Genomic DNA, 72,089 nt, shown 5'->3' on the forward strand with positions numbered 1-72,089 from the left:
GCATGTGCCCCAAGCTCTTTTGTATATGGAATGTTTACAAGAGTTGGTAGCCTTTATCTTGTCGTCAAAATCCTTGAACATTCTATCTAGTTGATCACGTGTTTTGATTAAGCAACCTCTGTGTTCACCCACATTCACCCCAGCTGCCTCTGTCTCTGTGTTGTCAGGAACTTGGAGCTGAGCCCACAGCAGGGATCGGGGATGACCTGGGCTGAACACATGACAGTGAACGGGAATGCTGAAGATACCGGGAGTGAATGGCAAAGGGAAGGAACACCAGGACTAGCTGCAGATAAACATGGTGTTTTTAATAAACCCCGACCCTTTGAAGACTGTCTTCATCTACTTTTCTGTTAGAGGATTCTCTGCATAGACACATTCCAGCACATTCCTGGTTGTCTGTGAAGGGGGCTTGGCTGAACTCGACGTGCAATTTAGGAAATAGTTTATGTTCCTCTAATTGTTATCCTCAAACCCTTATTATTACTTGCTTGGCTTGTTTGTTTTCGCATTCCAGAACAGGGCAGTTTTGTTGGACTTTTTTGGTCATGTTTAAACGTTAGGAAAAACCCATTTCCAGTTATTGAGAATTCGACTCTGGTATGAACTAGCCGCTTTATCTCACATCTACAATGACATTATCACTGACTGCAGTTCATGTCTGACTCGGTGCTTGGGTGTAAGGCTGGGTGGGCAACCTTCATTCTTCCTCTCAAGCTATGTCTAGGTATTAGCTAAATTCCTCCCCAGGAGGAAGGCAAGGATGTGCTCTGAACGAATCAGAGGCTCCTGTGTCCGGATCCCAAATGTGGCCCAGGCCATTCTGAGGCAAATAGGAGGTAAATGTGCAGGTCCTCTGGGTCCATCTCCTTCCCTCCAGGCGATGTCCTGAGAGACTTCTCTTTCCATTGCTTCTTTCTGCTCCAAAGTATAGAAGACATATGAGAGGAAACCCATCCCCCCAGAGGGAAACAGCCATCTCTGAGGGATGTGAGTTAAGGTATTGTGTGGGTCCTTCCAGTGTTGGGTAGTCACCACCAGTGGAATGGTCATGAGGAGAGTGTCTCTCCAGGGACATCGCACCACCTCCTGAGGGCTCTCCACACTCTATGTCGGGAAGAAGCTGGTGCCCTGGCGTCTTTGGTGCCCACTCAATGTTTCCACAAAGTCAAGTGGTTGTGAGCTGGGTTCTTAGTGACTGGGAGGCACTGGTCTGAAAACATTCTGATTTTCTTTGGAATGCAAACATACAATTACGGGTGTGCGCTATGCACAACTGGATAATTTCATTAGTCAAAGAGCTCGTTCTGTGAGTTTAGTGCTCGATGCTGCTTAGTGTTGTTATAAATGGCGTTCTCTCTTGAAAAGGATAGCAAGAGTGAGAGTCTTAGCTTTCTCTTAATAATAAAACAAAGCAAACACAAAGCAGCAGTATTGTCTTCTTAAAGTGCTTGACCAAGCAAGGACTGTGGCTTCAGAAGGTGACTTTGGTGAACGGCCAGTTCTTTGGCCAAAGATAACTATGGCTCTAGAAAGAGAAAGGACCAAGTTGAGGCCCACAGGGTTCACATGTCTGTCAGCATCCGAAGGTAGCAATGCTATTTATACAACTACAAGCTAATGGGTTGCAAAGTATCTCAGGGAGATGCTTGAGGGTTGACCTAACACATCATAGAGGAAATGCCCTCTGGCGCAGAGCCATCTAGTTTTAAACCTGTGAAAATGTTGTTTGTTCTTCATTAAAATCAGATTCACACGTCCATAAGCCCATAATTTATAAGATACACAACTCTTAGGTTTTGACACACAGAAACTGGGATGAGTCTTATCTTCCCACATTGTGTGTTTTTGCCAAACAGGTGAAACCTTTCTTCAAAGGCAAGCCATGCAGCCATGGTTTTTGTCTCCAACTCTGACTGATGAACACAATCCCTTTGCAGAGCTCACATGTCCGAGAGTACTGTCTAGGGCAATTACCGTCACCTGGCTAGGGCCTCCGCTCTTGCAGGGAGGCCCTGTCAATAAGCCAAGTCATTCAAGACTTCATGTGGCTGCAATTAGGCTCTTTCCCCGCAGGCGTGCAGAATCTGGGCACATTGTGGATAAATCCGCCCTATCGGGAAGGTGGGTAAGCAGAGAGAGAGAAAGAGGAAAGAGCTTGCTGGCATCCGAGGGACATGCGGCTGAGCTCAGTCTTCCTCACTTCAGCCATGACTTTTATCATGTCCTATCGATTTTCATGTTATTTCCCGTATTTGAGCAGAATAGCTGGAAGCAATAGCAGTAATAAAGCAGTCCTTCTGCCACTCACTGTGGTCTTTCTCACCCACCCACACGGTCTTCCCTTTGCATACGCACCACAAAAAACACACAGAGGAATTCTGCAGAGGAAAGAGGGGTGACTGATGTGCTGACCCGCACCTCCCCCCAGGGGGCTTCCAATTCCTAGGGCTTGTGCCTAACCGTGCTTTTACGGCAGTCTTAACCTTTCTGTTCTGTGCTGGGGGCATGACAGCACCAAGAACATCCGAGGTCAGGCCCCATGGTGCGCACCTACACACCCAGGATGTGGGAGACTGGGACACGAGGGTTGAGAGTTCAAAGCCAGCTTAGGCTACACATCAAGACTCAGTCTAAATCAGAGCACAACAACCCCACAACTGCAGAGCAAACAAAAAGAGGGAATGTATGGAGCATAGCAGCCAGTCTAGGAAACTGAAAGCAAGAAGGCTGTGAAGAAGGTCAAAGATAAGATGGGCGGAATATTCTGCAGCGTATACAGGAGACATTCACAGGACTGTGACCAGGGTGCGGAATCACTGCCACGGTGGGTATGGGTTGCCCAGCTCATCCACCCGCTTTATGAAAGGAAGATTGAACCAGGTTGGCAGGAGAAGGTAAATGCTGCCAGGAGATGAAAGTTATCCTGAATACAAACCTCCAACAAACGCTAGGCTTTACCCAAAGACTCCCCACGAGATTACTCAGAGATGGCTGAGCCAAAAGGTAAGGATGATGGGAACCTCCTAGGATCCAGAGGGGTCCCAGGTGACAGTGGGAAAATAAGAGGGACCACAGTCCTACTCTGTAGGAAACCTCATTACTGAAAAGACAAGAGTGAGCCGATCAGAGGCCTCCAAGTGCCAGCAAGATCACTAGGACCTCTATTTTGGTCTTAGGAGACTCCGAGTGGAGAACAGAGCCATATCCTAGCTGGACTAACAGAGGGTAAGCTAGTAAGTGTTAGCAATGAATTCTTTTAAAAGTAAATAGTAATTTACATTGATATAAAAAATTCCCTATTTTAAGCTGTAAAATGGAGTGTTTTTAAAAAATCACATTCACTGAGGTGTCCATACCTACAATTAGAACATTCTTATCATTCCCGAGGAAACCTGAACCATGGCACCTGCTGTCCATCCCTCACAAAGCATCGGAGTGTTCCCTTGCGAGCATCGACTTGTCCATGGCAACTCATACAAAGGGGATTATACAGTCTATAACTATTCTTTAAACTTTATCCACTTAAAAAGTTCATTTTTCTAGAGTGTGCTTGTGTGTGTAGGGGCATGTGCATGTGTATGTATGTGTGTGTATGCATGGGTGTGTGCATCTGTGAGCATGTGTATCTGTTTATACATGGGTGCTTGTGTATATGTATGTGTGTGTGCGTGTGTGCCTCTGCATGTACGTGTGTGTGCATCTGTGTGTATGTCTATATGCATGTGTGTATATGCATGTGTGCATATATGTATGCATATGCATCTGTGTGTGTGTGTGTATGCGTGTGTGCATGTATGAAGAGTCCATTATTCTTCAAATCTTTTCTAGAAATCATCCAGAGAACATCTAGGTCTAGATTTTCCTTTGTGGGAAGTTTTCGTTTAAAAAAATAAATCTGATGATTCATTCTCTTTACTTTGATGAAACCCACAGTCCCTTCCCACTGGCTGCCTGGATCGGTTGGTCAGTTGACCCTCTCATGCTCTCAGTTTGTCTTGCTGGCTTGCCTGTGCTCTGTTCTTTGTTTGCTTATCTTTTTGTTCTGGCTTCTTTTCTATTTATTATTATTTTTATTTATTTTATATACCAACCACAGTTTCCTCTCCCCACCTCTCCTCCTATTCCCTCTCCCACCTCCTTTCTACACCCCCCATCCACTCCTCAGAAAGGGCAAGGCCTCCCATGGGAGTCAATAAAGCCTGGCACATCAAACTGAGGCAGGACCAAGCTTCTCCCCCTGCATAGAGGCTGATCAAGGCAGCCAGTCATAGGAAATAGGTTCCAAAAGGCCAGCTCATGCATCAGGGACAGGTCCTGGGTCCTACTGTCAGGGGTCCCACAAACAGACCAAACTACACAACTGTCACCCACGTGCAGAGGACCTAGGTTGGTACCATTCAGCCTCCCTAGCTGTTGGTCTAGAGTCCATGAGCTCCCAGGAGCTCAGGTCAGCTGTCTCTGTGGATTTCCCCATCATGATCTTGACCCCATTGCTTATATAATCCCTCCTCTCTTCAGCTGGACTCTTGGAGCTCAGTCCAGTGCTTGGCTGTGGATCTCTGCATCTGCTTCTATCAGTTACTAGATGAAGGTTCTATGATGACAGTTAGGTTATGCACCAGTCTGATTACAGAAGGCCAGTTCAGGCACCCTCTCCACTATTGCTAGGACTCTTAGCTGGGGTCATCCTTGTGGGTTCCTGGGAGTTTCCCCGGCACCAGGTCTGTTCTGGCTTCTTAAGGGAAGAGTTTAGCTGCTACTGGCTGTCATCAGTTTTATAGAATGTGGGCTAATTTGATTTGTGATTTTTTTTTGCCCTGTGAACCATTTTCTTGTGAAACAGGTTATCGAAGACTGTTCTGTTTTTCTCTATTTGTAGATTTTACCATCTCATTACTGATTTCATTACATTTCATTTCAATGTAATCCGCATATAATTCTTTGTGTGTTTTCATCCTTTCACCCTTAATGGTGCTTCTTTTATGAAACCACTGGCAATGTCATGGAGGACAGAGTGTCTCTGCTTTCTAGTGCCTCAGCTCCCCATGGATACTGGCCAGGTCTGACTGGTTTATGGCATTGTTCAGTGATGACTTCCCTCTCTATCACCTGTTTAGTTCTCCCCATTATTGAAGAGGGTGTTGATTTTGCAGGTTTTTTTTTTTTTTTTTTTTTTTGGATGTGTATTTATTCTTTCAATCAAGCCTACTTGCCCCTGGTATTTTAGGGCATTGTGTGAAAAAAGTCCACATCTGTCATAGCATGCTCTCCAAGGATGGCTGTTCCACTAGAAAGCACAGTCACTTGACTTGCCTCAAAATCTCTGCTTTGAAGTCATGGAAAGTGGCATAACCTTTCCATCCCCCTAAAGTTGGTGTATACTGGCTATATTTGTCACCATTTGACTTCCAGCTTCCTCAAGTCCTTGGATATGAGACAGTTCCCAGACACTCATCATAGGCTGTGTGCACAACAGACCTCCCTAACACACAAAAAACACACCCGAACACCCTACTACACATCTAACATAAAACTATGGTTTTCCCCACATAGGCAAGTAAGGTAAAGTTTACCATATCCATCAGGCACAGGAAGAGACTAATGAAAACACATGAACAATGATAAGAATACATCATGATGAGTTGTGTGGATGTGGTCTCCCTTAACTCATCTGGTTGTACTGCACTCACCCATCTCATGGTGTGGGGCAGCATAGTGTTACATGGTGACGTGAACTGACTTGAATAACTGGGCGGTTGTCACTCACTGTGGCTGCAACCTTTATAGTCTGAGGTATAACAGCAAACATGGTGTGGTTTTATTTTTCTTCTCTCTTCACAATTTCACAAATAGATTTATTCCTGACCAAGGTATCATCAAGATCAATTCACAATTTGTTCCTTTCCTTATTAAGTAAAGAAGGTCCATGTAAAACAAGCCCTTTATGGCTTCTCTTTGGAAAACCTAAAATTCAGCATTGCAACTCCTGTGCTTTGGGTGGATGGTTATCAGGCTAACAATTTACTAAACACAAACACAGGGACTACTGATTTTACTAAGTCACCAATGAGCGGGTAGCACATACGGCATGGATACACTGCATGAACTAGTGATTTGGGTCCTGGGGAAGACATATTTGGCAACAGCACTGTGGTTTAAAATTTAGGAACTTACAGTTTATGCATTGTTTCTTTCTGTAAATTTTTATTTAATATGTTTGGATTCTGTTTTAACCTGGGAGGCTGAAACAAAGAAATGGAAACTGAAGATAAATGGGCACAAAAATTGCTTGGTCATTCATCTCTAAAACTGATCCATGTGCCATTCTCTGTCTTTGCCTGGAATGTGTAAACCATTTATATTAAATGTAATTACTGACAAGGTGGGATTTATGTCTGCATTTTGACATTTTATTCTTATACGTCTCCTTTACTCTTTCGTGATAAACATATATTATTCATGGAATGTTCTAATTCCCATATCAGTTCCTTTATAATTTTGAATCATCTTGGTGATGTTGCTGGGACTTAACCGTCAACATTGTGATTTATAGTATTCAATCCACAACAGTATTAACTCAATTTCTGTTATATGCTAAGTTTCTCTCTAAAGCTCCACTTCTGCCCCTTCCTAGGAACTGTTATCACCCTACAGATGATGTTTGTAAACTGAAATCCGATTTTATAGTTTTCTACATTATGGCTTTAGGCAGTTACTTTGGAATCCTCAGAAAGGAGTTTTGAAAAGATTTGTCCTTATTTCTGAGGCAGAGTCGCACATAGCCTAGGTTGGCCTCTAACTTGTTCTTTAGCTGGAGCTGGCTTTGAATTCCTAATCTTCCTGCCTCCACACTTGAGTACTACCAGGCCTGGCTTCTGTCTTTTTTTTATGGAGATTCCTGTGTGTAAACTTGCGTTTGTCCACATGCAATGGTTTTTCCTCAAGCACCATCCCCTACAGCTTTTCCCCACACAATAGCCAGAGTGATTCTGTAGAGGTCACATTTCTATCATATTAATCTACCTTCCCTGTTGCTCTACTGTGTGATAACTAACAAAGCCAGGCATCTTTCCTGGTGTGTAAGGAACTTGGTTCTTCACACTGCTTCCCCGGTTACACTCTTCCTTCTTTGCACAGTGGAATCTTCACTCTGTCCTTTTAATATCAAGGCTCAAATCTGAGCTCAGCTGTGTGCTATCAATGCTGTAGATTAGAGGGTTCTTCAGACTGACAGCCACGTGATGAACTTTTTTTTTTTTCCTTTTATGAATTTGGAAGTCTTTGTGAAAACTTAGGAGCGAGGTCTCTCCATCTTGGACTCTTGAGTCTGATTCTCTTATCTTATTTCATATTTTTCTGTCATCAACATGTGAATGTATCCCAGTGACTAGCCTCTTTTTAAAATGTGGTTAATGATGGTGGGAGGTTTTGTCTGCTTCCTTGCTGGTATTTTCAACAGCCTTAATAGACCTTGCTCACCACACAGGGGAAAGGCAGTACATTCATCTCTCAGTGATTTCTCAACAGCATCACTGGCTCTCATTTAGCACCTGATATGTAGCTGATGTTGAAGCAGAACTGAAGGCCAAGGATGAAGAAGGATGGAAGCTCCAGGCCACACCCAGACAAAAGACAGAGATACCCGGATCCAATGTCCATGTTGCAGGTCTTTCCTGAATAGTGATTCAAGGTCAAGGTGCAAATGATAGTATTTGATGCAGCTACAGATGCTGTGAATCATATTAAGGCTCAGAAGTCCATTTTCCCTCTGGCTTGTCTCCAGGTTACATCTTTATGGGGCTCTAGTGTTTTTCACACATTCAGAAAGCTTGTTCCTCCATGTTCTTCTTTTTTTCCCTATTGTCTTCATTCTTCCAGCATATCCATGGACCCACTGCCTTGGATTTGACCACTGCCAACTTAACATCCAAGTTGGAAAGCTGTCTTCATCTCCGTGCTACTCTGTAGTAGTAACACAAGATGACAGAGCCTCAGTGGAAGAGCAGATGCCAATCCACTGCATGGTCAAGGGCTTTGTGCAATGAGTCCCCTCATCAGCGAACACTGTATGTACCATCTGACTGACCTCACAGTCTTGTGGCTACTAAGTGAGTTAATATATATGGTGCACATAAAAATATCTGCCATAGAGTATATGCCCAATACATGTTGATTATTTTGTTCATTATAAAGTTTAGATGAACAGTTACCCTGTCTTCTTCCCGTAGGAACTCACATTGTGTCAGCTGAGAGTGATATAAGTATCAATGCTGATTAGTTGTCTGTAAGTGAAATTACGTTTTAACATGAGGTAAGGACTTGGGTTTGTCACAGTCTGGGATGAGTCTCAGAACCAAACAGAATAACCATAGTCAAAAAGAGGAGGCTCCCTCAGTCATTGGATGGGGTTTCTAGCACGACAATTAGGGTGTTTGGCCATCCTATCACCAGAGTAGGTTAGTTCGGGCTTTCTCTCAACCATTGCCAATAGTCTATTGTGGGGGTATCTTTGTGGATTTCTATGGGCCTCTCTAGCACTTTGCTTCTTCCTATCCTCATGTGGTCTTCATTTATCATGGACTTTTATTCCTTGTTCTCCTTCTCTGTTCTTGATCCAGCTGGGATTTTTTTTTTTTTTTTTTTTTTTTTTACCCTAATTGTCGTGCTAGAAACCCCATCCAATGACTGAGGAAACCAGATGCAGAGATTCATGGCCAGGCTCCAAGTGGAGCTCTAGGAGTCCAATTGGTGAGAAAAAGGAGGGTTTGTATGAGCAAGAATTGTTGAGACCAAGTTGGATAAAGCACAGGGACATTATAGCCTAAGGGATGGAAACATATGAACTATGAACCAATAGCTGAGGAGCCCCCAACTGAATCAGGCCCTCTGGATAAGTGAGACAGTTGATTAGCTTGATCTGTTTGGGAGGCACCCAGGCAGTGGGACCAGGTCCTATACTCAGTGCATGAGTTGGCTGTTTGAAACCTGGGACTTATACAGGGACACTTGGCTCAGCCTGGGAGGAGGGGACTGGACCTGCCTGGACTGAATCTACCAGGTTGAACTCAATCCTCAGGGGAGTCTTTGCTCTGGAGGAGATGGGAATGCAGGGTGGGCTGGGGGGAAGGCAGGGGGAAGAGGGGGGCGGGAGGGGGAGAACAAGAGAACCCATGGCTGATATGTAAAATTAAATTAAATTATAAAATAAAATAAAAAGAGGAGGCATATGCCAAGGCAAGGGCTCTCTCTCTCTCTTGGCTCTTCTCTTTGTGCTGACTCTGCTGCTGGTAGAATACAGCACATTTATCCATCCACTAGACACACTCTTTCATGGGTCAGAAGTCTTTTCTTCGGCTCCAGCCTTTGTGTTTTGTGTGACTCTTGCTCCTCCTTTGGGTCTAGAGCTGCTAATCATGCTCGGTGGCAAGACTGGAGATGGAGAGAAAGGGAGCCTTGCAGTAGCCATGCCTGTCTAGATTTGCTGGATGTCCAGAGGACACAGGTAGAGAAGGACACTCACTACTGAAAGGCACACACTAATGCTGGTACCTTTTAGTACAGTCTAAATTCCTATTTATAAACAAGTCAAAGTGGTGACTTTGTGTGAAATCCTCCATCTAGCCCTACCTCTTGGAATGAGTGGGAAATCCTTATTAGGGCTCAGGACAAAGGACCTACCTCACAAGATTTCCCTCTGACATTGTATATTAGGATCCTTCCCAATACTGAGTGGCAGGGGTTCTATTTGTCTCCCGGTTTTCATGTATCTCCTCTCATTTCTTCTTAGATGCCACCTGATTTATGATCTTATTTGGGATTGTTACCAGTTTTCCCCCGGAGCTTCTCACTTTATCTCATTTCTCCTCTAAAATGTATGAATACCAGTTATTGAACAAAACATTTTATTTTGCACAATATATAGATATTAAAACAAAATTTCTTTTAAACCTCTGACAGTTGTAGTAGGCCCTAACCTTGAAACAAACATGGATATTAAGCAATGAGCATTTGTCAAGGAAGGCTGTGTAGATGTAGCAGAAACAGAGAGAAAAAGCTAGCAGTGCGGTGATTACAGCTTGGTCCAGATTCCCTGTGGACATTGTAGCACATCCATGAAGAATTTGGTTTTGGGGACTAGCCAATGAGAGCTCTTATCTCAGTCCTGCCCCTTACCAACTGTAATGTAATGTATTTAATGTAATGTACTCACCTTTCTATATTGTTATATATGACATGAGAGTAAGACCATCCCCTTCTCCATAGCAATGCTTGGAAGATGAAAATTAATGCATAAAATATTTAGTGCAATGTCTGACCAAGAGTATCTTCATAATTGTCATCTATATTCAAATATCATGTATTTTTACATTAAGTAAGTCTAGGAAGATGGCAGTGTCAGGCTTAGTTAATGTCTTAGTTTCCTTTCCCGGTGCTATAATAAAATACCCTGAAGGAAGCAACTGAAGGAGGGAGGGTTTATTTGTCTTACTGTTCTAGATTACAGCCCATCATCGTGGGGAAGTCAAGGCATCAGAATTGGAAACAGGAGGTCATGTTCACAGTCAAGAGTGGAAGGCAATGAATGAATGCACGCATTCCTGTGCTTAGCTTGCCTTCTCCACCCAGTACAGAACCCCCATCCAGGGAATGGTGCCACCCACGGTGGGCGGGTCTTCTGATATCAATGGATATAATCAAATGATGTCCCACAGATATGCCAATAGGCCAACCTAATCCAGATGGTCCTCTAGACTCCCTAAGTGATTCTAGATTGTTAAAACCAGCCATCACAAGGAATATAATAATTATATCACCATCTGGCTCCTCCATTCTCTCTAACTCTAATATGCTTTCTGATTTTACTTCCTCTGTAACTCAGGCCACAGACATGACTTCACCTTCACACTAAAAGGAGCACTTTCCTTTGTCTGACACTGATTTCTTATACATTAGCATACTGCCATTGTGTTTCAGTCATTAAGAATTGAGTCAGTGTCATTTAATCCCTTTGGAACACATCAATTCTGAGTGTAGAAACAAAATTAGGCCTTTGGACCCAGAAGCCTGGAACATGATGAATTCATCAGGGTGATCTCACTGAGAACATCTCTTGCAGGTAGCCAGAAGTATCAGTTCCCATGTTGACCATAAAGCCTCCAGGGGAGTGATGTGGCACGATGGGCTGAATGGGGAAGATGCAGTAAGATGCTTGGGTCTTTGTGACTTGTAGAACTGACTTGCTGAGACATCTTTGCTCACTGTTCAAAGATACCATCTGACAATTACTGTGTCCCCAGAGGTGAGGTGGGACCATATCTGGTTCCTGGGAGAGATCATACCTACTATGGATTGAATTATGCCCCCCTCAAACGTGTGGAAGTCCTGAATCTCATAGCTCAGAGGGTGACTTTATATGGAAATCAAGGGCCTTGAAGATATAGTTAAGACAAGCTTATAATGGAGTAGAGATGCCTGTATGCCAACACAGCAGGGCATCCTCATCAAAAGAGAAGAAAAATACAGAGAAGAGAATGTTATGGGGACAGACGTAGAGCCAATGAGGTGGGAGAGGCAGTGCTGCATTTCCTGAGTCAGTTTCAAAAGTCCAGTTCTGCTGACACCCGGACCTTGTCCCTTTTAGGCTTTAAAGATGAGATTAAAGATGAGAAACATCTTGTTTCAAGTCACCCAGAGCGTAGCCCTTTGTTATGACATCCTAGTGAGCCATCATGCAGCCGTCCATGCACCATCACCATCCTTGGCATCTTCTGATCCGTACTGAGTCTGTGCTTTCCTCCATGACTATGCTATACTAAGCATAGGTTAAGAATGTGGGGGTGGGGGGAGGGGGAGGGGGGCGAGAGTGGGAGAACAGGGGAATCTGTGGCTATTATGTTGAACTAAATGATGTTGTAAAATAAATTTACTAAAAAAAAAAAAAAAGAATGTGGACTAGGCAATGCCTCCCCCACACATTAAACACAAACAGATAAGAAGACATTGTGGGACCCCAGGGGCATTCTTTGGAAAACTGCCTACATCTAGCATTGGTATATGAGTTCAGATTACCTAACCACACATTCCTGATGAACAAGGGCTTCTGGTGTGATTTCATTAGTCAGTCCCATGCAAATGGTTGGTTTGGAAAAGAATGGCCATAGCAAGACACCCTGGTTGAGCTTTATCCCACTGTTGTTGACTCTGCTCAGGGAAGCACATGCCACTCAATGTAGGAAAAGAATATGCTGCTTTAGTTTAGGGAAATCTGACTTAGAGAGAGGGCAGCAGACATGAAGTTCCAGCCCATTCTAACAGTGTTGATATTCTCTAGGTTATCCATTATTCTGGCCATGCCATGCAACAGCAGTGTAAGACTGATGTTGACCTGATATTGATAAAGTGAGAAATGTTGATTATGGCCCGATTGAATAGTACATCCTGTGAAACAGTATCCAGACATCCTTGTTTCAACACATGGGTTATTTAGCCAAACATTAAAGAAGTTGATCCCAGGAAAGCAATAGTCACAGAGCTCTACACAGAGGAGGTTGTGGCAAATTTTGGGCCCAGGTAGCTCTTCAAACCTGGCTTCCTGGTCTGTTCAGTCAGTTTCCGTTGCATCAGCAGCCACTGTCTTCACCCCTCCCTGCGTAGCCCAAGGCTATTGGCAGAGCTGGTAATTTCTTTAAACATGATTACCGCTGCTTTGGGATTAGGTAACCGCAAGGAACAGAAGCAGCTCTTTCCAGCTCGAGAGCTTGTGCATTTGCCAAATGAGTGGTTTTGAAAATTGGCCTCCTTTGCTGAAACACGTTTTTCTACAATCTAAGAAACCAATGGCATAAAAGAGAACTGTGTCGGGATCCAGGCGGCAAATTGGACAGGGTGCATCCTATTGTTTTTCTTTTCTTTCTTTCTTTTTTTTTTTTTTTTTAAATTTCTGTTGAGGAATGAAGAGGATCCAAATATAGGCTTCTGGGATTTCCATTCCGTTGCAGACTGCACAGGCTAGAACATTTGGACAGAGCTCTGCTCCTGGCATAACTCACTCAAGCTCTGAGAACCCTGAGAGCAAGATTGGGTAGAATGTCGCATAACCAGGTCCATCTCTAAGACAGACATATGCAGGTACCTTTCATAGGTACAGTGTAGATCCATGGTGAGACATAATTAGCAAAAATATTCGCAATGTACCCCCAGTGCCCTCCTAAACTTGAGTGACTTGGCAGAGGATAATACAGAGATATATGGGACACCAACTAATTAACTAACCAAGTTAAAACTGGAGTTTTCTCCCTCCCAGAGAGAGGCAGGAATCCATGGCAACTGCAGATCAGTATTGGCATGTACAGGAAGGATGCTGTGGAACTGGCAAGCACCAACGAAAGCATACACCTGGCAGGTCAGAAAGGAACACACTCAAAGGACTGGGCAGGTTTTCAGTACTCTTCCCACCAGGACCAGCTCTCCAGTCAGTGCTGGGATGTAAGTCCTGAGTTTTACTCATTAATATCACCCATCCTCCAAACACTGAGAGCATAGGCCTAAATCTCAGGCAGTTATTAAGTTGTAAGCTTCCTTTTGGCCCAATAGAGAGAAGAATAATATACCACATTTTCTTGTCTTTACAGCCAAGTCAATTAAAAAAATTAAGTGAGTTACAGGGATTAATTTGAGAGCCTAGAGATGGCATGTGGTTGTCTGTTCCTCGAACTTCATGTTCATCAGTGTTCTCAGCCTTGAGAAGAAAAGGGAAGATGCCATTCTAGATGCAGACACAGTAGCCCCTGGAGGACAAGTCTGGTGAACACCCCTCAAGAAGGATGACCAAGACCTGTCCAAGACCTGAGGACACTTTGGCTGTTGCAAGTGTCCACTCTACCATTGTGTTGTGTCTCCAGCCTTCTTAAGACATGGGAGTTAAAAGTGTCTTTAATTCAGTGGTTCTCAATCTGTGTGTCACGATGCCTTTTGGGGGTTACATGATCCTTTCACAAGGCTTGCCTAAGACTATCTGCATATTTATATTATGATTCATAACATTAGCAAAATTACAGTTATGAAGTAGCTACAAAAATAATTTTATGGGTGGGAATCACCACAACATGAGGAGCTGTGTTGAAGGGTTGCAGCGTTCGGAAGGTTGAGAACCACTGTGAGTTGGAAGTTTGGCTTTGCAACATTTTGACAGAGGAAAATGAAAAGTTCAGGCAACTGAAATAGTACTGAAACTTGAAGAACAAGCAGTCAGCGACTCACATACCTAGTAGGCATGTGCTGATGGATCTGACCATCTCTATCTTATGGTCCAAAGCACTGCACATATGTGTGGCCTTAGTGCTGTGTGCTGAATATAAATGCGTTTCTTCCCTCCCTCTGTGTGTTTTCCAGCTGGGGCTAGCTATACTAACATTCCTCTAGCTGTCTTCCTAGCATCCTGTTCACCTTCTTCACACATGCAGGTACACAGTCCAGCTCATCCAATGGCGTGGTGTACAACCATATCCATACATTTCGATACTTTCTTTCCTTTTTGATAGGTGAAGATTAACCCTGTTCCCTCTGTAGAATGGGACAAACTTCACACAGAAAGAGAAGGAAGAGCTGGTGTCTGACCTAGATGCAATCATGAAAAGCTCAGCTGTTTTATGTTGTTTCTCCCTGTCTCATCTCTCTGGTCAGCTCTCTTTCTGTCTTGCATAAGATTTGCTTTTCTGTAAGAGAGTGGTATGCACAAGCATGCTCCCGCAGATGGAAGCTGGCTGTTGTGTAAGAGTGTTGGGTACACAAGTGTGCTTCTGCAGGTGGGAGCCAGAGACCAGCATCACTGATCTTCCAAACTCTTCTCCTCATCAATTTTTGAGACAGGTTCTCTCCCTGAACCTGGAACTTGTTGACTTGGCTAGATTGGCTCCAGAAATCCACCTGCACTGCCTCTCTGGGGCTGGGGTTGAAGGAAAATGCCATTGCACCTGACTTTTTATGTGGGAGCTGGAGATCCAGACTTCTTGATCCTGGTGCTTAAACTTTACTGTGGTGATATTGTGTTCCCCAATATTGTGCACCCTAATAAACTTTTCTGGGTGTCAGAGAACAGAATAGCCACAATATTAAACATAGAGGTTAGGCAATGGTAGCACACACACCTTTAATCCTACCATTTGGAAGGCAGAGATCCATCCATCCATTCCAAAGCCACACTGGAAACAGCCAGGCATGGTGACTCACACCTTTAATGCCAGGAAGTGAAGGCAGGAAGCCAAAAGGTATATAAGGCGTGAGAACCAGGAACTAGCGGGTTAAGCTTGTAAGCTTTTAGCAACAGTTCAGCTGAGACCCATTTTGGATGAGGACACAGAAGCTTCCAGTCGGAGGAAACAGGATCAGCTGAGGAATTGGCGAGGTGAGGAAGCTGTGGCTTGTTCTGCTTCTCTGATCTTCCAGCATTCACCCCAATACCTGGCTCTAGGTTTGTTTTTATTAATAAGACCCTTTAGAGATTTGTGCTATACTTAACTAACTAAACCTTCTCATCTCTTGGTTTATAGGAAGCTTGCTGCCCTATGTAGAGGTTCACATTTCCATCCATGAAGCCTTCTAGCCTCCAGCCATGTATATTTGCCTCTTAGAAACTCAAATCCAGATTTCCAGGATTGTAACAACTAACTACTTGAGTAAACTTCAGGGAAGACTTACAGCCTCAGTACCATGTCAAGCTCCCACTGTATCCCCGAAACTTAGCCACTGTGTGCAGTTTAAGCTGTTGAGTTTGGATGACTGGCTATGCACCCATTCATAATTCATTGCAGCCTTGCCCATTCACACAGACCCTCCACCCTTTGTCAGGACAGCTTTTGCTTGGTTGCCAGTGACCCAAGCCTAGACTTCACTTTCTGCCATCATAGATTTGAATTTAAATTTGAATGAGAAGCCAATATTTTAAATTACAATGAAAACTTACTTTGGACTAAATGTTTGATTCTCCCCCAAATGCTATTAGGAGACATTTTTGATTGTCAGGATATGGTGACTGTCATAGCCATTTAGTGGATAGAGACAAGATGCTGAGAGACATCTCACAGAGTATGTGCAACCCCACATGATGGAGGGTCACCTCATTCACCATGTCAGTGGTACCCAGGTTGTAGAGTACCTTTTCTCTCTTACACATTATTGCTTGTTGGAGCTTAGTTACTTTCATTTTTTCTGTGAGAGTGAAGGTTTGCCATTGGCTTTAACAGAGCACTAATTGGCAAGGGAGGGTGACAGCCTTGTTTTTTTCCATCCCAACCGTTACTGCTTGTCATTCATTGATTGCTCCTTTCCCATCCTGATGACAAATGTGTCCCTCCTGTATTACTCAAAACCAAATTAAGCAACAAATATTGAACAAGTCCATACATGAGCCCCTGGGTTGTAACTGTGAGTAAAACGCAACACTCTAGTTTCATAAGGAAAATAGGCATCCCAATCCCCGGGTAAGCAGACTAAGCACTATTGCAGAGGCATGAGGCACCGAAGATGCTTTGTAGAGAAGATCTTGCAGGGAGGTGAGGATATTTGGTAGAAGGAGGAGAAATGGAGCATGAGTAGGATTCTAGCAGTAGAGGGTGGAAGGTGATAACATGGATGAACGAAGTGCCTTTATCCAAGGCATGCGGGCAGCAGAGAAGTGATCAGACCCGGTATGTAGGCTGTCGTTTAGGAAGCATACAGAAGGTCCAAGGCGGCATGGCAGGATAGACAGAACAGCCCACAGATGTCTGAACTTTAGAATTCATCCCAGTCAGATATCAAAAGACCCTGCTAGAGCCTCTATTGTAGCTCTCTGTGGTGCCACATGCTCTTTGCAGCTGGCACATTCTTTGTTTTGCATTAGCTTGTTGCCCCTCTCCACTATTGAGTCAGATCTATTGGTCACCATCTCTTCCCACAGAAACAGGTGATAAGTTATGGTGTCAGACATGCAGTGGGCTCCACAAAGTGGATTATCAATACACCTTGGCAACAAAGCTTGTCATGCCAAGGGGAACTCACAGAGGCGCCGCACACAGCTACTACACAGCATTTACTATTTCATTCATGTGGCATGTGATCCTTATACATCACCCAACAGCCAGTATAACAGGAAGTCCATTGCACACATCTCCTCTGCAACCCCCAAATCTGAATCAAATAGATCTATCAAAAAGAAAGAAAGAAAGGTGGGTGGGAGGGAGGGAGGGAGGGAAGGAAGGAAAGAAGAACAACTGTAGCACATTCAGAAACAAGACCCAAGATTCACACAGAAATATTCAAGAACTGTTTTGTCTATTCCTAACCTGAGTAATATTCGTATTCTCCCTACCCCCTCTTCCTTGTTAGAGCTCTATCTTTTATTTTGAGACAGGGTCTCTCAATGGCCTGTGACTCAGCAGCAGGCTAGCCTGGCTGGCTAGAGAGCCTCAGGGATCTATCTCCACTTACCCCAGCGCGCAAGATTATAGAGAGAAAGAGCCCAAGAGACACCATTCCACATAAGAATTGACCAGCAGGGCAGAAGGTCTATTGCCTTCTAATCCAATCTCTCATTAAATACTATTTGCAGCTTTAAACATTTTCCAAAAGGTACAGAATTTTAAAAGATCCACCATGACCTTTATTTTGTCATTCATTTGAAACCTGATGATAAGATTTATTTTTCTGGGGAAAAGTGTTTGTCATATCATTGAAGATATCTTGATTAAATCTTTTTCATACAGTATATTCTTCCCCTTCCCTAACTCCTTCCAGATCCTCCCCATTTCTCTACCCACCCAACTTCATGCTCTTTCTCTCTCAAAAACAAAAATAAAACAAAATGATAAGGCAAAAATACCAAAACAGAGCCGGGCATTGGTGGCGCACGCCTTTAATCCCAGCACTCGGGAAGCAGAGCCAGGCGGATCTCTGTGAGTTCGAGCCAGCCTGGCTACCAAGTGAGCTCCAGAAAGGCGCAAAGCTACACAGAGAAACCCTGTCTCGAAAAACAAAAAAAAAAACAAAAACAAAAAAAAAAAATACCAAAACAGCAATTCTGTGTCCACCCCTAACCAAGAAGTTATTTTCAACTGTTGTCTGTTAGCTTGCACCCGTGCAGGCCTTCTCAGTGCTGTCACAGTCTCTGTGAGTTCGTGTGTGCATCAACCCTGTTGTATCTGGATGACACTGTTTCTTTGGAGTCATCCATCCCCCCTGGCTCCTACAATATTTCTGCCCCCTCTTCTGTAGAGATCCCTGAGCCTTGAGGGGAGTTTGATAAAACATCTTATTTAGGACTAAGTACTCCAAAGTTGCTCACTCTCTGCACATTGTCCAGTTGTGAGTCTCTGTGTTAATTACTGTGCGTTGCAAGAAGAATCTTCTCTGATGAGAACTGAGTGATGCTCTGGTCTATGTGTGTAATAGTATATAACTAGGAGTCATTTTATTGCTATGTTCCTTTGGAAGAATAATAGTAGTAGGTTTTCCCATAGGCTCATGAGCTATCTAGTCTCATGCTCTTGGCCACTTTAGCAATGTCAGGTATGGGTATCTCATGGAGTGATCCTTAAATCCAATTAAAAAGCAGTTAGTTACTTCCATAATGTTTGTGCCCCTATTGCACCAGGAAGGTCTTGTAGGAAGGTCTCTGTTGAAGATCTCAGGATTTTTTGTTGGTCAATATTGACCATTACTTTCCCCTTTCAGTAGCATGCAGAGTACCTGTCAGTGTTATGAAGCTTCTAGTTGGTTACTACCAAATTTCTCTGAGTTTGATGATGTAAATAGTGCTTCAACAATCATGCCATCAGAGGGTAATCACTAGAATTCACACTAGTCTGTGATGTTTGAGGGTTTAATTTAGAATTTTTACAGTTAATTTCTTTTTAGAATTTTGCACATGCATATGATGTATTTTGATCATATCCACCCTCCACTCCTCCTTCTAACTCCTCTAAGATCAACCCCCCACATCCTTAAATACAATTTTTGATTGGATGACATTTCAACCTCTCTGGAATAAGAATGCATTTTGCAATTGATGCCCTAGTGACTGTGCCTGGGAGTGTTGGTAGCTTTGCCTCCCATATCAGTTGTTCATATGCCTCTTAGGAATCACAGCATCATCTGTTCATGAAATACTGAAAATTTAAATTCAATTCTGACTTCAAATTACATTCTATTTCCAGGACACTCTTTGGCCTCACTTATGGTAGAAAAAAAAGGCAATGATAAAGAAATTGAGCTCTGTGAACTCTGGGATATAATAGCTAATGCATACAGTAGAGATACATATACTCTGGGCACTGAACTTGTGTATAAGAAATGTAAGTATTAAACATTATTATTAAATATTTTATTCTAAATTGTTTTCATCACCTGCATCTTCTAAATTCAGTTGAATTCCATGGACATTAGACAAGAGCACACTTGGTTAATGGCACATCGCTCGTCACATGGGTCAGGTAGAGTGATGACGTACCATTCAGATTGTGTCCTTTTTGGGGAAGATGATGGAGATAGAATTTTATGAACATCCTGCTGGTAAGCAGTACTACCTGATATCATGTATGCCTCGCATGCTGTGGATGATTAGGCAGAGACTCATTAAAGTGTAAACACTTTCCTGGGTGTCATAACTAAGAGTGGTTAAACAAGAATGAAGCCAGTGATCTCAGCTCCGCAAAACAACCCCAGTCCCGTTACGTCTTGCTCATCGTATCCCATTGATCTAAAAAGGGATAGGCTGTCTTGTCTGCCACCCGCAGGAAAGGGGAGAAAACCTGAGTCCTCTCAAGAAGCAAGTGCAAACGCTTCTGTGATCAGACTCAGCGTTCTCCCAGAGCAGATATTTCCCAGGGGGCTTTCCTGGCTTGGCTCATAAATGGAGTCTGAAATCAATAAGATGCCCGAAGTGTTGGCAAAGCACGGAAGGAAAGGTCTCACAGTTTTGTTTAATAACATTAAATCAAACTTGAAACTTTAAAATTTGCTTGCAGGCCTTCATCTCATCAAAGCACTTCCGTCAAAAGGCTGGAATAAAACTCCCTTCTCAGAGCTAGTCTGCGCTACACACCTTGGTGCGACCTTTTGTTCTGCGGAAACCCAGAGAGCTGCTATAACCTGATCTTGTCCACGGATATTTTACAACATTAAAGAGCTTTCCTCCAAGTCCCACAACCATGCTTTCCTCCTGAGAATGCGAACTTTCTCTTGTAGGCTGCTGACTCATCATCTAGAGGCCCAGGTTGCCTTCTGCAACATGGGCGACTATTCCAGCTAAAGCACTGTTTTTCGTTTCTGTTCTTATGAGACATTTGACATCCTAACCACTGTGAGTTAGCAGCCACCATGAATGGCATTTAATTGCTCTTTCCAAAATGGGTTCTCTGTGTCCTCCACTCAGGATGGCTGTTGTCCTTGTCACCGTGACATTTATGTAATGGTGGAGAACTGGTGTGGTTCACTCAAGGTCATGTAAACAGTAAGGGTTTATAAAGGAAACTTTAGGTGGGGGCTGGAAGAGATGGTTCAACAGTTAAGAACACTGGTCGCACTTGTATAGGACCCATGTTGAGCTCCCAGAACACATAAATGCCCATAACTCCAGCTCAGAGGATGCAATACTGTCTTCTGGCCTCCAGGGGCACCTGCCACCATTAAGTGCACACTCACACACATGCACAGACACAAGCCTGTTCACAAGTATATATAAATTGAATATTTTTTTAAAAAATAATTTGAGATGATATTTTCCCCAACATAGTTCTGACTTTCGAACTTTCAGAAGTTTCCTCCTACCCTCTTGGGACCACGACTAGACAACAGTTACTTTTATGACATATTCTAAAAGGCTCAGATCTGGTTGGTCATTATCTAAGCTTGTCTGAGACTCTAAGCTTGTTCCACCCCCAGCAATGCCCCCCCCCACACACACACAAGGTGAGAGATATAAAGACACTGTAACTAAATCAGAGATGTTGGTAACTGGAGAGCCAAGGGGGCGATGTACACATTGACATTTTCTATACAGAACTTTCACAGAAAGCCCTTGAGAGGAGCCATGCATGTGCTATTATAGAGTAGCAAAATGCCCAGGAGATGGAGAACTCCTCTTTGTCAATAACCCTGCTATTGGCAAGAGGAATGATGTGCACAGTGGGCTGTTTGTGTTTTGGGTGGGTCATCCAAGAAGGAGGGGTAAGGAAGTAATGTGTGTCTACATAACACTGTCTTCTGATCCCATACTCTATTCAATAACTCTGTGACATTCTCCGTCTGCTTCACATCTCTGAATTTCCGTTTTATATCCGAAACAATAGGATTTACTGAACCTAACTGGTCGGGTTTTCACAAAACTTCAGTGGGGAGATATATACACCGTGCTTCAGACAGCCCCTAAAGAGTGCCACTCAGGGAGACTGGCTCTCTATTCCATCTCCACAGCCTGTATTTCCTTGCCTGTAAAAATGGAAGTTGGTAAATGTACTATTTTATCAATTTCTTGTGGGGGAATAGCCTGAGACTGAAAGAGGCACTGATGGAGGGGCCCTTGGCTCAATGCAGATTCAGGAAGAAGGGGAGAGTCATATGCTGCTTATAATGAACACGGCATCTGCTGTACTTTCCCACGGTGGAGAAGGCAAGAGATGAGACTTGATTCTGGCCATCAGCACTTGGGATACGGTATGAAAAACAGACATGCTAAGAAATGCTTCTCATAGTCAAGAGTTCAAGGGGGAGAGAGGGTATCGTGCTGGAATCTTCCTGGCATCCATTTTCATTATGAACTTGTTGCAACTTAATGAAGAGGAAGATTAGCTTGACTCTCTCTCGCTTCATCTTATCCAGTATACAGCCTTTGGTGTGATGAGTGTGAGAGGCTGGGTAGCCTCCTAAGCCTTGGTTCTGTGTCTTGCAGGAAGTCACTCTGCATGTGCACAGTGCAGACTCAACAACCCAGTCTGGTAGCCACAGGTGGGTGGGTCCTGTGCTTGTAGCCCCATGCAGGAAGCAGGGCTAAGAAATATTTGAATATTTCGCCTGAGACTTCAAACTTCTACACACACTCAACTCCATGGACCCTGCTAGTCAGCACAGCATCTGGTGGAGGCAGTGCTGATCCAGGAGCAGGTTCTGGGTTTTCAGAGGAACCAGGCCAAGCCCCAGGATTCTGGAAAGGTGATTCTAGACAATTTCCACCAGACAGGAGTGTGGATCAAGAGCTTCTAATTCAAAGATTTAAAGCAACACTCTTTATATCACCACTTAGAACATTTTGCACATGTCACTCTGTGGGTTCTGTCACTTTCTAAAGTGAATTAGAATTATTTACGTGATTGGATCATTTTCTATAGCATGTCTAACCATACTTAAGACAGAATGTGTATCCATTATCTTTGTGAATAACGAAAATCAATACAGGCAGCTGGAGAGATGGTACATTGGTTAAGAACGCTTTCTGCACTTCCAGGGGACCTGAGTTCAGTTCCCAGCACCCACATCAAGTGGCTCACAACCACTTGAGTTAATATATGCTTATGGCAAGAGTTTAATGGGTAACTTCTGAGCAGAAAAATAAGTAAATTAAGGTAAATACGGATACAAAATGAGTGAGTGTGGGTCTGTTTAGGACAAATCTGTCAATTGGAATTTAATTATAGGACGATGTAGGAATTTTTGAGGTTCTAGAACAAGGGTAAAATAGAGGTCAAGACTTAATCAAGTGTTCAACCTAAGCCAGGTGGGATATGATGACCTTAAACACCTCTAGCCAGGTCACACCCATCTGCCTGCTTCGACAGGCTCCATCCAGACTAAACTCCACTGGGCCTGCACCGAATGCCTGGAAAACAGAGGTCTCTTTTCCTCTTCCCGAGTTACTCACCCGGCCTCAAATAAGTCCAAAGGGGAGAGAGAGAGAGAGAGAGAGAGAGAGAGAGAGAGAGAGAGAGAGAGAGGTGTGGTGTGGAGCAGGACCCAAAGAGCAGAAGACATCAACCCAGAGTGGCTGGAACTCACCTGGTAATTTCAAGGCAAGATATAAGAATAGAGGCAGGCTCTGCTCTGGCTTCTGCCTAACCTCTGCCCATCCAGGAGACTGGTATGTGATTGTATCATCCTGAGATGCACAGCGGTCCCAGTTCTTGATAAAGTAGGGCCTGTGATTGGGCAGGGAGAGGTCGATAATGACCCTGTTTTGCAGGTCTTTTAGCTGACTGTTTGGGGCAGAGAAATTCATCCATCCTCCTAAAACCTCCTGTTCTCCATAACACAGGGGCCTTGGCAGGCTCATGTAGTTCGTCCCAGTGAAGGTTCTCTCCTTTCAACTTTCCCCCACCAAGCTCAATTCTGGTAGGAGAGCAACTGTTATTATTCCCAGTTCCCTCGACCCACCTAGAAGTCCACAATCCTCCCTGAATTCTCTTGCTGGGCATGACTCCCCCAGGGGTCCTAATGTCAATCAGCACATCCATCAGAAGTTCTAGGGTACAGAATTGCTTTATTTGAGTTAAGATCCTCTTCTCTTCCTCTTCTCCAAAGTTCTCAGACCTCTGCCTGCCTCACTTGGTGTATAGAAACATCTCTTAATTTCCTCAGCCCTAAAGTGGGAGTCATAACAGGCATTAAAGCAGATGGTACCTCTGTAGAATCCTGCATAGAGAACAAAGTAAGGTCTGGTCACCAGACAAACTTCACCTTGAAAATATGATTCCTGAAATGCTTCAACGTCTGATCTTGAGTTAGTAAAGACTGCTATTTTCTGGCCTGAATTTGACTTTACGAGAAGCAGTATAAGGTGGAGATGAATCTTTTGTCTGCTCCAGTATTGAAAGAATTTCAGAACTGCTCCATTTGTGTTTGAGGAGCTTGGACCTGACGCACCCCACCTCCCCACTACACACACTGATGCGACCGGGAGAAGCCCTGTTCAAAGGTTTCCTGAACCCCTCCATCCTCCCCAGTTTATGAGAAGTCATACAGCTGGGCAGAGGACTTGATCAAGCATGACAGCAGACTGCTGATAACATTGTTGTCAGTTTACTCAATTGTGTTATCTGAGAGATACGGCATTTAATTAGAGTCTACTCAGTTACTGAGCAGGGAGTTCGTCCTGACAGCCAGCCCAGAACAAAGGGTTTGAGGCTTCAGTCATTTCTCCACAGGGCTTGGTAATCAGAGACTGCTGAGACAGGGTTCATCTGGGCAGGGAAAGAAGACAGGGACTCCTCAAAAAATGCTAAGTATTGATTTGCCTTACAGAAATTGCTCATATGTTTTTTTGAGGGGCAAGGCTATATTCTAAGATTATGCCAAATCACACAAACAAAAGCAAAGACAATTGTGGTTTTGTGAACACAAGGTCTGATGAGCAAGTGTCTTTGGGAACAGTGGTTTCCAAAGAAAATTGTAGCACTAATCTTAACAGGTCTTATTAATAAAAACAAACCTGGTGCCAGGTATGGGTGAATGCTGGAAGATCAGAGAAGCAGAACAGGCCACAGCTTCCTCACCTTGACAGTTCCTTAGCTGATCCTGTTTCCTCAGACTGGAAGCCTCATAGATCTCAGCTGAACTGCTGCTCAAAAGCCTAAAAGCTTAACCAGATTAGTTCCTGTTTTTCACACCTTATATACCTTTCTGCTTCCTGCCATCACTTTCTGGGATTAAAGGCTCTTATTACCACACCTGGCTGTTTTCAGTGTGGCCTTGAACTCACAGAGATCCAGGCAGAGCTCTGCCTCTGGAATGCTAGGATTAAAGGCGTGTGTGCTGCCATTTTCTGGCCTCTCTATATAGTGGCTATTCTGTTCTCTGACCCCAGATAAGTTTATTGGGGTGCACAATATATCAACCACAGAAAATCAATTTGGAAAGGAAGTTAATTAGGGCAAAGAGAATTTTCAGTTTCTCATTTTTTTTTTGTCCTTGCTTTTCTCTTGGAGTGAATTAGAGGAAGATAGCAGATTTGCCTGTCCATGTCTCCTGTACTCAGCACAGAGCAAATAGCAAGAGAGAAATTCAACAGATTTTAATGAAAAAGGAATGAAAACCCTTTCTTTTCTAAATGGGATGCTTCTCACAAACTATACTAATTTTGCAGATAATTCATTCATAATTTATAATCATAATATAATATGTAGACATGTAATTTATATATCATGTAATTAATGATATATTGAAGGATATATAATTTATACCTATCCATATTTTATATATATATTGTAAACAGTTTACTGCTAGTGTAAGTCCATGGGTCTGATCTGGTGAGTATTTTCTTGTAACTGAAATTTGGCCACCTTATGAGATAATGACATGAAAGCAAGAACTAGACCACCCCACCCCTTTAGATCTTTGTTATTGCTGAGAAAACAAAGCAATGTTAACTTGTGACAAATTTGAGAAAGGGGCAGTGGAGAAGTCAAGTTGACACTGGACCAGAAGCTTTCTCTCTTTTGGCTAGCAACAATGGCTTTGGTCAGCTCTGTCCAGGCTGCTGAAGGCAATGCATCATCAACAGTCCTGTCCAGCGGTGACCCCTGTGAACTGTAATCATGACCAGATGTAAGAGTAGCATGGGGGTAACCAACCACTTTCTGCTAGGATTTAAATTCTCACAGTGTGAAAGGCATGCTTGTTGCAGTACATTTGGCCAAGAGCCCGTGATTCGAGTGCCCGCAGGCTTTAGGGGTAATTATTATTGCTTTGCTGAATGAACATAGCACCAAACTATCCTCTGGATACGTGTCTCTGGACTCATAGATTAGCACAGCTCTCAAACCTCCATGGGGAAGTTTCTTTGTGAAGTGGACGGCAGTTCATGCAGATTCTCACAACTGATCAAAACGTAGACAACAAGTGAATACAGAATACTCAGCCACAAATGACAAGTCTATCTTACCCACCTCTCCCCCACACACACACACTCCCCAGTCTCGGGGACCATTGTGGAAGAGAGAGTAGAAAGATTTGTAAGAGCTGGAGGCTGGGGACTACACAAGCAAAGCTGTATCTTCTAGACATGCCAGGTCCATGACACTCATGAACTTGCACCAGGTGTGGCTGTCTGCACAAGACCCACATAAGATCAAGCCGGTCCACAGTCTATCATAAAGTGGGAAGGGATTCATGGATCCCACCTCTTATTACCTATGGGAAGTTGGTGGTTTCAGCAGGAGGAGGACTCGGTTTTCTTTAAGGGTGTGGCTCCTGGCAAGTCAGTCACATCCCAGTGGATGGCCCCCAGCCCACCAGCATGTGGAGAGCATGAACTGGAGTAGATGAGTTATTAAATAAAATAAAAGAAGACACAGAGTTGGAATAGATCTGGAAGTGGCTGATGGGAGAAGTTAGGAGTGAATGTGGTCAAAATATAGTACATGAAATTATCAAACAATTAATCAAAAGATATTTTTGAAGGTGGCTTTTTCTGTGAAGCCACCACTGACTCTGCATGACCTTCACTTCCATTTCTGGCCTGTCATCCACCAGAGACAAACCATCAGGTCCCCTTTCTTAGTCTGGCACTGTGCCATGCAGCTATGATCTGTGAGTGGGTTGAGTTTCTGCAGGTGAGATCATCTTCAGTTGCAGATGATGGGCTAGATCCTAGTAAGAGTGCAGTATCCATGAGGAGCAGAAAGCTAGGAGCTGAAGATAAACTTGGCCTTGATGTGCACGGTGCTTCCTTCTTTTTTGAAGAGTGATATTGCCTCTCATCTCTACCCAACTGATTAAATGGGACCATGAAACAAAACAAGAAAGATTATTTCTATGCACAGCCCTGGTATCCAGTGGTGGGTATTCAGTGCTCCATCTGCAGGGCTGGGGTCAGACTTTCCAACAGTGTCAGATTTTCTGTATACATCTTCTTTCCCTCAGGGGTTTCTGCTGCTACTTTGCAGTGCCTTCTCCAGACAGTGACTGGACAAGCCACTCTGTGAGGATCATGAGGGCAGCTGGTAGATGACTGGAGGAATCATTTGGTGGGGTCGACTCCCATGAGGTCCAGTCTGTGATTGAACCTACTGCATGGGAGGGTTGCCAGGGGGCTTCTAAGACAATCATTTTATCTTAAGTGAACAGACCAAAGAAACAGTTCTGTCTCTCCACACACCACTTAGGCTTTTTGAAAATAGAATTTGCTGAGAAAAGCCTGGTATTTACTGAGTGGATACTAAAAACTGTGCAATCAATCAATTAAGAGTTTTGTTGAGGTATAGGACTCATCCTAGCCAGAGACAAGTTCCTATGAGGATTCCCATAATCTCCTGCTAGAACTCAGCCATGTCCTCCAAAATTTCCATGTTGAAGCCTAAAGTGACTATCAGGAGTCACATCCTGTAAGCTAGGAAGTCCTTGTTGAATGAAATCATTTGGCAGTGGAGCCATAATCCAACAAAATTGGTGTTCTTGTTGGAAAAGGAAAGAAAAGTATGGATGTGAGCATTCAGAGAAAAACCCAGGAGAGACAACATAAGTCAAGGAGAGGCAAGAGGGACCCTGCTAGCCCTGTGACCTTGGCATTCCAGCCTCTGGGGCTGTGGAATAAGGTGTCTTCTCTGTGATACTGTCCTTGGTGTGTATCAGCTCAGACAGCATCTGAGGGGAGAGTGGTGCCACCTACTATTGGGGAACGGTCACATGTAGGGACATTAGTCAAGTTTGTGGGAAGAAACTTGAGTGGGCATCATTTAGATGATGTCGGTGAGGCCCCAGTGCTGGCAAGGCCTGATGGCCATGGCTAAGCCATTAAGCCACTTCCTGCTTGCAGGATTACCTTCTTCTTAAGGGGGAATAAATGCAACTTTAAGACTTGGTGTTTGGAAACATGTATGCCTGTGGGGAAGAAGCAGAATACACTGTGCACCCCAGTTAGATACTTTTAATATTTTACCACCTTGCAGTGTCCTCTCCTTTTTCACATATGTAAGTGTGTATCATGTATATAAATATGTATAGAAACACACATACATATTCTGATATTTTTGAACCACGTGGAAATAGATGATACCCATCTTAATGCTTTCTTTTTGTTTTATAGTATGCTTTACATGATCCCATCCCAGCTGCAAACTTCAAACAGTCGTTATATAGTACATTTTTCTGAACTGTTATTTTTATTACAATTCTAGCAACTGAGCTAGTGTTTTCTTTTTGGCCCTTTCACTCTCTGGGATGTCACATTGCATGGGTATTTTGTCTCTTTAATCTTTTTCAGTTCAGAAGATTTTCGTGACCTTTCATGACTTTTATGACACTGAATTTGGGGGGTGGGTATTGTTAGCAAAATCCACAAGAGTCTGTTTGTAGTGGGTAGCCATTCCAGCTTTGACCTGGAAATACCACCCCCTTTGAGGCTTCGGTAACTGTCACACCTACAAGGCAGAGCTGAGAGAGGACCCCTGAAGACCCGAGATCTGGATGGGGGAGCTCTCTTGGTTCCTGGGCCCTGGACTGCTGTGGATACCATTTTATATAAATAAAACACTGATGGCCAGTGACCAGACAGGAAGTATAGGCGGCACAAGGAGAGAGGAGAATTGGGGAAACAGGAAGAAGGAGGGAGAGCCACTGCAGCCACTGCCAGGACAAGCAGCATGTAAAGACTCTGGTAAGCCACCAGCCACGTGGCAAGGTATAGATTTATAGAAATGGGTTAATTTAAGATAAAAGAACAGTTAGCAAGAAACCTGCCATGGCCATACAGTTTATAAGTGATATAAGCATCTGAGTGATTATTTTATACGTGGATTGTGGGACTGCGGGCCTTGGTGAAACCTGGAGAGAAGCCCTCCAGCAGAGTTCTCCAGAGAACAGTGCTGAACTGCACTACATCTTTCCTAGATCCTGTAACCTATCCCTTCACTTGTAAATTACCCCACAAAATAAACCTCCCTTTTAACTACATGGAGTTGCCTAAATAATTTCACCATTAACTGGCACCCAACATGGGGCACAAACCCACGACCCCTAGGATCAAGAGTCCTGTGCTCTACTGACTGAGGTAGCCGGGCTGCCAGAAGAGGGCACTGGTCTTCACCACCCACGAGAAAGCACGACCCCCCTTTCTCTTCCCTTTTAAGAGGTTTTGTAGGCAGACAAGAATCACTGCCTCTATTGGGCCAGGTCACCCAAGGTCATTGGCGGAGCAAATACCCACTATAAGGTATATGACACTATTTAAATTTGAGTCTGGAGTTAGCTCCTTGGGGCTTGCCTGGTGTTGCTTCTTTAGGATACATAGTTTGTCCATTCTGACTACACTGTGGCAGAGGTGACCATGTGCTTATGTCGGGAATTTGTGTCTAGAGCAATGTGATCAATACCCTGACCAGTGTCAAGACAGCTTCGATGTCCCTAGTTGAACATCTATACCTTTTTTGTCCCAACTGACAAAACAATCTGCAAGGAGACTCTGTGCGTGCGTGCGTGCGTGCGTGCGTGCGTGTGTGTGTGTTTTGAAGGAAAATTTGTGGGCAATCAGTTTTCTCCTTCTACCATGTGGATTCCAGGCATTGAACTTGCATTTCAGGCTTGGCAGCAAGCACCTTTACCTACTGACTTATTTCAACAGCTCTGGGAGACACTTCAAGAACACACAAAAATATTCTGTCTGTATTAAAATCAATGTTATCAGTTGAAAATCAATTAATGATTAACCCCAGAGATGGCATTCACTCTGGTGATTGAAAAGTGGAGTGCCTTCTAAGTTAACAATCTTTGCATCCAGCCTGACTTAGCACTGAAAGGTTGACTTCAAGCCAGATTCTCTACTAGTGCCGTAGATATATATTCTAATGGTTTGGATTCATGCATTTATGATTATTAGTGAGTAATTATTTTGATCCAAACATTTCTTCAGAAATGATTTTGAGGGTTGGTAGGATGGCTCAGGGAGGTAAAGGTGCTTGCTGTCAAGGTGGACAACCTGAGTTTGATCCCAGAAACCCACATGGTAGAAAAAACAGAATTGACTCCTGCAAATGCTCATCCTCTGACTTCCACACTCCTACTATCACACACTTGCATGCTTGTACATGAGCACACACACACACCACACACACAAGTAAATGATATATACAAAAAAATGATTTTGCCTTTTTTTTTTTTTTAAGCAGAAGTATTTTCCTATGCCTTATCCTGGCATTGACCAAAAATGGACATCTTTTGAAAACCTGTTTCCCTTACTTTCTCTGGAATTTAATGACAAAAATGGCCACCAACACAACAATGTTGCTTTAGATTTATGTCCTTGCTTGACATATTTGGTTTATTTAGTGCTTGGATAAATATCAACCTTCTGTATTTGTGTCCTTGTGGTTTGGATGTGAGATGTTCCCTACAGGCTTGTCTGTTTGAATACAACTTTCACAGTAGGTGGAGCCATTTAGGGAGGTTGGGGATTTATGAGATTGTGGTCCAGCTAGCAGAAGTGGATCCATCATGCAGGCTTTGAACAAGGTGGTAGCTGTTGCTGGTTCCATCAGCATCCTGCTACTTCCTTCTTCACAAAGAACAGGCTCATACAGACACCGTCACCATGAACTCCACAGCTTCCCCGCCAGGATGTCGAGTTGAGGTTAATCTAGGCTGGGATGCTTAAAGATCAGATATAACTGTTTGAATTTTAGTTCAGACAAAGTATGATACTTTCTTTTAGTATAAATTATTTCTCTTTAGGGAGGTGGTGATATGAGACTTTGTGGAAGAACCTAATGCTTTTCAGGAGTACCTACTTGCCAAACATAGTTCTAGATTTTCTACATGCTTTATTTCCATTGATTTTCATAATTCCTCGTTTTATGTGTGGAAACATTGAGACTTCAGGGACTCTTGGAAGGCTACATAGTAAGCACATAGCAAAGTTTGAATTTTAATCCAATGATAATGACTATAAAGGCTTGCTTTTGTTAAAAAAAAAAATCTCATCCTCAAACTCCTTTATTTCTTTGAAAGAGATCAGTTCAATCGCTCGCTTGCTCCCCAGCCTTGTACTCATCCATTGAAGGTCTCCTCCAGTGGCTGCTTTCAGTTCCCTTCATGGACCAGTTGGGCTGGTCAGAGGGACACCTGCTGATGGATTAGAGATGGTGCGGGACAGACTGGCAGGAAACAAGATCAAAGACGAGAAAGTCTCCATGGTGACGCCATCCATTCTCCTTCCACAGAATCAAAGCAAAAACCAAGGTACAGAGTTGGCCTTGCATGTGGCGGATTTAACAGGGCCCTTCTTTTGTTGCTACACTGAAGTGACAGCACAGCCAGCCTTTATAGTATCCTATATAAACACAAAAGACACGAAAGGTCAGACAACAGCAAACAGGAGACAAGCCTACATCTCTGAAGTGGAAAAGGAAAGGGAGGTGTTGCAACGAAACTAGCAAAATAGAGACATTCGCCAATTACAAGCAATTTTCAACAGGACAGGACTAGAGAAGAGGGAGGAACCAGAGATGTGAGATTCATGTGAATCCCAGGCTGAATCAGAGCTGAAAATAGTAATATTGTTCAGGGATCTATGTTGAGGTAGATAGACCCTTCTTCAGGAGACAGAGACACTGTACTCACCCATTGACTTCCTAGTGGAAGGATCCAGGCAGGGACTCACCAGGGTCCCCCTTGGCTAGGTGAAAATGGAAATAAGGCTGAATGCTCTAAGAAATTTGGTACAACCAGTGGTATTGTCCCTGTTCGGACTCTTGTTCTCCTTGTTTGTCTTGGTTTTAACCAGAGACAGCAATTGAATCCCTAGTCCCAAATAAAGGGGCAAGAGTTCTCCTTTTGGCTTTAGTCAGTGGTATGGAACACTCAGTCAAATTTGGACATTACACATCTTTTAATTCTTTTTATTTCGGGATATCTCTTTTTCAAACTTAGTCTTGAGGTTCTTGATGGAGGAGCAAGCTTATCATTTCTCCAGTTGGGCCCAGCTCCCTGTATATCCAAGTCAGGGCTATATGGGAAGCTGACAATCAGTCTTACTCTGTAAAACCTCATAATATTTGTTTTATCACTGTCTTAGTAATTTTCTTTGTTGCTGTAATAAAATACAATACAAAAACTATTTAAGGGAGAAAGGGCTTATTTGGATTTCCAGTTCAAAGAGTTAATTCAATCATGCATGGAAGGCATGACATCATGAACTTGAAGCAGCTGGTCATGTTGCATGGACAGCCAGGGAGTAGAGCATGAACAGGAAGTGAGATCAAGGTAAGAAGCCTCAAGACCCGCCTCCAGTGACCCATGTTCTCCATCAAGGTTCCACCTCCTAAAAGTTCTACAAGCTTCCAAAATAGCCATCAGTTTGGGATTAAGTGTTTAAAGGCTTGAGTCTTGGAAGAAAATTCACATCCTAAGAACAATCCAAGTACCTAAGAGTGCTTCTTTATGTAGTTTTTTGGGTTAAGATGTAGAAAATGCTTTCTTAAACAACATAAAGCCTTAGTTGACAATTGGGAGGTGTATGGGAGCCACATCTCATCATTCCTGCTGCAGGAGTGAACCACTCTGCTCCCTTTCAATTGTTACACACTTCACTCATGTCTCCAAGCAGAATTTTGTAAAGAATCAGAAATGACTGGAGGGAATTGATCGTGTTGATCCAGAAAGAATGTGATCTATTGACTAGGAAGTGTGGTTTAACTCCTTGTGTTCAGTAAGCAATTTTATTTATTTATTATTCATTCATTTTTATTTTTGTTATTTCCTGATAGAGGTTCTCCCAATGTCATTCCAGGCTGGGCTAGGACTTGCTCCGTCACTCAGGCTGCCCATCAACTCAGGCTCTTTTCCTTCTACATGGTGGGATTACAGGGAGTGCCCCACCTCACCCAGGGAGTAAACAGTCTTCTCAAAAACTCCAATGAACTGACCTGGGAGATCTTTAGAGATCTTGAGAATTATTGTTTGTTTTCAGGCCTTGTTTTGTTAATTGCAGTGTGTTTATAGAAGATAAAATTTAACAGCTGCCCACTGCCTATCAGCAGGGCTTTGCAAATGTGTTCTACAAAAATGCATACATTGCATACAGCAAATACATACATATATATATATATACACATACATACATACATACGTACATACATACATATATATTGCGAGCTGTAAGGTTTAGGTTACAACCTCTCAACTCTAAGTTGTTGGAAGCAGCCTGGGCAATGTGTGAGCGAATGGGGGGAGATAGAATTATGCCAGAGAGAAGTGATAGGCCGGCTTGGGCCTCTGGTCTGTAGTGTATGAGTGGAGCCCATCCTGAGCCTGCTTCCAATGCTTGCATGTCCACATGCCCCCTCTTCCCCAACATTTTCAGCACTGTCTACTGTGGTTGATAAATTATGCACCCCAACAAACTTATCTGGGGGTCAGAGAACAGAACAGCCACTATATTAAACATAAAGGTTAGGCAGTGGTGGCACACGCCTTTAATCCTAGCATTCTGGAGACAAAGATCCATCCATCCGGATCTTTGTGAGTTCAAGGCCACACTGGAAATAGCCAGGCATGGTGACACATGCCTTTAATCCCAGCACTTGAGATCTCATGCCTTGCTTGGAAAAGACACATGCCTTTAATCCCAGGAAGTGATGACAAGAAGCAGAAAGGTATATAAGGCATGAGGACCAGGAACTTTAGCTTTTTCAGCTTTTAGGCTTTTAGTAGCACAGTTCAGCTGAGATCCATTCAGATGAGGACTCAGAGGCTTCCAGTTTGAGGAAACAAGATCAGCTGAGGAATTGGCGAGGTGAGGTTGGATGTGGCTTGTTCTGTTTCTCTGATCTTTCAGCGTTCACCCCAATACCTGGCTCTGGGTTTGTTTTTATTGATAAGACCCTTTAAGATTCATGTCACAGTCTACCCTCTATATCACTCGGTAGTGGCAAAGAAATCAACCTCAGAAAATGGGGCTCTCTCCAATGGCATCTGTCAGTTTCTCACCAGTGACATCTAAAGTGAAAGTCTGGGTGAGCTGCCTCAAAGGGCTGACTCCAAGACCCCAATTCTCTAAGAGCTCCAGAAGAGCGAACCTTTAGCACTGCCAGGGATGGGTAAAAACAACACAAAGAAACGACAGGAAGAAGAAACCTGGAGCTTTTGAAGCCAACTGGACAGGACTGCAGGTTTTCTACCGCCCCTGGGATGGATGCAGGATAACCAGGCACCGTGGGTTCACGTCTTGTTGACCAGGAACCAAGAAGCCCCACCAAGATGTGAGAGCAGAGAAGGGTTCCTGACTTATAGCAGGAAAGTCGGGGCGTCACCTGCACAGCCAGGCCTTTCTCCAACCAAGGAAGTGCTTTACCGGGGGGGGGGGGGGGGGGGGGGGGGGGGGGGGCACATCCCCGAGCATGGGCAGTGTAAGACCACCAGTCCTTCTGGGAGGAAAGGTGGAACCTGGGAGCTGGTTCAGAGAGTGATTATACTCCATCTCTCCAACATCCTGAGACTGAACCCCAGGACCCACAGGGTGGGAAGAGAGAACCCATGCCCACAAGTTGTCCTCTGATTTTCTTTTGAAAGTATGCTGTAATATATGAGTGTGCAAATCACACACACACACACACACACACACACATGCTCTCACGTATATTTGCATAAAATGGGGAAAAAAATAAAAGCAAGCAAGCGAGGTGACATTCGAATTTTGGGACATGCTCGGCCCCAATTCAAGGAGCACACATTTGAAGTGTTAAAATGGGGCAAAAGAAGACATTTGGGCATGATCCGGTTTTTGTCGTATGGATGGTGGACAGGACTTCCTCTCAGCATGTCTTCATCATAAAGTTTTACTGAAAAAAAAAAAAGAGAGGAAATTTGAAGGTGTACTACCATAAGAGTTTGCTCCTAACAGCGCCTGCCTGCCTCATTTAGTGGCTAATCGTATTACTTTGGGAACAAAGGTTGTTTGTTTTGAGCCAATAAATACCTTCCTCTGTGGCAATAATCTGCAGGCCTCCTTCCCATGTCCTATAATTTGCCGTTCACACTGAAAAGGGTTCTCTGAAATTTACCTGGCAGACACCACATGGGAGAAGACTGCCTACTGTGCCAGGAACAGGGAAGCAGGCTTTGGGGGGAGGGAAGGGTAGCTAGTCCCCTCAGCATCAACTGGCCTTCTCCTGGAAGCTTATTTGACCCAACTGATTCTGTTCATTTACCAGAGGCCCATTGGGAACCCAGGCTAGACCCACATGCTCAAATGGGGACACATGGAGGAGCCAGGAGAAGCCTTCTCTGTGTGTATATACATATCTGATATAATATATATCAGAGTGGGAGGGAGGATGGAGGTGGGGATGATGTAAATATAGTACTCATGTATGAAATTCTCACTAAATGAATGAATGAGTGGGAAAACAAAAAGCTTCTGGCACGTTCTCTCCTCCAGGGAGAGTGAAGTTTCTGGAAGTGTTAAGAGAAGAGGTTGCCAGCCCACTGACTGCATCAGCACACTCAGGGGCAGCCCCTGGGTGCTGCCTGCCTGCCTTTCTGCACATCCTGGAGGTATCAGGGGACCCACAGGGCTCAGACACCTGGTCTCAGGAACTGAAAAGCTGCCTGCCTGTCCTGACTCTTGTCTTCTGTTAAAACCAATAGCTGTCTCCCCAGACTCAGTGGCAATGAGCGGCCTGCCTTGTGAAGTATGTACGCAGCTCCACGCTGGCTTTACAAGGAGGACGCGGGACAGCCTGCAAAGGACAAAGAGCCAGAAGTAAAATGCTAATTTCATAATTCCCCCGCAATGGAGTAGGCTCCTCCTCGAGCACAGCGCTCACTGAATCCAACCTCCTCTTACACAGTGCCGCTGTGTAACTGCTCTAACCCACACCCTGGACATCTCGTGGAAGTGCCACTGCCAAACATCTGTGAGCTCATAGAACGCAGAGATGCTCTTTCTAAGCAGATCTAGAACAAAACTGTCATAAAGACATTCCTATCAGGGTATAATTTATTTTACAATTAGTAATACCCATGTATTTTGTAAGTACCCACGTCTTCCCCATGCCCTATCTGTAAAGTCAGCCAAGCCACTGAATTACCTAGTATTTGTGAGCAGAATGTTGGTAATTTCTTGTCCTGGGGTCTTGGGCATGCTGACTTAGCTCGCTACTTGCTGAACCATACCTGGGGCAGCCCTCACACGCAGGCTGCTGTGGTGTGTTTTCATGTTCCTGCTACAGAGGCGAGGCAGGACTCCAGAGTTCCAGTCCCACCATTAGAAATTGACTACATTGCCGGGCGGTGGTGGCGCACGCCTTTAATCCCAGCACTCGGGAGGCAGAGCCAGGCGGATCTCTGTGAGTTCGAGGCCAGCCTGGGCTACCAAGTGAGTTCCAGGAAAAGGCGCAAAGCTACACAGAGAAACCCTGTCTCGAAAAGCCAAAAAAAAAAAAAAAAAAAAAAAAAAAAAAAAAAAAAAAAATTGACTACATGCCACATAACATGGGCACACTCATAATAAATAGACATTAACAATTTGATTTCTTTGTTGTTTTGTCCTCCATAAGGGAACCAAGTATTTGGGACTGTATCTGTCTGATTGTGGTTTGAGGGGGGGGGGGCATATGATTGATGTGAAAGATAGAGGTTCACATCAAGTGCCCTCAATTTCTTTCCACTTTATTTTCTTAAGATGTTGATATTGATACAGAGATCACCAGCCAAGCACCAGCCAACCTCCAGGAGTCCAGTCGAAGAGAGGGAAGAGGGATTGATTATATGAGCAAGGGGGGGTGGCGGGGGTCAAGACCACGATGGGGAAATCTACAGAGACAACTGAACCAAGCTTGTATGAACTCAAGAACTTTAGACCAACAGCTGTGGAACCTGCATGGGACAGGACTAGGCCCTCTGCATACAGAAGACAGTTACGTAGCTTGGTCTGTTTGAGGGGCCCCTTGGCAGTGGGATCAGGATCTCTCCCTGGTGCATGAGCTGGCTTTCTGGAGCCCATTATCTATGGTGGGACGCCTTGCTCAGCCTTGATGTAGGGGGAGAGGCTTGGTCCTGCCTCAACTGAATGTACCAGGCTTTGCTGACTCCCCATGGGAGATCCTACCCTTCTGGAGGAGGGGGATGAAAAGTTTTTTGCACCCTGACAAGCCTCTCTGCCGATGAAGCAATCCGAATCAGACTGAATTAGAAAAAGCCCGGGTTTAATGGGTAAAGTGTTCCCAAGCCTATCAGAAAGGAGACAGGAATGAGAGACTAAAAAACCATGTGTCTGTTTTTTTATTTGGGGGGGAGGGGCAGTTTAAATACCCTGTGGGAGTGGTCCTGAGCATCTCTAGGGGAGGAGCTGTGTTTGCCAGAACTGAGGGGCAGGGTCTGGGCAGAGAGGTGGGGCTTCCACCAGAACATCCCAGACTCGGGGTGTGTGGATGCTAGGGGCTGAGGTGGAACTCCCAGCAGAACGGGGGGATGGCTGGAGAGGAGCGGGAGGAGGGATAAGAGGGGATCTGAGGTTGATATGTAAAATGAATTTAAAAATTTCTTAAATAAAAAAAGATTTTAATATTGTGTGTGTGTGCACATGAATGCATCTTCCCTGGAGGCCAGAGGCTTCAGTGGCCCTGGAGTTAGAGATAGAGGTAGTTGTGAGATATCCAAGATCTTATTCCCAGTGCCCCCACCCTATGTTCTGAGACAGGGTTTCTTTCTTTCTTTCTTTTTTTTTTTTTTTTTTTGGTTTTTTGAGACAGGGTTTCTCTGTGTAGCTTTGGAGCCTTTCCTGGAACTCGCTTTGGAGACCAGGCTGGCCTCGAACTCACAGAGATCCGCCTGCCTCTGCCTCGCGAGCGCTGGGATTAAATGTGTGTGCCACCACCACTGGGCGAGACAGGGTTTTTTTTGCTGAACCTGTCTGTCCAGCAAGCCCCAGAGATCTCCCGACTCAGTGCCCCCCCCCCCCCCCCCCCCGGCACTGGGAATGCAGGCGAGAAGCCACACAAGGCAACAGCGGGTTCTGAGGATCCCAGTGAGCCACCTTGCCACTGCTGCAGATAGAAGAAAACACTGCTTCTAACCCACCCGGCACTCTTTACCTTTATCTAACATGAAATTTGACTTCCTCTCACCATTTTGCAGTTCGGATTCAGGATTCCCGAAATTTACTTAGGGCTCTTTGTCCTCCATCCCTCCTAGTGACAGGCCAGGAAGTATTTGTCCTTTCCCATCCTCCCAGAGATACCCTAGGAAGAAAAATCTTAAACCCACTCAGGACATTTATTTCTTTGTCCCCTCCCCTTTTCATTAATATTTCATTGCTGAGGCCCGACCAGCAGGGACCTTGGTGGGGAGCAGTGTGACATTGATTAAGTGTGTCTTCAGTGACTGACTCACTCCAAAGCCCAGCCATAATGTGGGGAAGCCGTGAAGACAAGATGGAGCTCAAATGTTGAAAAATTATTCCCAAACACCCCAGGCAAGGAAAGCCTCTGGGCCTGGAATTCATTCGTTGTTTGACTGATGGGGCTTGAATATTTTTGTTCCTTACCATTTTTAAAAATAGCTGGGTTTTTTTCCCCCTTCCTCCTCTTTCTTTCTTTTAATGTGTGGTGGGGTGAGGAGGCCTGCTAATGAATGAGAAAGGAATCCTCAGTTCTTTTTTCTGTCCATTCCCCACCCCCTCATTCCCATCTGCTCTTTTCAGGCTGGCTGTTGGGACAGGAGGCTTCCAGGGTTCACACCGTCCTCCACATAATAGGGTAGCATTTTACACCCATCCTCTGCCTGGCAGGTGGCAATGAGGTCATGTTTGAAGACAGCCCAAGGTGAGCAACTTGCAAATAACGTGAGGAAAGACACTGCTGTGTCTTGGGCTCTGAAGAGACCGGGAGACGGGCTGAGACACCGGCGTCTTTGCCGGGGAGCCCAGAGGAGGCTGCAGAGATTTCAGCGTCATTAGAAACAGCACACGCTCCACAATTCGCTGGGGCCCCAGTGCCATCTGATCTGCACCTCATGTTCTAGGAGGGACTCTCCTCGCCGCTTTTGTAAGGGCCTAAAGGAGTGGCATCCGTCAGCCAGTATGTGTCTGCATAAATTATGCATCTGCGAGTCCCCGTCCACTCACGTGGTGTGCAGGAGGCAAGATGTGCTTTTGCGGGGAGGGGGAAGGGAAGGAGGGGAGGGGGGAGGGGCCGGCTGAGGGAAGGCTGGGAATCTAGAGGTCTCTGTGAAGAGTGAGCACGCACATGGAGAGAGGGAGCCCAGGGAAATCCAGACTCTTAATGAGATGGAGGCGAGACCTAAGCTGAGTCATGGGTTTGAGTTGTCTTCTCCTGCTTCCCCTGTCTGCTCCAATTCCTCCACTTTTGCCCAACCCCTGCCCCTCACTGTGGGTGACTGGAGAGACAGGAGGCAGCATCCCTTATAAATTGGGTATAAATTCAGGTTTGGGTGGGTGTAGGAAAGGGCGCCGTACAGAAAAACAGGTGACTCGCTGGCAATCCTTCATATACAATGCATGACACTGTGCTGAGATTCTATTGGGAGACAAGAGTGGAGACTTAACAGCTTACATTTACAAATGATGTAACTGTAGATCTAAGGCCACCCCTGCCTCGGAACAAGCTGAAGGCGTGGCTGCCCAGGGCTGCCACTCTAGGCGTCCATTACAGTTCACAAGATGGCAGGAGGTACCGGTAGCGAGACCAACAAATAGTAAAGAGACCTGGCTGCTTCCAGGACATGTATGAATGGAGTAACAGAGAATGGAGTAACAAGTCCTTGTGGGCGGGGAGATGGGCTGCGTCAAGTGCTGGGGAAGGGTCGGTATATGGGACAGAATGTGGACGCTCTTGTCTCTAGGAAGTGGACACTGCAAAGGAAATGCTGGCGCATTGTCCTCAGGATATTCTGTTCCCAGAGATGCCAAAGGATTTCCGTCTGCTCTGGGGGGATAAACCCACTTATTATATAAATCCATCAGTTATCACACCCCCAAGCTTTGCCCTTACATGGCAGAGGGAAATAAAACAAACTCAAAATCATGTTTTTAATAATCTCTGGAGGGAGGGAGAGAGAGAGAAAGAGAGAGAATTATTTAGCACATGTGATTTTTTTCCTGAAGAACACAGACTAAACTCAAGAGTCGTTTTTGTTTAAAGTGAGCATGGTGGAGTACAGTTGTCATCTCAGCACTTAGTAGTCTGAGGCAGGAGGATTGCTGGGAGTTTGAGGCCAACCTTGATTACATAGCAAGAGGCTGTTGATGAGGAGCAGTGCTGGTGAAAAGGAAGTGGCGTGAGTGTGTGGATACCCAGGGAGAGACAGGAGTGCCCACGTGCTGCCCCTCCATGAAGCCTCGCCTCAGCACTGGCGATTAGGTGGAGACATGGAGCCAAGGAAGAACATCCTGTCTCTGCAGTAAATCCTTCCTCTGCAGATTTTGATTAATGTCTGAGATGATGAAGCCACCGGGGCATGTGTCCCAGGGCATTGCGTTGTGTTTGTTAGGTCCTGTTCAAAATTTTTATCAGTGACTTGTTTGACAATGCTGTGCTTCACGTTTACTTGTTGGGGGAAAGGGACTATAAATTCTCTCTGCTTTCAGCGCTTATTAGTCACACACACACACACACACACACACACACACACACACACACACACAACTCATATATTCTCCTCATTCCTGACGTTCGCTCTTCCTGACGGCCAGGTGCCTGGCAGAGCGTTTGCTGCTTCCCAATGGTGCGCTACTGAAGTCCCACCCCGGCACTCCATGTCACCTGTGCAGGAGCCTGTCATAGCAGGTCCTGGATGCAACCAAAGACATGAATCATTTTAGGAGGTTTTAGGAAACCAACCTTTGGGCATTTTTCAGCTTATGATGTAGTGATAGTCTGCCCCGACCAAACAAAGTAACTTTTATTCATATTCACCAGGAACCCAGGTCCTGACGATATGGACTTAACTGTGTGTGGTGGAGCCCAGCTGCACCTAATCACAGAGCCACTGCGGCCTTCCCGCCCTGTATGGCTTGCTTGTGTAGACCTCACCTACTGCTGCTGCCTGCCACAGCCCAGCCTCCTTCCTTAGTAGCCGAATTGGTTAGCCTGACCCTTTCAGTCTCAGCTTGTATCTCCACATGTCTACTTCCAGTTCTTGAGCACTTTTCTTGATGGCTCTGCTGGTGGCCTTTGGAGCCACCAGGAGTGATGTTATTTCCAGGACTGGCTTTCCAACTGTCAGCATCCTTCTCTCTCTTCCACTTACTGTTTTTGCAGAGGACTTCCGATCCCTTCCTGGTACCCACATGGCAGCTCACCATGGTCTGTAACTCCAGTTTCAGAGGATCCCGTGTCCTCTTCCAACCTCCTTGGACTTCACACAGGCATGCAGAAAAAACACTCATGCAAAATAAAATGACCATGTCTGAACACAATAATATCCCTGTCTACATTAGGGGCTGCCTCCTGGCTCTTTAACAGGGTGAGGGGAAACAGCAAGCCACTAATGGTGTGGAAAGCGCTATGCCCCTGAGAACAGCTGGAAGGAGAGCCATTTCCAACAGAGGTAGCTGTTGCTTACCCCGTGCTATAGAGAGGCCTGCTGTGGGAATGGGAGGCTCATCAGAGGCAAGACTCTTGAGTTAGGAACCCCAGCATGCTTCTTGCACTGTCTGTCCTTGTGGATGCTGTAAGCCCCAGATTTGGTGATGTCACCTCTGTTTCCTCTCTCCATCAGGCTTCCATCACTGCTGGATGTTGTAACCTCATTTGATGATGTTCTGCTGCCTCTGTCTTCTCCTCAGTGCTTGTCCTATTACTTTTTGATTGTTTAAGAAACTCTGGGCTGGAGGTGGTGGCACACGCCTTTAATCCCAGCACTCGGGAGGCAGAGGCAAGGGGATCTCTGTGAATTGGAGGCCAGCCTGGGCTATAGAGTGAGTTCCAGGACAGCCAGGGCTACACAGAGAAACCCTGTCTTAAAAACAAACAAACAAACAATAAACCCCCAAAACAAAACAAAACAAAAATAAAAACAGCAAACAAACAAAACTTGTTTGCAGTTGAAAGCATGGCTATCACATGTCATTCTTAGAATGTTCCTGGGAAACACCACTGTAGTAGTCCTTTCTTTGAGTTTGTTTAGATTCCACGTAACTGAGATTATGTAGAATGTGTTTTTCTTTGGATTTTTTTTTTTTTACTTAGCATAGTGTCTTCCTGATTCACCCATGTTGTCACAAAGAGCGAAATGTTTTCCTTCCTAAAGGCTGAATAGCAATACAGTATTCCTTTTGTAACATATCTGTACAGTTTCTTTCTCTATTCTTCACCCATGAACACTTGGGTGTCTACATTTGGGCTGTTGTAAACAGTGCTGCAAGAGACCTGTGCCTGCCAAGTCTTGTATTTCAAGACCCTGGTTTCATTTTCTCTAAAACCATGCTGGGAAGCAGGTGTGCAGGAGCATGTGAGAGTTGTTGCTTTGTGCCTTGAGTAGCCTTCCTCGGGTCTGCTGTGTGTCTTTGCGATCCCACCCAGGTTCCTTTTCACACCTCCTTTCTCACACTTCCTACCTTCTGACTTTTGGATGAGAGCCACCCTAGTGGCCATGAGGTGACAGCTCACACTTGCTTTCATTTCCATCTTCCCAGAGTGGCCGAAGAGCTCATTTCCATGCCTTAGCTGCCTTTTGGGTAACTGCCTTGGGAGCCACGCCCCTCTCCCCCCATCTCCAGTTAGCTTATGGTTGTTATTGCTATTATTGTATTCTTACTGCTGGTGACGTTTTGTTGTTTTTTGTTGTTGTTCACCGTTGAGTTTTGTGTGTTCCTTGTATATTTAGATTTAAAACCTCCCCATAATAGATGGTTTAGAAATATTTTCATCTGGTCTGCGTGTTGCTTTTTATAATTTGTCGATCCCTTGCTGCACAAGAACATTTCAGTCTCAACTGTTAATTTAATTTTTTTGTTTTGTAACACATGCTTTGTTATTCTACCTAAAATAACATTTCAAAATGGAGGGTGTGGAGGTCTCCTCTGTGTGCTTGTGCAGAACTTCCACAATTTTAGTTCCTACCTTCAGACCTCTAGTCTGTTTTGAGATGACATCTATCTACAGTGGGAGATAAGGATCCAATCAATGTCTTGTGTTTTGCATGTGGGTATCAACTTCTGCACTGTGGCCCATTGGGGTTTGTCCTTTCTTAGCGCCTGCGACCAAGACAGTTGACCATATTCATAAGTGTACAGGAGCCTCTGTGATGTGACCTTTCTCCATGGCATATTCTTAAGCAACTTCATTTACATTGCACTCCCCTAATTTTATCCTCTATAAAATAAAGATCTGAGTGGCATCTTTTTGTTTGAAGATGGAGCTCTTGGCGTTGGGGACACCTAGAGCAACTAAGATGTAATTCACATGACACACTGTGCCTTGCTTGTGTCCCCTGCTCATCGTCAGGGCTCCTCAAAGGGAGCAAAATCAGACGCGATCTGATGGGAGTATTTGATGCCTGATCTTCGAGAGGCAGGCACTCAGTCTCTGGCTCTGTAATGCTCACCTCCAGTGGATTTCATTATCTGATTTTAGATTACATTTTCTAGGCTTATTGCTTATGTAAAATTGAGAACAGTATAGTATAAATTAGTATAGTTTCTGTGGGCAATTTTCTTATTTGTAAAGCAGGCATAAAAATGTGACCATATAAGAGAGGTTCTGTATGTTAAATGTTAAGTGACTAATACCATCACTATTTTTTAATATTATTATTATTATCATCATTACTGGTTTTTGAGACAAGGTTTCTCTATGTAGCCTTGGCTATCCTGGAACTCACTCTGTAGACCAGGCTGGCTTCGAACTCAGAGATCTACCTGCCTGTCTCCAGAGTGCTGGGACTAAAGTTGTGTGCCACCATTGCCCAGCTCTCTTTGTTGTTATTAATCATTTGTTTTGTAAAGAGAGCAGAGAGACCAATGCATGATTCTGCTGTAGCTGAAACAATGACACAGAACTCGTAGTTCCTCTGAGATTATGTAAGTCTGAGAAAACATTTGCTTTTCACATTTACAAGCACATTAGCCGCCAGTGGGCGGAAATAACACCAGAAATCAGAGAGATGGACCTTTTCTCTAGGACAGTGCTATTACACTATTATGTCAAAATGCAGAAGAATCTTAATATTTACAAATGCTGAGTGTCTTTAACATTTAAAAAACGGTGACGCTCTAAAAAGTTACACACAGGTAGTTTGCACTAATAATACAAAGAATGAGGGAAAAGTGCTAAAAATAATGCTTTCCAGTAAACCTTGCCGGTCTTTGTAAAGCATGCTGTAATTACCTTCATTAGTCCTTGCAGAATGTCTGTGTGAGTTTAGAGGAAATGTTATGTTGCGAGTCACAAACACACACAGCTTTTACCTTTCAGCTTAAAATTGTTTTTCTGTTCAGGCAGCTGCAGCGAGTCGAGCATTTCCGGAGCTCTGTCCTCTCCCTCGCTCTCTAGAACCTGGGACTATAAAAGAGTACGCTTTAAGAGTAGCCACTGGTTCTTTTGTTGTTGTTACTATTTATTTATTTATTTCTTCAAGGAACAATACACGGGTCTCCAATTAGTTGCAGGTGCAAATATTATGCATTCAATTAATTGTCTTCAAATGGTTAATTATGGGCAGAATTGGCTAATTTGGGGTGCAATTAACTACTTGCCACTTATTCTGAGAATGCCCATGGACGGCTGTGTCTGCAATTAATTTACAAGAGCCATTACAGTGAAAACCATGTACTATACATCCAAGAATAGAGTGGGAGAATTTTTTAGAAGCAGAATCTCACTTCAGGTTAATTGCATCGACTCTTCCCTTTGGCTTTTCTATGTGGTTTGACTATAAATGGGCTTCTCTGAGTGTGTGGTTGATGCAGACGTGCAGGGTGCTGAGAGCGTTGAGCGTTGAGGCCAGCATAGGCTTGATGAAGTTGCAGGGCCCCTGGTCAGTTTCTACACATATATTTTAACTCTTTGTTGACCTTTATAGCTGCACATTTTCTGGCTCGGGAGTGTTGATAGAAATGAGGATCTTAAAATACTCCATGATAGGTTCACTGTCTTCACAAAACTACCAACCACTGAGGTAGTCTCATTAGGGGCTGGAGATGCTCAGTCAGTACCCAGAATCCACGTGAAAAAGCCAGGCATGTTGGCATGCATTTGCAATCCCAGACGTTGGAGACAAAGACTGGCAGATCCTCTAGGCCCACTGGGCAGCCAGCCTAGCCAAATCAGAAAATGTCAGGCCAGTGAGGGAGCCTGTGTTAAAACCAACGTGGAAAGCACCTAAGGAGTAGTACCAGAGCTGAATGCTGGACACATACCCAAGATACATATCAACATACACACAACACCAACACCAACACCTCCCCCCCCACACACACACACCACGAACATGCACATACATCCTAACACATACAGACATACACATGCATATACACAAGCATATCAACATACATGCATATACAAATGAACACACACACATTCACTTTCACACATAGAGAAACAACATATACACATATACAGATAACCCCAACATACACCCCAGCACAAACACCTCAACTTACACACAGCATACACACAAAACATACCCAAACACACACATATGTTCATACACATACCAACACATGCAGACATCCCAACACACACATATACACATGTGCACATTCACACACCAACATACATGCACAGCACAGCATACACACATACACACACACACACACAACAACAACAACAACAACAACACACGCATGGGTGCAGATACCCCAAAATATATACTCTAACACACACCCCAACAAACATCAACATATATACCCCAACACAGACACACACACACACACACACACACACACACACACACACATACAACTCAGGTCTTACTTGAAATAGTTGCTAGTTAGACAGATCCCAAGAACAACTGTGAGGGCCAGTGTTGTCAACTTGGCATAACCTGGAGCCATCTAGAAGATGATCTCTGGATGTGCCAGAGGGGAATTACCTTCTGCTGTGGGTGGTACCATTCCATGTGGGATCCTGGACTGTATAGGTGTAGACAGGGAGCTGAGCAGTATCAGACATCCACGTCCCTCCATTCCTGATGGTGGGTGCTGTGTGACCACTGTCTTTCATAAGATGTCCTTTTCCTGTGGATGCTTCTGTTGTCTGCGTGTTAGGCCTCACTGACTGTGGATGACCTGCTGCTGAGGAGATATTTCGTGCCTGTGCACAGGCTTCCAGTAGAAAAGGGTGGACATTTTTAGTGATCTTACAGGCTGAATGGAGTCCTTGAAAGAAATACATTAACACAACACTATCAGAAAATTAAGCCAAAATTCTCTCTTCAAACAAGTTCAGTCACCTTGTGATGGATAATGTTGATTGTCAACTTGATAGGAACTAGAATCACCCAGGAGACAAATCATGAGTGTATCTGTGAAGGATTTCCCTCAATCAGGTGCCCCACCCTAAATGTGGATGATACTATTCCATGGGCTAGCGTGGCAAATGATAAAGCGAGCTGAACACCAGCATATGTTTCAGAGTCTTGATTTTAAATAGCAGGTGATGAGCTCCTTCACACTTCTGTAGCCATAACATTTTAGCCACAAGGTCTGTAGCACCATAACCTGTAAGCCAGAATGAGCCCTTCCTCTCTCGAGCTGTTCCCTGTTAGGGATTGTTCATAGAAAGGAGAAACGCAACTCACTCAGGTCTTGTCAACTGACATTTAAGTCTTTTTTTTTTTTTTGGTTTTTCGAGACAGGGTTTCTCTGCGTAGTTTTGCGCCTTTCCTGGAGCTCACTTGGTAGCCCAAGCTGGCCTCGAACTCACAGCGATCCGCCTGGCTCTGCCTCCCGAGTGCTGGGATTAAAGGCATGCGCCACCACCGCCCGGCGACATTTAAGTCTTGATTCCTGCAAGGTCTCTGACGCTCAGACCCAGCAGAGATAGGTAGTCTAATTTCTTTCGGGTGGTCACATCTCACCAAGAGTATCATTGCTGGAGTCAGCTGAGGCTTTGAGATGCTGTAGGCACACAAGTCAGAACATGGTAAGGAATTATAAGATACAGCTTTCTGCTGGGTCAGAGAGACAGGCAACACAGAAACAGCCAGCTGCCTTCCCTCACAGTTCTCTGGGATTTGAAACTACTTTTTGAGATGAAATTCACAAAGAGGCAGAGAAATAAAAAAGATTCTATTGATATTTAAGTATCTGCATCAGATATGTTAGTTTCTTTAAACCCTTCTAAAGAGATGCTCACCCACATTTAAGTTAGGGGTAAATGAACTTGGGGAAGGTGACCTACCAACTAGTATCATACACAGAATGTAGTGGAAAGGGATGGAGGAAACAAACCTGAAGTCATAAGCGCAAGGGCCATTTGAGTCTTTATGGTGGCTCACGATGGCTAAGTAAGGCTGGATTCCCACAATTTGGGCTATGATGGTAAATCTGTTCTTCACTTTATAAATGTGGTTGGATGTTATCTCCAAACAGGTGTGGAGTGGAGAGATATTACATCATGTCATTACATTGTCTGACCATGTAGTAAGATTTCAGAAGTGATAACGATAACCAGAAACATGGCAGCCTTTGAGGGACCTCATGAAGAGAGCGTCCATAGTTCAGCACACAAACCAAAGCCAATCCAAAATTCAAGGAACTTCCCTGGAGCTGACCTCTTCACTCCACCCTGGCTTCTTTCAGTTTTAGGGTTTGACCACATTCTAACATTTCTCTTGCTGATTCTACCTTCCAACAGTGAGTATCGTGTGGGGTGTCATGTCACAGTGCTGAACTAACACTGGTTCCTTGCTCAGAGCCCAGATGAATCCCCTTGCTTAACACTCTCTCTACCAAGTTCTGCCATCTCTTGGGGTTAACAAGTACTTCTTTTGATCAAAGTATGCATCCATAGTATAATTAAAACTGGTCACTGCTTTCTTAGAAGAATTAAAAAGGAAAAGAAAAAGGTGACAGAAGGCAAATAAAAATTGCTTTTAAAAAGAAACAAGGGAAAAAAATATTGATTCCTAGAAGAAAAGACTTGTCAAGGCAATTTCTTGCAAGAACAAACCCTTCATTAGAAATCAAGCTAGATCTAATTCTGAGGGAGTAGATGGATGTCTCCCTGTGTTTCCCATTGTCATATCATATACAGCACATATAGATAAGAGTGATTGTTTTCAGTCCCATTTACAATAAAAAAGAGCTAACCAACTGAGTAAAATCAAATGTAATTAGTTTTACCTAAATTGTAGGTTTTCAGATCAATTAATAAAACTGGAAGATGAAAGCTGCTTGTTAAGCAAATCAAAGATCCAGGAATACATTTTCCTTATTGAAAGCCGCTCCTATGTAAACCAACCTACACAAATCACTGTCGCATTTGAAATACAGCACGTGGGTAACTGGAATGTTCATCTGCAGTGCCAATCCAGGCAACTCATGATTTCTCTAGACACCAAATGTCTACATACATCGAATCTAGTTCTAAGCTTAGGAGCAGCAGGAGACACAGACAGAAGGATGTTGGAGTCTGGCCAACCTGGATGAGCCTAAATGCAGTTTCCCCTGGTTCCATGGGCAGAAGCACTACTATCAGGAATCTGAACCCAAAGTAGAGAGAGGTGAATGCTAGTGATGGGCTCACTGTCTCTCCCATCCAGTCCAGGGCCACAGCCCATGGAATGGCGCTGTTTCCATTTAGGGTGGGTATTCCCTCAACAAGTAACCTGATCTAGAAAACCCACCACACACATGCCCGGAAGTTTGTTTCCATGGTGCTTCTAGATCCTGTCAAGCTGAAAATGCAAGTACAACTGTAGTGATTATGTACAAGCCTTTGTTATTCACTGATAAGGCATACATACAAATTCTTGGATATCTATGGGTTGTATACTGTTATAGTCACATGATCTCTTCAGGAGCCTGCGTGCCACATCCTATGAATGTGTGTGTGTGATTCCTGTGCACAGTTGGGGGACAGGAAGTTCAACTCTGTGTTTTCTCCCCTGTTCAGGCATGTCTTTTGTCCCTGCCTGAGGCCCCATTAGTTTTTTTGTGACGAGAATAAGAAACTCACAGAAGTCCTTAGAGTAGGGTCTCCTGCATCCAAGACGTACATTTCTGTGAATCTTCAAAGCATTTCTGAAGACACATTAGCACACTGAAAGATTTCCCGTGCGTTGGAGTTCATTGATGACTCTCCCTGTGGTCTCCTTAATTCACCATCCGCCGGGGAGAGTGGGGGAGAGTGAACATTCTCAGGTATCCTCCAGGGTTCATTCTGTGTGGCAACAGGTTCTCAAACCCTGCTAACACCTTACTACATGTTACCTGAGCTGCTCTCAAACAAGAGTATCTGGAGAGCAATAATTCTGCTCCCTGGGCGGAACCCTGAGGTTCTGTAGCAGTTGTTCTATGCAGCACTTCAACATAGTTTCAACAGGAACTAAGTAGACCATCGAGCAAAAATTCTAGGAAAGGTAGGTTCCGATTTTGCCTGTCTTATTTTTTCAGTTCCTGTCGTCTCTAGGATTCTGCCAGTCAAATGATCCTGGTATTAGATGATTCAGGTATCAGAGATGTCTAAACAGAATGAAGGTGGTGTGAGATCCTACCTCTTCAGAAAGAAGTAAAGATTTTTCCCTGGAATGTTCTGGGAGTGAGAGTTCCACATGCTGTATTTGGACTGCCCATAGCTATGTGGGTATGGAATGATTTCTTCCAAACAGCAGGCAGAGGAGTGTGGCCTTGAAAGGGCTCTTGTGAATTTTTCTGTATTGCAGGCATCTTGGCTTTTTGTCCCCCTGTGAGGACACTAGAAAATGAAGACAGGTGAACGCTTGGTCATGTCTGGTAGGGATTCTATGAATGTAGTGCACCAGCTGCCAGTCAGAGGTTTATATGACCCCTATCCTGGTTATTACCACAGGGAACGAGGAAAGAACTCTTCAACCCTCTAATACAGAATTATTTCCCCTTTTTCTTATTTTTTTGGGGGGGAGGGTGCTGGGGTACACACTCTTGCTACATAGCCCAGGTGGGTCTTGAACTCACAGTGCACCTGCCTCAACTTCCCAAGTGCTAGGGTTACAAACAAGGGCCACCATGCCAACCTTAAGATTTCTGTTTCTGAGGCTAAGTAAGAGGAGGCAGGGAGACTGTAAGAGCCAGAGGTCAGGGAACTGGGGCAAAACTGTGTCTCCAGGACTGGAATCTGCACTCAGGAACTCTCAGCAGCTGTAGTTGACCTGCACAAGATGGAGCCAGGCAGCTTTCCATTAAGGGTGGCGGGTGGGGTGGGGGGATAGGGGAAACCAAAGTTTTCAGTTCAAGCTGAGAAGCTATTTACAGTTGACTACTTCCAGGTGTGGAGGTGGTCAGTTGATGGCCCCACATCTATGTGCATATGGGCAACACTCATTAGATTCTGTGGGTCGTTATTAGAGAAACAACAATGAAAATAGACATGTTGTTGGAAGGAGGAGGACATGGGAAAGAGAGGATCCAGGAGGAGTTGGAGTGTGGAGTAAGGGGTGAACAGGATCAAAATACATTGTGTACATGTAGGGAATTCTTAAAAAATTAAAATTAAAATCATTACATTAAGAAAGGTTTCTTTTCTTTAAAGTAAACAAGTAAAAAAAAAAAAAAAACCTGTAAAAATCTCAGGATCTTCCAATCACCACCACAAATCAGCATTGAAGCATTCAAGCTATACTTTGTACCTAGAGAGAGCTACCATGGAGAACAGAGGGAAGGGAAATATCAGAAATGAGGAGTATGTGAGAATTCGTTTAAAATACATGTGCATAGATTTTGAGGAAAAAAGACAAAAATTGTTGGCAGAAATATGTCTTGAGGTTATGACAAATTTGTAAAAAAAAAAAAAAAAAGGTTTGAGTTTAAGGAAAACACAAGAAGATGTGTCCTGTTGGGTGTATGAGGGGCGGGTGTGGCCAGCAGATCTCAATTTTAACCCCTCAGAGACTTGGGAGGCTCTCACCTGGAGCAGGCTACTGTAGCCTTCAAAGTGGGATTCTGACCATATGACGCTCCCGTTGGGCGGCGGGCTCCATGTCTGTAAATACGCCCCCTTTGTTTATTTCAGCTTGAGCTTTCCCAGTAGTGAGGTAATCAAGAATCAAACAGATTGCAGATGTTGGATTCTACAGAAAGGACCTGGAATGTGGATCCAAGAATACATCCTTTGCTTTCTCGACTGTTCTGTTTTGTTTGTATGGAAGAGTCTCACATACCCCAGCCTGGCTTCACACAAACTCATTAAATAGGCAAGGTTATGCTTGAATCTGATCCTCCTGCCTCCACTCCCCAGCACTGGCTTTCAGATCTGAGTTCCACATCTTATTTTCCTAATGTTTGTTTCTTTCTTTTCAATGTTCTTCATTTGAATGCTAACTATAAGGAACGTTATACTCCTTTCTTTTTTCTTTTTCTTTTTCTTTCTTTCTTTCTTTTTTTTTTTTAAACTAAGGTGGTGTTATTGTCCAAATAAGTACAATCCTCCAAAACATTTTGGTTCTGGGCTCATGCACTCATTTCAAATAAATTACATGCATTGAGGCATTGCGACATGATTTCAGGAGACAGCTGTGTTTTGTTTGCAGTGTGCTGCCCATGATGAACATGATCTTGATTTAAATAAGTCAATTGTATTCTCCCTTTCCAGGGAGAACTGGCCATCTCCTCATCTGTCCACACCTTCAGGTTCTTTCAAAGCAGGCAGATCCCAGATTTCCACAGTTGCAACCTGTCTGCGGAAATCTGTCCCTGTCAGTGCCGCCATACTCAGGTCCTCCAACCCTTGCTCAGCAAAGCTTTCCCTGCCCCTGCCTTGAACACAGCAGGGTACTGTGTGCAGCTCACAGAGAAGAGAGTCCTGGCTTCACGCCCCGAGAGGCTGCCACCTTGCTCCAGCCATACTGCATTGCCGGGCATCGTTGACTTTCAAGGTAACGTGAAGACTGCTGTGGGTGTGGATGTTTGGGCTCCACTCAGAGGCCTGCAGCCTCTCACTCCAAAACAAATGCAACCATAGTAAGAAGTAAAGCGAAGGCAAAGAAGCTACCATGGGTACACATCCCCACGTCTCTTTCCCTGGCCACAAGGCACTCGGCCTGTTTCCCCGAGAAAGGGGAAATATGCCATTTCTAACATGCTCTTTACAGATTGGAGCTGAGGGAACCCCCACCCCCACCCCAGCTTCCGAAACATATCTCTTTGATGCTGTCTTCAGGTTCTGCACTGCTGATGCCTGGACGCTCTCTGTAGCCTTTTGATGATTCAGCCAGATGCGGGAATCAGGACCCATGGAAACCGATCATTCCATGACCAATAAGGACTCTCCAGCACCCAGGCTTCACCCCAATCTGAGCAGCCAACAGCTGCTTCTTGGAATGGTAAAGTGAGAGCTGGGGGTTTAGGTCATGGACCCCCTAGTTTTTGTTTGGTGTTAAGGTTTATTTTATTTGTATAGACCTGTATATGTGTGAGTGTCTATGTGAATGTCTGCCTGCCACATGAGTGCAGGTGCCCCCGTAAGCAAGAAGACACTGAATTCCTTGGAGTTGAAGTTAGAGGTGGTTATGGGCTGTCTGACATGGGTGCCAGGAACCAGACTCAGGTCCTCTGGAAGAGCAGTAAATGCTGTTAACTGCTGAGTTATCTCTCCTACTACTCTTACCGTTGTTTTTATTTTTAGTTTTTTACATTGTGTGTGTGTGTGTGTGTGTGTGTGTGTGTGTGTTCATGCATGTGCACACACATGCACGTCTGTGTACATTTGCACACATGCCTCACCATACCTGTGGAGATTAAAGAACAGCTTTGTGGGAGTTGGTTCTCTCCTTCCACCGTGTAGATTTCAGGGATTGAACCCAGGCTCCTAAGCTTGGTAGCTGGTGCCCTTACTCACTGAGTCCTCTTGCAGCCCCCTTCCTCCAGCATTATTTAGTAACATTTACACGAGTGACTAAATCCTGAACCTAACTGTAAAGTGGGAAGAGGCAGTCTTCATTTCTAAGCGTGACTGTACACATTAGGAGAGCAAGATTCCATGCATGTATCAGGAATGTGTTGGAGTCCATTTTGATTTTATTTCCTCTTCTTTAATATTTAATTGTTTCTATTTTCAAAAATCAACTCAGTGGTCAGATCTTTGGTTCCAAGACCCTACTCCATCCTTCCTTTGGACCACAGTGTCTTTTAAAGGCACACTAATTCTGGTAACATGGGGACATCCTATCCTGGTATCTTGCCTAGATGCATTTCAAACTCCTGGACTTAAGCAATCCTCCTGCCTCAGCCTCCCTCTGGACTATCTGGAGCTGCATACAAAATATCATGCCTCTGGTTTCAGGAGTATCTCCAAGGGGTTTAAAGCATTTAATTAAACAGGAATCAAAGGAAAAATTCAACATTTCCATTAACTTTCTAACCACATAAAAATCTATAAGATACAAATTCATTGTACAAGTGTTGGTTTTCCAACTGCTCAAAAAAAAAAAAAAAAAAAAAAAGGAATGTATTGTGTGTGACATGTAACATCAGGTTTAATGGGAAACCATCTCTATGTAAGGAGGGTTTCTTTGTCTGCTTGGGCTACCAGAGCCTAGAGGGCTTAAATGACAGAAACATTTCTTACAGCTCTGAGGTCTGAATTAAGACACACAAAGTGTGCATTCTGTTAGTTTCTGTTGAGGGTTCTCCTTCACAGACAGATGGCTACCTTTTCCCCACGTCCATACATGGCCTCTTTCTGGTGAGAGAACAAGGGTTGGGGCAGAAGTGGAGCTCCCCAGTGCCTTTTCTTCAAGAAATGATGGTTATTCTGGACCAGGATCCCAGCCCTGGTATAAATCATAACCACTTCCTCCTAGAGGCCCCTTCTGTCCATAGGGCCATCCTGGAGGTTAGGGTTTCTGTAGGAACAGGCATTAGACCAGGCGTCATCCAACAGTGGCTTTCAATACTGGAAAGACTCTCTAAAGGAAATGAATATTGGAAAGAGTACCTCATGTCATTATGTTGAGTGGAATACATGACCCCCAATACCAGAGTCCTCAGTGTAAGGATATGTCTAGGATTTATATATATTTATACACCTATATATATACATATGTATGTATATATGTAGTTGTATATATTAATTTTAAAAGGCAAAAACCATAAGCCTTGGAATAAGCAAATGCATTAACAATTGGAAAGGAAATTGTAGGTTCCAAGGACTGTGCAGAGGAATCTGCAAGCTAAAGCCATATCCTCAGCACGTCACTGCCTCCACAGTCCCCTCCATCTCTCAGTGGCATTCTGTGTATTTCTCTCCATGTGTAGAGCACTTGCCAAAGTATGCCAGACTGAACACACAGGCCCTTTACTTAGTCCACAACCCCCCCCCCCCCCACCAAACCGAGCAATGGCTGTGGCAGTGCAGTTCCAGGTCTAGATTATGCCTCCCGTGGCTCAGCTGGCAGAGGGCTGTCTAACTCTACACCTATTACATGCCCCGTCCAAACATGATCCATGGCTCAACTGATAGAGTGCTCCTCTGGCAAGCTCAGCAGCACATGAACTGGGTGTGGTGATGTCAGGCTAGCACTGGAGAGGTGGGTGCTTGAGGACCAGCAGTTCAAGGACATCCTGGGCTGCAGAGAAAGTTCTGGACCAGCCTGGGTTACATGAGGCCCTGTGTAAAATAAATGAATAAGCAGGGAAGGAAGGAGGAAGGAAGGAAGGTGAAGGAAGGAAGAAGGAAGAAGGAAGGAAGGGAGGGAGGGAGGGAGGGAGGGAGGAGGGAGGAAGGGGGAAAGTTTGGCAACAGATATTTCTGTTAGCACTCTTACCCCTCGGGGTGGCTTTGGTCCCCTCTGACTGACTCCCAAGCCTCCTCCACCTTTTAATGTCTTGATGTGTTCTACGCTAATAGCTTCTGCAGAATTTAGGCTTGAGCACTGTACAGATTCCAGAGCTGAAATGAATAACTTTCATTTAACTAATAGCTGCAGGACAGCTATAACGCCGGCATAGTTGACCCTCAGAACGTAACCTATGGCACAGACAGCTTGAGTAATAATCATGTGCACTCCCCAGCACAGCAAGCTGAGGTGGACAGAGTCCAGCAAGTCGATGGCACGTTGGGCAAACAGGAAAACATCTTCATCCTAGGTTCCAGTCAGCCACACTGGGTGGAGGTGGCTGGTTCTGGGAGATGGCTCTGTTGGTAAAGGGCTGGCTCTTCAAATGTTGGAACTGAGTTTGATCCCCTAAGTCCAGGTCAAACTACGGAGTGAAGTGGCGTATGCTTTTAATACGGGCACACGAGATGCAGAGATAGGCCATCCAGGGCTCACTGACCAGCCAGCCTAGCCTAACTGAAAATCCAGGGTCCAGTCCCAGTGAGAGACTCTAGCTCAAAAATCAAGGCGGACAGCTTCTCAAGAGACACAGGGAAGGTTGTACTCTGGTTTTCACGTGGATGTGTGAGCTCTTCTACACACATGCACCTGTGCACGGACACGCAGGTGCGAGCACACACTACAACACACACACACACACACACACACACACACACACACACACACACCTCTAACTTGGGTTTGGAGTTCCAGCACAAACAGCAAAGGGAACTCCCTTTCTGATACAAGTGACTGTAGCTATTGTCAAGGAGACGTGGACACAGGCTGTGGGCGAGGGAAACTGGCAGCTGCCCCGTGGTGGCTCGACCTCGCAGCACCTTTGCTTTGCTGTGAAGAAGGGCCTGGCAGATTTCCTTTCTCCGTCACTATCCCTTCCGTGGCTTCACGCCCAGGCGTACGGTGAGGGGTAGAAGGGAGAGGAGAAGGTCCACCCAGCCTGCAAATGGATGGTCTAAATTTAAAAGTAGAGATCACAGTGCTTCAGAAACATTTCAGGGCTGGAGCGAGAGAGCCGAGCGGGCAGCCCGGCCCTTTCAAGGAGGGAAGGCCGCTGGCTCGGGCTGCACCTGCTGCCTGCGGAGGGCTCTGCTATTGAAGGGGCCTACGGCCCGATCTGCATATCAAATAGCTGGCGTGTCGAAGGGGCCATTCATTCTGCCTTCTGTGTGTTGGTCCTGCTGGGGATGGGCTGTTGTTTAGCAGCAGGCCCGGTTCCCCCAGGCTCCCTGAGTCAGCAGCCCCCCTCACCCACACTGAATTCAAAGCCAGGATTGATCTCCTCAGAGGAGTCTCTGAGGCGGTGGTAAGTCCCAGGCACCGAGGATGCAAGGCTGGGAGGTTCTTGGGTGGCGTGGCTCCACCGACCCGTCGGCAAAAGCACTTCCAAGCTAGAGGAGCAGCCTGGTCACGGTTCCTAGACGGCCTCTGTGATCACGTGTGTAAGCTTCAGTGAAGAGACACCGACCCACGAGCTTCGGGTTGGTTCTGTTTAGAGACACTCTATGTCCCTGGGCCACATGATGTGAGGGAAAATAGGACGTGGTGTGCGCTTCTGTGAAATAGGTAGAATTTCATATTTCTCAGGACCTAGAGCGAGCGAGTCTGGATAGCTGCTTTCAAGAAAATTTAACATTATGAAGATCTGCTAATCTGCTTGCTGCCCCACCCTGTGTGTGTGTGTGTGTGTGTGTGTATGTGTATGTATATATGTGTATGTGTGTATGTATGTACACATATGTGTGCACGTGTATGTCTATGTCTGTGAATATATGTGTGTGAGTATGTCTATATGTGTGTGTGTCTGTATATCTGTGTATCTGTGTGTATGTTGTGTACACATGTGTGCACGTGTATGTATATGTGTGTGTGTTTCAACACAGGCTCTTTCCTAGGGATAAAAAATAAATGGAAATTGTTAGTGCTTTTATAATATAATTTTCTTATGCCTTCCAAGAGAGAATAGCTATTCTACCAATCCCAATTCCTTAAGCTATATTTTCTATTTCTTATTGTCATGAATAGAGAAAATATCCCCAGAACAGAATTAGCTCCTTTAAAAAAAAAAAGAGAGAGATGATATAAGGAGAACAAAGTCTAACCATATGTGATAGGTCAAGCGTCTTCCTTTGCTGGATTTTCTTGCTTCGTTGTGTGTTTGCAAATCCAAGATTCTTTTGCTGGCTAGGAAAATAGCTTTTCAGGCTTGGGATGTCTTGCCAAGGTTAAGGAATGTTACTAACATGATTGAGAATAACCTCCATCGAAGATGGTGAGGAAAGGGCCTGTAGTTTAAGTAAACAAAATATTTTTAAAGGTATGATTTTTTCCCCTTTAAGATAGTAATCTTTATCTCAGGCACCTTCCTTGAGTTAGAATTATCTACAGGGCATAGAATGTGAGTTTACAAAATTAGGAAATAATTCAATAAAGGTTGCTTTCACATTTTCTAGGGGGAAACACAGGAAGAGTCAGCTTCAAGCACTAAAGTCTCCTATGTGTTTTATTTTGTGCTTTTGGAAGACCGGTGGTTCTATTGAATGATATCAATTATACAATTTTTAATGCCTTACCAAATGCAAATAAAAGTATAATAAGAATGAGCCTTATTTGCATAACAGGGCTCATAACCCCTTCTAAATATTTGATTGAAATTCCTTTCTTCCCAACACAGGCAGAAACCAAGGCTCAGAAATGTATGACGTATCAAGGCCACTCTGTGCACAAGGCCAGGGAATCCAGGCTTCTCCCTTGCAGGTCTGTTCCTGGTTCCATGCAGCTTTCCCCAGCAGCTAACTTGGGGCACAATCTTGTTGAAAAACTGCAGATAGAATGAGGACAGAGGATGGACACAAGTGATGAGCAATTCACGTTATTTCAAAGCACCATTTAAAAAACAGAAATATCGTACAAAAAACAATTAAATGCTGAATTTCTCAAACCCAGATCTGGAGGAAGTCAGGGCAACCTATATTTCTTCCAAGATCTCTCTGTAGTAAAGAGTAATCAGACACTGAAGGTTATTACTATAGGTCCATGTCATATATACAAAAATCAAATAAAACTCAGCAAAGAAAAATATTCAGAAGCACGGGGAAAGTCAATTTTGCATTAAGATGTGACCCTGTCTTGAGCTCTGTTTACTGACCAAAAGCCTTTCGAAAGTGAGGCTGGTGGGTACACATGATGGAGCTGGGGGCTGTTCTGTGAGCTTCTAGACCAGGCTGCAAGAATCCCTGCAATTCCTGTGGCAGTGAAGCAGTTAAGTTCCCTCATCTCCTAGGCAACCAGCAATGGCAGTCCACATAAGAATCCTGGGGACATTGCCAATCTGCTGTTTAATAAAGTAAACTTTGATTGCTAGAGATATGTCTTCTTTTTATAAGTCATTTTTTTGTTACTATATTCAAATTGTAATGCCAACCAGCATGTTTATAAGTGCAGGGGGTAGCCTCTACACTGTAGAAAATGGTCCATTAGAAATGTTACTTTAAAAAATGTAGGGCACTATGTATATTCACAACTGATTCGATTTTCTAAGAAAATAACACCAGAGAAACCACCTAAGGCGGATCTGTCTACTGAGAACAATTCAGACCATAACAGAGCCCAGTGTCCCAGTTCCTTCTTCTGCAAAGGGAAAATATTAATTTCTGTAAGCCGCATGTCGGTTAATTTTTAAGATATTGATGTCTTTGTGACATATCTTTGTTTTCTTTTCTTAAATTTATAGTGCAGAGCCCCGATTTCCAAGCAAAACTGTGTCTCTGTCCCACTCAGACACACAGAGAAAAGATTTATTCAAAGTCCCCCAAGCCTCCTCTGCTCCCTTTCAGAAGCTACGCTGCGTCTTGTGATATTGACAAGCCCTAATAGGAAAACGAGCATGGGAACTTAATGAGCCTTGCATTGAGCGTCAGGGAGGGTAGGAGGAGAGCCGTGGACAAGCTGAGCCTGGCTCCTTGTCCACAGTGCCTAGCAGCCAGCCGGCGGCGTGGCAGCTGCCGGGCGTTCTCCTGCTCAGAGGCTGATTTGCCCCTGCACACCGCCCTTTCCTCCGACCCAACTGGCCTGATAGAAATTCTTTTTTTTTTTGCTGGGTTCTTGACAAGCATAAAACCAACCAAACAAAACAGATAACCACTCCATTGATGAAGAGCAGAAGAAATGCAAGTGTGGAGAGGAAAAAGTCAGCCCTGCAGAATCAGGAGCAGCACCGGTGGGAGGGGGGGGGGGAGGGGCCCAGAAGGAAACCTCTGTGAAAATGGCCCCTGCTCCTGGTCGGTCTTCCTCCTGCGGCAAGGAGGCCGTTATCACACACAAGAGTTTTGTTAAGTCAAATCTTTAATTCTAAGGGCACTATCTATCTAATTTACACCCACAGCACACTGGGTATTTCTCATCTCCTCCCTCCCTCTCTCTCTCTCTTTTTTTTTTTTTTTACAACGTTTCTTAGATATCCCTTTGTTATCATTTTCCACTCTAGTGAAAAATCAAAGGCTTGCTTCTTCCCCACCCCCAAGAGCCTTCCAGCGTTTTGCCACCCTTAACGCCGCTTGAGATTAGAAAAGTCAACAACACGATTCCTAGATCTAATGAGTAGACAGCTCCAAGGAATTTGTAGCATGTGTTTTCTTTGCACACCAAGTATATGGTCCAGTAGTAAATTCTGTGATGTTGCCTACGTCCACGGTGGATAACCCATAACCCTGTGCATCGCTTAATAGGATTTATGCTTGTTGGCTCTCTCTATATGCACTGCCATGGAGAATAAAAGGAGAGGCCGAGTTCCCGTGGCAACCAGAGCCACTGCTCTCCCAACTGCTGGCAAAGTCTTCCTAAGCATCGAGAAAGAGACGACGCTGGCCCCTGCATCCACACGACAGGCTCTGTGATCTGGAAGAAGAAGGCATCCAGTCTCGGATTGAATTTAGATTCTCTGATTGCTTGGCCAGACCCTTCCATGTGCTCTTCCCATGGAAACATCTGCAGCTGGAAAGGAGCCCAGTCATAATTCTTTGCAGATCCCCCAGCCCAGCCCGTTGCTAGTAGAATGTCACCAGCGCTCCATCAAGGACAGGACTCCATCAAGGACCCAGAGAAGAATTCTTTATGCATCTGCTCTAAAGGAGAAGGTTATTTTGTTGTCTTCAAGATGGCTCTTGAGCTGCCGGCAGAGCCAAGGGCTGTGGCCTGAATAAGCAGAGTTGCTAGGAGATAAGCCCGGATGCAGACAGCCGGCTGGAGTTATCTCTAATTGACAGCTCCTTACCCTAAGGGTCTATTTCTAACCTTGAGACCAGGACTATAATGAGAGGGCAGCTTTCCGTCACCCCTATTCCTGGCGAAGGCAGGGAGATTACTGGAGGCCTGCTTTCTCGGGGTTTGTTATGTTTCTTTAGGAGGGAGGGGACGAGACGCGCGGGGGCCCTGTCTCAGCCCCGGTTTGCATCCCTGAGCCCTTGTCTGATCCATACCACCTGAATAAACTCTCTCCTGCAGCAAAGATGGGCTCGTTTTGAAATTTCCAGCGTGGGCAAGGAAGAGAAGCCCTCCTTGGACTTAAAATGGTTTGAAATGGAAGCAAGAAAAGTGAATTTCTTTGAAAAAAAAAAAAAAAAAGTGGGGATCTGGTCGGGGTAGACAAGGAAAAGAAAGCAAACACAGCTTTCAGTTTTTAGTGTCGCCCCTCCCCCAGACTCCTCTTAGCTTCCAGGGAAATATGTTCTGTGATGCTTGAGATGCTGTGTATTCCTCAAGTTAAGTTGAACAATAAAATTACAGAGAGAGAGAGAGAGAGAGAGAGAGAGAGAGAGAGAGAGAGAGAGAGAGAACATCTAGGTTGGGAGATCGGTGTATTTTCGTGTGTCTTTTCCTATAAGTAATTTTTTTTTTTTATCTGAAAAATACCACATAGACAATGCAGTTTACACACAGCCCGATGCTGAGGCCAGTAGGCCTAAGAGACTGAGGCTTCCTTGCTCGCGAGGAACTGTCAAAGAGGAAGCCCTTTCCTGTGTGCAGGGGGATGGCCATTTCCTTCTAATGTGCGGCTTGGGCCATTTTCTTTCCTTCAATATTCCTCATAGTGACTCACTGTAGTAAATTCCACCCAGCATTTCTTCCCATGAGAAAAGTGGTGTGTGGGGATTTTGAATACTATACAAGCACATTTTAAATCTGAAGCATATAATTTTATTAGTGATTTTATTAATGGAAGAAGAGAGTTTTCATTGAGGGGGTGTGTAAGGGCCAGGTCTGGAACTTGGCTGTGGAACAGCTGCAGTACCAAGTCTCCCTCTAGGGGCGCTGCTCACCTTGAGCTCCGTCCCAGGGCAACAAAGGCCAGGGGGCCTCCTTCCCAGCTCAGGGAGAGGTATGGGTGCCAGACCAGAACCAAGAATGTTGGGCAAAATGTCATGCTGCTCTCTCCCACTTTCTAGACAGTATTGGACTTTCTACAAAGCAGAGCTGGACAAGGGGAGTTCCTATTTTAAACGATTCCGTCAGGGGTAGAATAAAAGCACCTTCAATGGGCTTTAATCCTGGATCCATTTAAATTTCAAGTGTGATTGGAAATGGAAGGATGTATGTAGTTTGTCCTCCCTCCAAATTAAATATCAATAGCCAAATAAGACTTTCTTTTTAGTATCTTTTTAATTAAAAGTTTTTTTTATATATATAATTTTAAATGTGCAGACATGTTGCAGGAAAATGCAAAAACATCTCTGGAGTGCCCTCATACCCAGGGGTCTTTTCCAGTCTGACGTTTTTTGCACTGTGACTTTCTACCCTCTCTTTGAGTGTTTACAGTCTTTTCCCCCCTTGAACAATTTGGTAGCACAGTAAAGACAATATGACTCATTATCTTTCCCCGAGTACAGGAGCACACTTTCCTATCACTGGAATTTTCAATACAGGATATAAAATACCAGTGCTTGTGGCTATCACATGGCAATCCATGATCAAAGCTGGTCAATTATTCCAGTCATGGTCTGTGTTGCAATGCCTCCATAGCCCCAGACAAATCCCACAATCACACATTGAGTTTATTTTTCCAGGAAAAGATTTATAAATATTCCACCCAGAAATATCTAGGAAAAAAATCACTATGTACCACTGAGAGATGGTGCTAAACTTGGATTATTTTTAATATTAAACATTCAGAGAAAGGGAGTGCCCCAGGAAGAGTCAGGGCAGTGGGTCTGTGATGTATCGCATAAATCTTGGTATTTTCTAAAGAAAAAACGAACGCTGGTTTTCATTTATCACTTAGAGGAAGACCAATAATGTCAATTTAAAATAAGTATTTTGGAAAAAAAACCAGAAGAATTGTTTAAGCAATGAGAAATGCTGTTTGCGGTAAAAGGTAAAATGTTTGTAGAGTGTGTGTCTGTAAAGTCGGTAGGCATGGCATCCCTCCTTTATCGTTCTGGAATCCTCCATAACAAGGCAGAGTGGGCAGAGAGAGAAGAGACACTGTTAAGGGGACAGCAATAGAACCGGAGCACGAAGCAGCTATTTCTGGCTAGAAAAGAAGAAAATTATGCAGAAGAGAAAAAAGCACAACTTAAAAATTAAGTTTTTCGAGTACTTGAGAGTCTGAAGCAGGAGTCTGAGGCCAGCCTGGACTTCATACTGTCACAATTTCTCTCTCTAAAAAAAAAAATGAAAATTACATTTTTTAAACCAATTTATGATCATGAACATTAGTTAGCAAAAGGGCATCAATCCCCTTGCAGCCGTAAATATTCTCTTGCCTCTCCCCCCAACCACATGGACTAGTTTAGAGCTCCAGAACATCTTGCTCCTCTGCTGCCCCCCATCAGCCAGTAAGGCCGTACTTCTCCATATGGTCTTGGTTTCTGGGCACACATGTTTGTACACCAGTCAGGGCACTGTTCCTGTGTATCTGTAATTCTCCACAATTAAAGACGACTCAGAAGGCCATTGAGGATTGATAAAAGCTTGGATACAGCTCTGCCCAGAGACATTCTCTGGCATGCACAGGACACTCAACGCTTCTCCAGGATGAGGCTGGAGGAGCCTGTACGCACTCAACATCCTCGTGAAGTCGCAATGCTCTCCCTCTGCATCAGCTGTAAGGGCAGCCGGTGAACCCTTTCATCCCACGCCTACGTGTGTCAAGCCATATCACTGCCGCTGCGATCAGAAACGGCGTTTGTAATTTTCTTTAAAATAACGGTATCTGGACAAACCACTTTTAAGTTTCCCTTTCTTTTATGTAAAAAAAAAAAAAATGAAGTGAGAATTTCTTTTCCCTTGTAAAGAATTTAAAATCCATTGGAAATTGAATGCCCGTTTTCATATAAAAGTGACTGTAGGTGCTAGCACTGTGGAGCCTGAGAAGTCAGAGAGCTCCTATTCAGGAGGTGGTCACTAGCCCCCGGAAGTCGTGGGGACAGACCCCAGATTGTCTGTAAGCAGCTGTGCAGAGGCTGGAGGCTGCCTCAGATTCAATCACACAGCATTTTTTTTAGGAGCAGTTGCTGACCCTTGACCCTTCCTGCAGGGAGCCTGACTGGATTAGGAGGACTGTGCTCAGTTCACTCCAGCTACCGTAAACCAACAAGAGAGGACACACTTTTTAATTATCCAAACATGTTAACCTGCTCAACTGAGTCCCCAGACAGGACAGAAGGACATAACAGGTTATCGATAATGGTTGTTCATTAATGTTCTCTCTCTCTTCCTCCTTCCCTTCCTCTTCCTCACTTCATAAGAGGGTAAGTAGGTGTGAGTCAGGTTGCCTGCGTTTCATTTCATTTAAGTTATGTGTACTATGTTTATGCATTCCTGCATAGCTGGCAGATACTATTTGAATAGTCCAACGGGTTTTAGGTGATGCCCTGATCTCCTCTCCTATGACAAGGCAATGAATCTCCAGCTTATAGAAAACAAAGACCAGCAAAATCAGACTACAGAGATACAGACATGGAGGCAATGGGATTGTCACATGCACCTGTCCTGGGAGGGTCCTTCCCCAGAACGATCTAATGAAGCAAATCCCCACCATGAGGAAGACTTGCTAAGTTATACTAGGTTGCCAGTGGACCGAGCCCACATGGGGACCAACAATATTTTGCCTTCTGAATATGGCCATTTGTCAGATTCAGACCATTCTCTCACTCCCCCCTTTCACAACAGCGTGTTTCAGCCTACCAATGGAAATACAGGTGAATGTGGACACATGGCATGGAGTCCTGTGTCCTCCTGGGGTAGGCAAGACACTCATACACAGGCAGACACACAGACAGACAGGTAGATAGACAGGTTTCTCCTATAACTCCCTTGCCATTGTTGACAGAGATGAGCAAAGTACCTCAGGGCACAGCGTGGTGTGATGATTTCTCCTATCTCTTTGTAACTATTTTCAATTTCTTTTTATTGTGAGCCTGCCATCAGAAGAGCCAGGCAGAGGAGATGTCGGCCTAAATTCTTTTCCGGAGTTTAGCAGGAGGCTGCATGGCTAGTGTTCTCGAGTTGCTTTTTGCCTTTTCTGGTTTCTGTCTTTTTTTTTTTTTTTGAGTCAGTTTCTCTCCCCTCCCAGTGGTGCCCTGCTAACACTGTTTAGAGCTGAAGGCATTTGGTTTCCTGCTGAAAGGCAAATGTGCTGTTTAGTCCATTAGCACCTTTGTTCAAAATAAATAGCGCTCAGAAGTATGTGTCTGGGGGTCGTTTTTTTGAAATCTTAAGCCAGAAAGTGACTTATCTGGAATTTCCTGTTTAGTAACAGAATTGAGAGATACTGTGCAGGTGGAACTGGAGTCAAAGGGGTTTCCCTTCCTAGCTCAAAGCAGGTCCTTGGCCTGGCTACCATGCAGGCCATGCACTGTGCACCTTGTGAGTTTGGGAGACGATTCTGTAACCAGGCAGGGATCGAAGGCATGCGGCTCTCCTGACTTGAGGATCTCAGAGGACACCTCGCTAGGAAGCACTGTCCTATGGATTGTACACTATACTCTACGAACTGTTACAGATGAGAGGGCCGAGGAGAGAAACTAACTCTCCCCGTGCAGTTAGGGTAGCCTCACAGAAGACTTAGTATTTGCACCACCCCTTGGAAAGCAAATAGACTCCAGGCAGGCAGAAACACTTGTGACTAAAGGGTGGCAGGGCATTTCATACAGGGTCTTAGATGATGGCAAGCCTGTGTGGACAGGGATCAGGGTACAGCAGGGGGCAGAAGGAAGAAATGTGGAGTCCACTGTAGGTAACAAATGAGCACCTGCTTCACCGATGCCTCTTCTCTCTAAACACTGATGCTCTGTGTGCGGTCAAAATGTTCCCTGATGTGAAGCACATAAACTAACCAACAAACAAGTAGTGGAGGAGCCAATGGGGGTTGCATAGGGTGGTTCTGTGGCTGTCTCAGGCTGTTCCTGGGTACCAGGGACGGGAGGCTGCCTGTGACTGGCTTTGGTGTCGGAAGGATAATTGTGAAGGTGTCCCCTGCTACTCTCAGGCAAAGGAAGTTAAGACTGAAGTTCAGATCTCCAGTGATGAAGCTAGGTAAGGACACATGCCTCCCAGTAGCCTGCAGCAGGAATGATGCATTGTGTAGTCTGTATTGCTGCCCCCAAATAAACCTCTTCCATCACGACAGGGAGAGGGAAGGCAAAGTCAGATTGGGTATGACTCTATAAATAGTTGGCCCGCACTCTTCAGCTGGTGAAACCAAGTTGAGGTCTCTTGACTGGGTAACAGAATTACCCTGAGTTCTCTAGTTCTGCTCTCTAAGCAGTATGTGTGACAAAGAATGCTTTATGTTTTGCATAGTCACATGATTAGAATGAGGCTTTATGGATACAAAAACCTCTTTTAATTATTTTTCTATGTGTGTGTGTGTGTGTGTGTGTGTATGTGTTGTGAAGAAAGACAGAGACAAACAAATGCAAAGAGTGATGTTAAAACAACAGAGCAAAGGGTGGACACCCATGTCTTGTTAAATAATATCCAGCAACTCTTTGTTCTGCAAACATTTTTAAGGCCTGAAACAAAGTCATAATAAAACGGAAAAAGCAAAACAAGGGGCAGGCGAGATGACTGGGTAGGTGAAGGGCTGCCATGCAAGCAGGAGTCTGGATCCCTAGCATTCACATAAAAGCCAGGTGAGGTGGCAGGCGTCTGTAATCCTAGTACTGGGGGAGGGGTGTTAGAGGCACAAGAATCCCCTGGCCTGCCAGCCTAGACACTTGGCCAGTTGGTGAGCTCCAGGTTCACTGAGAGTTCGTTTCAAAAGATAAGGTGGAGAGCGATGGAGGAAAGAGACCTGGTGTTGACTTTTGGCCTCCAAGTGTGCATGCATATACATAAGCATGTAAACATGTGTGCGTGCACGCGCGCGCGCGCGCACACACGTAAAATTCTCTCAGTTAGGGTCACTACTGCTGTGATGAAACACCATGACCAAAGCAACTTAGGGAGGAAACGATTTATTTGGCTTACACTTCCACAGCACTGTCAGGGAAGGAACTCAAACAAGTCAGGAGCTAATGCAGAGGCCATGGCGGGGTGTTGATTACAGGCTGGCTCCTCATCCCTTCCTCAACCTGCTTCCTTATAGCATCTAGGACCACCAGCCCAGGGATGGCACTACTCACAATGGGCTGAGCCCTTCCATACCAATCACTAATTAAGAAAATGCTCTACAGGCTTGCATGCTGACCAATATAATGGAGGCATTTTCTCAGTTGAGGTTCCCTCCTCTCAATGACTATAGTTTGTGTCAAGTTGACATAAAACTATTCAGCACAAAATTTAATGGGGGAAAAAAAACACCTGCAATTTTGGATTTAAGAGACAATGACCAGAGTGGAAGGTTTATGAGAAATTAGGGTAAGAGCAAGGGGGTAAGAGAAAGAGCTAAGTGTATGCATGCATGCATGCATCGATAGGTTCAGGGAAGTTCAGATGTGAGACTGGGAAGTCACTGACCTGAGGGGAACTTAGAAACCCCAGCTGCCTTTGCATCACACGTTCTGGGAGCCAGGACAACCCTGGGTCTGCCTGGTAACAGGATGCTACAGCTACAACATGAGGGGGGTGGGGCCTCTGCACAGGAAGGCAGAGGAGCAGCCCTTTCTGGAGAAGATCATCTGCTGTCCCTTCTAGCCCAGTGCCTCCCAGAAATAAGTGGCCCCTGAAGATCCCCACATCACCTGTCCTGCCTCGCTACCGCCTTTATGTAAGACAGATGCACTCTGGATGATTGGTTTTCTATCCAGAGGCAGCCCCTGTGCCCTCCTGCTATGAACATACCACTAATGCCAGAGCCAGCGTGCTCATCCATGGTCGTAACCGGCACATGCTCTGCAACCCTCTTAGGAGTTGTGATGACTATGAAGGAGGCCAGACACAAGACAGCAATTCCCGGCTCTGGCCTCGGGAACCCTTCTGCAGACCTCCCTCCTTCCCTAGAATACATGGTATGCCAACACCAGTGTGGCTGTTCGACTCTCAAGGGCCAGGCTGGTGATCAATATTTCTTTGTCTAGCAAGCTTCATGTGTAAGACAGCAAGAGCCGACAACAGCTTGAAGCTCCATCTGGCTAATGGAGAACACGCTCTTGGGGTGAATTTGGTACCTCACCCCAGTCTTCCTGGGCTGACAGCTGTGGTGAGATGCTCTGCACAGCCTGCTGAGAAACCAGCAATCTGGATGAGTTCTGTCTGACCTGAGAAGGCTGAATTCCCCACTGAGAGCTTCTGTGAGGTGCCCCATGGTGACGGGAGCCACATCTACCAGCAAAGGTCTGCTGGATCTTTCCCATCAAGGAGTAAAGCCCCTCATTCCAGGAAAAAAGAGAGCAAGCCCTCCATTACCAGGACACTCTAGGAGGAATGGACGTGTGACCCCAGGAACCATTTCCCCATAGGCTCAAGTAACATAGACTGGGAAGTACTTAGCGGATGACTGGAAGATTCCTTCTCTGGTACACAGAGAAACAGTGTGAGGCAGCAGACTCAGCTCCATCTGATGGCTTTGGCTGGGTCACTTGGCTACTCATCTGAGCTAACAACTTCACTTTATGGCTGGGGAAATAGTTCAGTGGGTAAAGTGTTGGCCCTACAAACACTAAGACCTGAGTTTGATCCCCAGAACTCACAATAAAAGCCCAGAGTAGATGTTTGAAATCTCAGCTTTGAAGAGATGGAGGCAGGTAGATTGCTATTTGGGGCTCACTGGCCAGTCAGCCTAGCCTAATTGGTGAGATCCAGGCCAGAGAGAGACTCTACCTTAAAGTAAATAATAAATAAATAGTAAAGATGTCAACAAACTTAAACTCTGAGGAGTAACACCCAAAGTTGTCTTCTGTCTTTCACAGACATGGATATACTGCACAGGAATACCCATCCCCCACCAACACACATGCACAGATACATACACATGTCCCTACCACACACACACACACACACACACACACACACACACACACACACACACACATACACACATACCACTCTAAAAAAACAACAGAGCCTCCAGTTTCTTGGTGCTTATAAAATCCGACCTAAGCTTCCCAATCTAGAGAATTCAGACACCATCTTTCCCGTGGACTCTCACGCTTTGTGGTTTATTGCCCTGCTAACTTTTATTCCTTTGTTATTTTGCTCACGAGACCTCCATGAGTATGTGGTCCAGGCATTTATTTTGATGGCTTTTCCATCCACAAAGGGAACTTTGCATACAAATCCAAAATTGAGGGTATATCTGCATACAAATCCAAATACCAATCCTTGTTAGGGAAATCATGACAGAATTTGTATTTAAACCACACACCCCCGAGATTTATTTCCTGTAAAATGTTACTTGTTTTGTAGGATATTTTATGAAAAAAAAAATAAGTATTCAGTTAGCATGTACACAGATTGTCTGGCACAACACTTGGCCCAGAATCAGCTCAAGAACAGAGTTTCATGCTTCTCTCACCATGAAGGGTCTTGAAGACTGTCTACCTACCAACCTTCCCTAAACACCCACGCCATAGACCTGTACCGTGAGGTTCAGCAGCCAGCTCTCTAGAACATTCTCCCGGGTCTCTCACGGACATAAGCCTGATGGTGGGTGGTCTCAGCAGAACATCCGCTGATTCATTCTCGTCCTGCTGCGACAGACTTCATTTCATGACTAAAATTTCCCACATCAAAGTTTGAAGCAGGATCTCCATGCGGACTGTGAGCTAAATAACTCATGCTCCTAGCACAGAAGGGCACAGTCCTTTCAATTTCTGATAAATGTGCAAATGTACCAATTTACAGTCATTAATAGAGTGTGCCGGCTAGTCCTATGTCAACTTGACACACAAACTGGAGTTTTCTGAAAGGAGAGAAACTCTATTGAGAAAATGCCTCCATAAGACCCAGTTGTAAGGCATTTAAAAAAAATAGTTATTGATGGGGGAGGACCCAGACCATTATGAGTGGTTCTGTCCCCAGGCTGCTGTTCCTGGGTTCTATAAGAAAGCAGGCTGAGCAATCTGTGGGGAGCCCCATGGCCTATGCATCAGCCCCTCCTTCCAGGTTCCTGCACTGTTTGAGCTTCTGGCTGATTTCCTTCAGTGATGAACAGCAATGGTGAAATATAAGCCAAATAAACCCTTTCCTCCCAACTTGGTCTTTGGTCATGACGTTTTGTCACAGCAATAGAGACCCTAAGTCAGACACAGAGTGTCCCCCATACAGCCGGCCTTCAGTAATATTGCCAATGTACCAGTGAAGAGAGATGGACAGTTTCCATCGTCCACTGATCTCCTGTTTCTTCTCTCTTTCAATTACCATCGATACCAACACGCCCAGACTCTCAAATGGAAATGATGTCATAGCTTTTTTACACCTTACCCCATCCAAGGACAGCCTTGTATCCCTGAGCGTGTGTATTTGGTTCTAAAGGTACAGAAACCAAGCACTCACCATCATCATCATTATTTATTTATCTATGTACATGCTTGAGTTGGACAAGGTGGTGTTTTGAAACAGAGAGAAATCACTAGGACAAGAAAGCATTGAGGCTGCTTGTACTTTCCCATAGTCTCCTGGTGTGCATCTTGTCACAGTAACACACAGGTTTTGGTGCTGCTGTGTCATCAGCTAGAGTTCATATGCTAGAAGCCATCATTCTAGATCTGGTCATCTGATACAATGGCAAGACCCCATCCTCCCGTCTTCTCCAGTTCCCCGCCCTGCAGCCACCAATGCTCTCCGTGTTAACGTATTTAGTGATGGATGTGGACATCCCACGTGTATCTTGATCTAGCCTTTTCCATTTTTGTGTGGCTCATTGCACTTAATAAAAAACAAATTCTCTATGCTGATCCACATTGCTGCAGATGGCAGATTTTCCATTTTCTTAAATGGTGAATAATACTTAACTGCATGGATTCACTCCATGACCTTGCCACTCCTCCTGGATGGGAGTTGTTTTCATATATTAGCTGTTATGAACAGTTTTCAGTATTGTGAATAAAGGTGAAATAATACTTTGTATTTATTAAAGCCCATATTTCTCCATAATTCCTCCTCTAACCACTTTTCCTAAATAATATTTTTGCTTAAGCCACATTCTTCTACCCAATTGAACCTGGACAAGACTTCAATACTTGCAAATAACTTTCCAATTATTTTTTCAACTATGAAATTCTGTTAGGGGAATGGCTATCCCTAGCAATCCATTAGTTCAACACCTATTAACCCCTATTCCATGGAGGCCTTGTACTCAGGGCTCGGGGTGTTGAGCCTGAGTCTTTATATAGCTACTGTGGAAGACACACCCAGTGGATGGAGGCACACTGAGAAGTCGGGTAGGGCTCAGAACAAAGAGGATTCATGCTCGCGGCCTTCTTTTTTGTTTGTTTCTCTTCCAGAAAGTTCTAAGAGTGTGAGTTACCCTGGGTATTTGTATAAATGCAAAACAAGCATTATGAGGGCCCACTCAAAAAAGTTGTATTTTTCCACTTTTATAGCAAAAAGCTGTACGACACCGACCACAGCGTTCCCAGATGTTCATGCACAATTCGGTGGTTTTTCTGAAGATATGCCATCTCCCTGCCTCTGCCTTTTGTTCTCATCTATTTCCATTCAGAGGATGAAGACCCGTTCTGTCTGCCCCCAAGCTTTCTGCTTCCAGCTGTCCTATTTATACCTTCGAGCCAATTGCAATGGAAGGCAGGGTGGAGGGTATTTTTTTCCACCTGTTCCAGGAACATGTGTTTGCAGAACGTTTTTTTTTTTTCCTCATTAAATCACTTTGGCAATTTCCCAGGAATTCTTATTTTAATATCAACCAAGGAAGTACATGGTTTCTATCTGAACATAATGAATTCAATAAGGTTTTCAAATACTTTTAATTTTATTATTTAAAATTACATATATTGGAAATTTAGTTTGCACAGCACTATGAAACATGAATCAGTCTAGAATGTTTCATCTCCGCATGTAGCCCACCAACATATGCACACTACATATGCTGGAAACTCTCAGAGCAGACCTCTCTTCCTATGGCTTGTTCAAAACTCCCATTCAGCTCTTAGTCTTGGCCCCTCCTGGAAGGGGTGTGATGAAGTGGTCCAGTGAAGGTCACTTTCAGGTGATCCCAGGAAGTGTCGGCACAGGAGGAAGGCCCTTGGGGAGGTGTGGTGGAATATCCAGAGCTGCCTTGGCCTCTACCGCCCTCCCTTCTTTCTTCTTGGAGGCAATAGATCTTTGTGGAGCCTGTAGCCCAGGCCACTCCAGTCGGGGTGAAATTCTCCAGCCGAGGGCCAGGGCAACACCTTCTGAGTGTGAGGAAGGCTGTTTGCAAAGACACAAAGGTGGTCTAGAGCCCACAGGACAGTGTTGCATAGTACTGGGCCCCTGAGCCTTCCGGTACAGTTATGGGAAAGGATGGGAGAGGCTCCTAGGGAAGTTGTGCTGTCCCAGGAGAGTGGGCATACTGATCTAGATGTGTGGAATGGCGCTCAGAAGGACGACGGAGTAGGAGATGGGGTAAATGATGATATGTGCAATAGTCGGGTCTTACTTGTCACCTGAACAAGTCAAGCAGCCGCTCAGCCAGGAGGGGCTCATCCCTCCTCTGAGTCTTCCCCCTGCTCACAGGGCCACGGCAGGTAGCAAAAGAGATT

This window comes from Peromyscus leucopus, chromosome 22, assembly GCF_004664715.2.
Source record: "Peromyscus leucopus breed LL Stock chromosome 22, UCI_PerLeu_2.1, whole genome shotgun sequence".
In the NCBI taxonomy this organism is placed as follows: domain Eukaryota; kingdom Metazoa; phylum Chordata; class Mammalia; order Rodentia; family Cricetidae; genus Peromyscus; species Peromyscus leucopus.